The following is a 71,697-nucleotide window of genomic DNA, read 5'->3' on the forward strand; positions in this document are numbered from 1 at the left end:
TCTGGGCTGATAGCCTGGAGCCTGTTTCCGATTCTGTGTCTCCCTCTCTCTCTGCCCCTCCCCCGTTCATGCTCTGTCTCTCTCTATCCCAAAAATAAATAAAAAACGTTGAAAAAAAAAAATTTAAAAAAAAAAAAAAAAAAAAAGCTTTGGAAAAATCCATTTCACTCGACTCTGCAATTCCATTTTTAGGAATTTATTCTAAAGAAGGAAGTATTGGTGTATGCAAGCAAAACTATGTACCAAGCAGTTCATAAATGAGTTGGTGAGTAGGGGGGAACCTAAATATTAAACAACAGGGATTTGGTTAAATAAAACATCGTATGTTCATAATGCAGAATACTAGGGAGTCATATTTAACCTGAAAAATATTTGACAGAGAAAAAAAGACCAAAATATCAAAGTGAAAGGTTTAAACAGGCTGTGATACTAAATTGCTCCGAACTCGAGCAAATCACAGAAGTGACCTGAGTCTGTTACTTCATCTGCAAAAGCTTAGATCATTAAGGACCAAACTTTCAATGTGGACCTTGCCTGAGTCTAGGTACTTAACTTTCCTACTTTATAAAGAAAATATGTCAACGTTGGTACAGGGTAGGTGTTAAATTGGCAGATGTTTGCAGAGCTGTGCTAAAAACTCTCTGTGGATTTGCCAAAAGTTCTCAACAGAGAAAATACGTGTTTCAGAAGAAAATGTCCAGTTTTTCTCAGTGGTCTGATCTACCCGATTAAAACATTATAACAAAATAAAGAAAAAACAAGCATCGTGCTTGATTTTGACACCAGAGAAAGGCATTAGTGCCCTCATGGAGTTCAAAGTCTTGTAGGGGAAACCAGTAATGATAATAAAGAGGGACCAATGGCAACAGAGCCTTGAAAAATGATTTCTCCAGGGAATGGAGAAAAGGATTTCCGAAGTAGAAAGAAATGCGTGTACACAAAGTACTTGGCGAAGAGTGTGGTTGACACAAACAAACGAACCATTATTTTGTGTCCTTTCTCACAGCCTCGCTCTTCTTCCAGTCACACAATACCCCAAATCTCAGTGGACCCTGAATGAGAGATTTCGAGCGGCACACTGCATCACCTGTAGTCGCAGGCGTCGTCTCGAACGATTTCAGGTGTATCAGCCGAGCGGCGAGAAACTGGAGGGAATCGGCAATACACAGGTAATAATCACTGAGGATCCGAGAAGGGCGATTTTGTAGTGGCCGCCCCGAAGCTCTCAGCCGCCGCGGGCACTCCCCGCCCAAGATTTCCCGCCAATCTCAACCCCGCCTCCTTACGAGGCCCCGCCTACTGGGGGGGGGGTGATCTGGGAGTTTGAGGGTGGGGTAGCGCTGGGAGCCTATCGATATCTCTGGGATAGATTGCCTTGCCCTGCGCCGCCGCCGTCAAAATCCGAAGACTTGTTTGTAGATCGTCGAGCGGTAGTTTCGGCCGCACTCCTGGGTCCGCACCTCTGCTGGAGGCCGCAGCCAGACCCGCGCCGGAACCATGGTGCGTTGGATTCCGAGCTCAGGCAGGGTTGGGGCAAAGATCCGCCGACTGGGGGATGGTGAGCCGCCCCTTCGGTCATCCTCAGAGCGGCCTGGGGCCACGGGGTATGGGGACCTCGGCCGACGGGAGGGTTCCAGCAGTGATTCAGCATCTCCGGCCTGGCGGGGAGAGGGGCGATGGGTAGTCAGTGCGGCCTTTCTCCCGGGCTTGTTGCGCTTTCTGCCGGGCCTGGGACACTACTTCCTCGGTCAACTAGATGAGCTCGCCCCTCAAGTTCCTACAGCCGGAGTAGTTCCGAGCGGTTCAGAATGGCTCCTCGTGCTCTGTGTAGGAGAGGAGGAAATAGGGACTTGACTTGGCGGCTTCCCTGTACTGCCACTGCGGGCTTGATCCCAGGGTTTGGGTTCCAGGACAGCGTCCATTTTCCTTGTGGGACCGTCTCATTTTTCTCTCCCCTACAACTCGATCAGAAAGGGTTCTTTTCATTCACTTTGTCCAAGTGAATAAACCGAGGCTGAGAGAAGTGGTGTTACCACGGACACAGCCTAGGGCTCGGGGCTTCCAGTCTCATGTCTGCCATTCCAGCACTCAGCTTTCTCACCCCCCGGGTTATTTCCCCAATATTGTGCTGGTAGACTTGTTTCAGTACCCTTATTAAAGCAGTAATGGTTCTGGCTCTGTAGCTATTTGTGTTAACATCTAACTTCCCGAGAACATTCTTGTGTTTTTTCTTCAATATGAATGTTTATACGTACAAGGCACCGTTTTAAGTGCAGTAAGGGTTCAAAGATAAATCTGACATGTCCCTAATCATAAAGCAGAAAGGGAGTGTAGATAAAGAACTGATGGGAGTGTGTGTTGGAATTTTGGGAGAAAAATAGAGAAGACCTAGAGAGATAGACATTTGAGCGAGGTTAAAGAAAAAGCGCTTTTGATCATTTATTAGGGCCCAGTATAAGAGAAGAGCCTAAGCAAAGATGGGAAGGAAAGGCGACACTATGAACTTTGGGAACGGAACCCAAAGGGAAGGCTATAGATAGTGGTAGAATTGGAAGTTGGGAAGATGGGTCCTATCTAGATCTGCTCCTCCCTTGTAGCTCATGGTAAATTTAGAATTTGCTTACAACTGAGTATAGCAGTAATCTTCCAATGAGTTTGTATTAATAGCAGGTGTAATGTTGAATGGAAACAGATGGGAGAACAGTTTTTAATGATAGAGCTTGTTAAAAACTGGAATTTGTAGTGTTAACAGGTCTTTTTTTCTTTTATTTTCAGTTTCGCAACCAGTATGACAATGATGTCACTGTATGGAGCCCTCAGGTAAGAATGTTGTGGTTTTCTTTATTTTAATTTTTTTTTTTTTAATGTTTATTTTGGAGAGGGAGAGAGACAAAGTGTGAGCGGGGGAGGAGCAGAGAGAGAGAGGGAGACACAGAATCCCAAGCAGGCTCCAGGCTCTGAGTTGTCAGGACAACACCCGACGGGGCTTGAACCCATAGACTGTGACATATGACCTGAGCCAAAGTTGGGCACTTAATCAACTGAGTGAGTCACCCATGTGTCCCAGTAAAAATGTTTTATACTGTATCTGTGAAGTGACTTTAGAAACTCATGAAAGTGTAAGCTGTGGCAAAATGGAATATAATCATTTTAGACATCCTGGAACCTAAATTTATCATTAAAGTAAGTTTCCTAGTTTAAAAGAAAAATCGTTTGAGATTTAACCATACTCCCCTGAGATTTGGGACCACTAAATCAATTTTAAATATATAAAAGGATCTTACAAGATGTGTAAGACTCTAAGATGTGTTGTTTTCTCTTTAGGGCAGGATTCATCAAATTGAATATGCAATGGAAGCTGTTAAACAAGGTTCAGCCACAGTTGGTCTGAAGTCAAAAACCCATGCAGTGCTGGTTGCATTGAAGGTAAGTACAGCAGTAAATAAATCTTCCTCGTGTGGAAAATGGAACTGTCAGATAGAAGTTTCACTGCGTCGGTAATAAAATCGTAAATGTATTTTTATGTTCTGTAATGTCTCTGTTTAGAGAGCACAGTCAGAGCTTGCAGCTCATCAGAAAAAAATTCTCCATGTTGACAACCATATTGGTATCTCGATTGCGGGACTTACTGCTGATGCTAGACTGTTATGGTGAGTATGATCTTGAAAAGCAAAAGAAACATCCATTTGGATTCATCAAGATACGATGTTTTAGGAGGTTGTCTGGCAGAGTTTAGAAGTTCACATTGTGAATACCTTACTGGATTTGGGCTCAGTTACTAAGTATTCCATTTCTTGATACCTGTAGTAGTAACTAGTACAATTAGCCATGTTAAGATTAAAGCTTTTGAGAAGTCACCTCATAATGCGATACTTGTTAACTCAGTGTTTATTGTTTGAGACAATGTTGTGTCTAAGAAGAGCTTGACACTTTTGTCTGGTTTCTAAGGATTGGCAGAACTACCCTTACTTTAATATGCCAGTATTTGTAAGACATTTATTTTTTGCGAAGCTCATTACTGGATATTCATTCTGTATGTATGAGTCAGATATACATCTTGTCTTCTAGGAACTTAAAATCTAGTAGTATATCTTTAATACAAGGTAGAAAGTGGAGAGGAACAGGTAGATTTCTGTGAGAGTCCAGAGGAGATAGAGATGAGAGACATATAAGTGAAGAGCTGGGCCTTTGAAACCACTTAGGATTTGAGGTGAGGCTAGTTACTTACACCATTGATGCTTTTACTATGTTCTGTTTCAGAGTTATTGTTGATTAGCCTAACATGTAGAGCACTTAACACAGTGCCTTTCAGGTAATTTATGAATGTGTGTGTTGGGAGGTCGAAGGTAGTTAGCCAAAACTAATCTCTTAAGCCTGTGATTTAGTGTTTATTTATTTTTGAGACAGAGACAGAGCATGAACAGGAGAGGGGCAGAGAGAGAGGGAGACACAGAATCTGAAACAGGCTCCAGGCTCTGAACTGTCAGCACAGAGCCCGACATGGGGCTCAAACCCACGAGCTGTGAGATCATGACCTGTGCCGAAGTCAGACGCTTAACTGACTGACCCACCCAGGTGCCCCGAGCCTGTGATTTAATTAGGGAAGAAAGAATATACGCACGAAATGCAAATAGTAATGCCACTGTTGAAGATTTTAGAGTTATCCAGTGAGTTGCCTGCTCTCTTAGGTTGGCAAGATAGTGACGGCATTATTGGTTTCTGAGAGCTCTTGAAAGTGTAAAATATGTTGCATGGTCAAACGTTTTATTTACCCCATCTATCTAAAATACTGCCATGTAAATGTGTAATCAATGTAAAAACTTCATTAATGAGATATTTTGCATTGTTTTATGTACTGAGTCTTTGAAATTTCAGGTGTATTTTACACTTCCATTACATCTCTGTTCAGGCTAGCCACCTTTTAAGTGCTTAATAGTCACATGTAATCAGTACCTGCTATATTGGGCAATGCAGTTTAGATAGCCTTGGGAAATGAGCTTAAATAAAAGTAGTAAACAAATAGCATGGTTCCCACAGTCAACATTTGATTATCAGATGTGACATACACATAAACTAGACAAAGCAACATGGAAAGAAAGGTGCATATCCATTTCCCTGTTGTTTATCCTGTTGTCTTTAATCGTTAGGCATGAATTCTGTTTTCCCCAATGTTACATCTGCTTGAATCTTGGTACGTTTAACAGTGAGACTCAACAGTCTAGTGTTCTGTCTCCTTTAGAGTGCTGCTTATGGAGAGGAGCAACATTGGCAGAACATGTAGCAATGTCCTTGTATGGATTCTGTTCCTTGCATTTGCTCTTTCGGGGAAATTTCAGTCAGCTTTCAAGAAAAAAAGCAAATAGTTACTCTTTTTGCTGGTTTAAGACCTAGAATTAAGACAATCTTGTTGACAGTGGGAAAGGGTAAGAAAAGAGAGCTTGCTCTTTTTCTCTTGCTCAGCCTTCTCTAAACTACTCAGAGACCAAGTTTATCTAGAGCTAAGGAATAGTCTTTTTAAAAACCTCATCATGCCCCAGAGTTCAGTGTAAAAATGCATCCTTGTGGCGTTTCTTTCTTAATCCATGTGAGGAAAAGCAAAAAGAAATCAAACTACTTTATTTAGATTGAAATAACTGATTTGAAATAACTAATTTTTCTTGTTTCTTTTTTAGTAATTTTATGCGCCAGGAGTGTTTGGATTCCAGATTTGTATTTGACAGACCTCTTCCTGTGTCTCGTCTTGTATCTCTAATTGGAAGCAGTATCCTTTTTATGTTAGGATTTATGGATGTGAAATTCAAAGAATTTTGATACTTAATCCTTATGTTAGGGGCGCCTGGGTGGCGCAGTCGGTTAAGCGTCCGACTTCAGCCAGGTCACGATCTCGCGGTCCGTGAGTTCCAGCCCCGCGACGATCTTGCAGTCCGTGAGTTCGAGCCCCGCGTCAGGCTCTGGGCTGATGGCTCGGAGCCTGGAGCTTGTTTCCGATTCTGTGTCTCCCTCTCTCTCTGACCCTCCCCCGTTCATGCTCTGTCTCTCTCTGTCCCAAAAATAAATAAAAAACGTTGAAAACCGGGTTTCTCGCGTAAAAAAAAAAAAAAAAAAAAAAAATTATTATATAAAATATAACATAATGCTTATGTTAATTATTGGGAATATAATACATAGGATAGGTAAGATTCTGAAAGCTTTAAGGTTAGTTACTTTTCAATAACAATGTTTAAAATTTAGAATTGTGGGAAGTTTTGCCATGGAAAAATGTTCTAAGTAAAGCATTAGATTGCTCTTTCATCAGCCCTATTCCAGACATAGAGAAGCCCAATTCAGGAAAACTATTTAAGTATCATTTTTAGAGGAGATTTAAAGTTTTTATTGGTGGTTCTAGATGTCCCCCCAAATTCTTAACCTCTCACCCAAAATAGATGAGGTACTCTACATAAGAGGAGATCATTTTGCTGGCACTCATTCTTAGGTTTTGTGGATAGTCTTAACATTTAAAAAAAAAAAATTTTTTTTAATGTTTATTTATTTTTGAGAGAGAGACCATGCGAGTAGGAGAGGGGCGGGGGGTAGGGGGTAGGGGGTGGGGCGGGACACAGAATCTGAAACAGGCTCCAGGCTCGAGGCTGTCAGCACAGAACCTGATCCAGGGCTCAAACTCCCAGACCCTGAGATCATGACTTGAGCCAAAGTCGGATGCTCAACCGACTGAGCCACCCAGGCACCCCCTCCCAACATTTTTTAATATGGGGCCAAAGAAATATGGTTCTTTTATTTTCTCTTTGCTGTGATGGATTATGCAGCAATTAAAAAACCAAAGCTCTTTGTTAATAATGTTTAACTTGAAAAAAAAGATAGTACTTTATTCCTTGTTAGAACGGTTTCTTTAACTAGTTTAAGAGACCCAGATACCAACGCAACGATATGGCCGGAGACCATATGGTGTTGGACTGCTTATTGCTGGTTATGATGTAAGTTCATAGAATATTTGTTGTATTTTGATGATTTTTCAAAACTGACTAGAAATTTTGTAATTTTTAGCTCAAAGTCAAAAATTGTGTGTGTGTGTGTACATGTATGTATATATATATGTATGTGTATTTTTTTTTTTCTGTTTGTAGGATATGGGCCCTCACATTTTCCAGACCTGTCCCTCTGCTAACTATTTTGACTGCAGAGCTATGTCCATTGGAGCACGTTCTCAATCTGCACGTACTTACTTGGAGAGACATATGTCTGGGTTTATGGAGTGTAAGTAATTTTTTTTTTTGTCCCCTCCAGAGATGAGCCAGAGATGAGAACCACTGTATTGGTTACCAATTATAAGTTCTGTTGACAACTTTTAGTTTTCTATGATTCATTGTTATTTTTAGCCACACAGACATTTCTGTATAAGTAGTGCATAGACAAGAAATTAGGGTAGCTATGAAAAAGAAAGGTAAAATGATGATGGAAGATGTGATCATGGGGCAGGTTTTCAAGTGCTTTGCTTAAACAGTGGTCTTGGACTTTAACACATGTTTTTTGGAGATCTCTTTAGGTGCCTGTGTGGTTGTTTATCCTTCATTCTATTGTGGTATATTGCATTATTGGGCTTTTGAATATTAAACCAGCGTTGGATTCCTAAGACAAATCCCTCTTGATCATGATTTATAATAGTAACTATATATAGAAATGTTTACATAAACATAATTGTTGCTGGATTCATTTTGCTGATATTTTGTTGAGATTTTTTTGTGTCTGTATTCATAAGGATAATTGATCTGTAGTTTTATTTTCTTGTGATATCTTTGTCTAGTTTTGGTATCAGGTTAATACTGGCCACATAGAAATATTGGAGACTTTGTTTATAAAGAGCAAATAAATTCCATAGAATACATTTTACAAAAGTTTGAGCTGTAGCATTTGTGAGTGAGGATTCTCATTTAATTTAGCATAAAGGTGAAATTTAGTAACAAAAATCATGTATTCTCCTCTTTAAGTAAAATAATAGCAATGTTATTTATTATTATTAGAAGATTATATGGCTAAACATTAAAATTTTGGCTTTTTATTGTGATATATTTATTATGTGACTAAAACCATAATAACAGACTGTAGACCTGATAAAAGCAGCCTCATGTGAAGATGAAATTAAGAAATAATTGTTAATTTGTTACATAGGCAATTTGAATGAACTGGTTAAACATGGTCTGCGTGCCTTACGAGAGACACTTCCTGCAGAACAGGACCTAACTACAAAGGTAGATAATCATGTTTTTCAACTTGAAATTTTAACATTACAGGTCAATCACTTATTTCATAAGTATAAGTAATAGAGGAGTGTACACAGTTCTTCACTTTGGGAGATTTGCCTTGGTTCATTCTTTCTCTTTAAGCTATTCACTAAGTGATCTGATTTTGCAATGATTTTTAAACATTTCTTTTTGGTGTAAAGCAAGAAAGCCAGTAAGTTTTATGTAGAATGTCCTACATTTCTTTAGCAGGTCAGAATACCTTTGTATTATTATTATTTTTTTAATGTTTATTTATTTTTGACAGAGAAAGAGACAGAGCATGAGCAGGGGAGGGGCAGAGAGAGAGAGAGACACAAAATCTGAAGCAGGCTCCAGGCTCTGAGCTGTCAGCACAGAGCCTGATGCAGGGCTCGAACTCACAGACTGTGAGATCATGACCTGAGCCGAAGTCGGACACTCAACTGACTGAGCCACCCAGGTGCCCAATACCTTTTTGTATCATTAACTCAGTTAACAAATGTATGTATTGAGCACCTACCACATGCAGACAGTAGGCATTGAGAATATAAGCACAGCAAGCATCTTGGCCTTCATGGAACATACTATCCAAGTTGGGGTGAGAAAATTTACCCATAAGTAAATTATATAATATATTAGAAGGTGATAAATGCCACAGAAAAAATAAAACAGGTTAAAATGAGAAAGACCGTCTGGGTATAGGAAGGAGGTGTGCTGAGGAAAATTTAAAATAGGGTGGTCAAGGATGGCCTTGGATGGTCAAGAAAGTGAAATTTGAGGAAAATATCTAAAGGGAGTGAGTGAGTGAGCCATTCAGATGTCTAGTGCAAGATTAATCCAGGGAATACAAGTATAAGGGCCTTGAGTCCAGAACATTCCTTGTAGTTGAGGCAGGGAGGCTAGTAGTGTTGGAGTCAGTGATCAAGAGAAAGAGAAGGAATAAAGTCAGATAAATGGAGGCCAGATCATGTATAAACCATTGTAGGTATTTTGGATTTTATTCTGAGTGGGCTGTCAAGAGTTTGAGCAGAAGAATACCATGATTTGATTTAGGTTTTAAAGAGTCATTCTGGTTGCCATTTTGAGAACAGGTTATAGTGGGCAACATGGGTGAAAATAGTTTTAAAACTGTTAAGGTAATGCAGATGAGAGAATGTGGTGAATTAGAGCAGAGCTGTGGAGTTGGAGAGGGGGGTAAGTGGTTCAGTTTGGGGTATGTTTTGAAATTAGAGCTAAAAATGTTTGCTAACGAATTGGTTGTGAGGGTGTGAGAACAACAACAAAACAAGTTGTTTTCAAAATTTGGGGCCTGATAGATTAAGGAGAGGTTTACATTTACTGAGATGGATAGGACAGTAGAAGGGACAGGTTTGGGGGTGGGAGTTGTGGAAGATCAGGCAGTTAGCTTGGGACTTATTAAACCTGAAATGCCTATTGTCCATTGGTGATATAAAATAAGCAGTTATTGGGGCACCTGGCTGGCTCAGTCAGTGGAGCATGCGACTCTTGACCTCAGGGTTGTGAATTCAAGCCCCATGTTGGGTGTAAAGCTTACTTTAAAAAAAAAAAAAAAAGAAGCAGCATTTATCAGATGTGTCTCCCCTAAAGTTTGGTGGAGAATGGTCTAGCCTAGACTTACAAATTTTGGAGTCTTTATGTAGAAATGGCATTTTGAGACTGGATTGGATGACACTGCTAAAGGAATCATAGTTTTGTAAGAGGTTTAAGGCCTGGGCCAGGGGCACTCTAACCTTCAGAGATTGGAAGGTAAGTATCAGCAAAAAGGACTAAGAAAGATGACCAGGGAGATAGGAGGAAAACTTAGAAAGTGAGACATTCTTGAAATCAAATAAAGAAACTATTTCAAGGAGGAGGGAACAAAAAATTGGTAATACATCAAGGAAGATGTGGAGTGAGAATTAAATGTAATGGGGGACTCGACTAGACGGTTTCATTGGAATGGTGAGCCAAAAGCCTGAAAGGGATGAATCAGTAGAGAATGGGCAAGGACGGACTGGAGGCAGCTCTGTGGAGATTTTCTCTTGCAGGGTCAGAGAAATGGGTGGTGACTGGAAGAGAATGAAGGGAAGTTTTTTGTTTTGTTTTTTTTTTAATTAAGATGGGAGAAATTACAGCATGTTTGGTGCATGGTTATAAGAATAATCCCTGTAAAGGGAAATGTTTATGTAGGAGGAATATGAGAAAAACTGCTAGACCAGTGTCCTTAAATAGTACACAGGTGGAAGAAAGGTAGACAGACCTTAGAGAGGAAATTGGACTATTCATTAACACAGCAAGGGAGAGGATCTAGGGATATGATACCATGGGAGCTTGTGAACATTCTCTTCTAATTGCTTCTGTTTTCTCAGTAAAATGAGAATGGAAAATGTTAGAAGATGTCCAGGACAAGAGATTGAATGATCTAGGGACCCATATAGTACAATGCAGGAATGATCATTAACCAGAGTGGTATCAGTCAGCATTTTATAAATCCATTTTGTTACAGTGATTAGATAATTATTATGTAATATATATGTGAAGAATTTGTAGCCTGATAATCTTTTGAAAATAATTTTTCCTATCATAAAAGTAATTTTTTTTCAAAGAAATCAGGAATGTACATTAAATTATTTTTATTTGTTTAAAGTACCCATAATGCTATCACTGAAGATGACTATCTTTTAAAATTTGGGTTTATAGTTAACTGTTGACATGTACACTTTGGAAAAGTTTGCTCAGGTATCTGGGTTTCTGATTTCATGTTTTTACTGAATCATAGATAATGATTCAATGAAATCATTGAGAGAAGGCCTATATATCCTTATGCCTCAAATTTTCACTAAAATTTTAATTTTACACTGGATAGCATTCACTGAGCATTTTAAGAATTGGTCTTTAATTTTAATATGTAGAACATAGTTCTAGGAGCCCACCAACTTCAGCACTTTATATAACCCACTACTTTCTTTCCTTGTTAAGAACCATCATCTCTTAAACAAGAAACAAACCTGATTGTTTCTTAGGAGTTAGGCTTACTGCTTAGCTAAGTGACTTGCTCCATTACACTGGTCTGCAGCACGTTCTCATGATTCAACTTGCGAATTTCTTGGTGGCATAGACCTTTGAAGTTACTCGTGATTATCAAAATATGAAATTTGCAAGTTATAAAAGTCTACAGTTTTCTTCCTTTTTTCTCTACACTTGAGTGTTTTTCAAGTCTTATTTAAGTGCTATATAAACTTTTATTCTGCTTTGTTTCACCCATTTAATCATAAACACTTTTCCAACCTAAATTCTCTTGATTTTTAATTTTTACCTTTTTTTCCCCCTCAGAATGTTTCCATTGGAATTGTTGGTAAAGACTTGGAGTTTACGATTTATGATGATGATGATGTATCTCCATTCCTGGAAGGTCTTGAAGAAAGACCACAGAGAAAGGCACAGGTATATAACTAATCATTACACCAGAGACTTTAGTTCTGTCATAAGCTGCTGTTCCTACCACAAGTGTGTAAACCTACCATTTTTGTTTTTAATTATTGAGGTAGGCTCATAATTCAAATGACAGTAGGAGAACTTAGAACTGAGTAATGTGAAATACTGAGGGAGCAGTTATCTACATAAGTGAAAAAGGGTTGATAATCTAGTTATCTGTTGCTATTTTTCACAATTCTATGGGTTGATTGGCTAAATAATTCTTTTGCTAGTCTTACTTAGGGCCTCTTGTGTTGAAGTCAGTTGAAGCAGGGGGGCTGGAACATCCAAGATGGCTCTGCTTATGCATTTTTGTTTTTTTTTTCTTTTAATTTTTAATGTTAATTTTGAGAGAGATGGAGTGCAAGGCAGGGGAGGGGCAGAGTGAGAGAGAGGGAGACACAGAATCCAAAGTAGGCTCCAAGCTCCAATCTGTCGCCACAGAGACTGATGTGGGGCTGGAACCCACCAACCACAAGATCATGACCTGAGCTGAGGTCGGATACTTAACCAACTGAGCCACCGAGGCACCCCCCCCTTTTTTTTTTTTTTTTTTTGTTAATGTTTTGTTTTATTTTATTTTATTTGTTTATTTTGAGAGCAAGCACAAGCAGGGAAGGAGCAGAGAGACACTCCCAAGTAGGCTCCACACTGTCAGAGCAGAGCCCGACCCAGGGCTCAATCTCATGAACCATGAGACCATGACCTGAGCCGAAATCAAGAGTTGGACACTTAACTGAGGGAGCTACCCAAACTTCCCCTCACATGTCTTCTTTATTCAGACTTTCTTGGTATATCTTAGAGGGACAGTTAGAAGGCTGAGACTGCTGCTAGGATGGCTGTGTCCTCTCAGAACCTTTCTTCAGCAGGGTAGTGTCTCAGAGCTTGTAAAAGTTCAAAAGCTCCAAAGTGGAAGCTGCCAGACATTCTAAAAGGCTGAGGCTCGGGAGTGGCACAGCATCAGTTTTGCACATTTTATTGGTTAAAACAAGTCACAGGGCCGGCCAAGAGTCTATAGGAGTGAGGACTGAGGGAAAGTTCATTGGGAACCCTCCGGAAACTAAGTTGGCTCTTCACAAATACTGAGAAAAGGGTCGGGAAATACTGGTCTTTTTGGTTGAATATTTAGAATACACATTGGCGGGGCGCCTGGGTGGCTCAGTCGGTTGAGCGTCTGACTTCCACTCAGGTCATGATCTTATAGTTCATGAGTTCAAGCTCCACGTTGGGCTCTGTGCTGACAGCTCAGAGCCTGGAGCCTGCTTCGGATTCTGTGTCCCCCTTTCTCTTTGCCTCTCCCCTGCCCGTGCTCTGTCTCTGTCTCTCAAAAGTGAATAAACATTAAAAAATAAATAAAATTTCTTTAAAAAAAAAAAAGAATACACATTGGCTATTTACAGATACTTATTTGATAGTTGTATAATTGAAAATAAAGTGTTCTGGAGAGACACTTTTTTCTACAGTGTGAATTTTTTTTTTCACCTTGGAGAGGATATTGTTGGTACTATTTAGAGAAGCAAGATTTGCATTGTATTTAAACCTGTTGGTAAGAACCAGCACTGTTGGGAGAATGCTGTGAGTTCCACACAGCTGGTTGGTTTGACCATGTTTTCACTCTGTTTATTAGTGCTAAAGAGGAAGAGAATGCCTAAAATCTACTGATTATATTCTAAGGCTAGTAGTGATGATAAAAGGAAGGACTTTATTCCTAACCAAGACAATATGGTAAAATGCTGGAATTGTTCAATGATGCTTTGGTTTTCAGCCCTATAAAATTACGTCTGTTTAAAAACAAAAACAAAAACAAAAAACTTTGTTCAGAAATTTTAACAGGACAGTCAACTAAAATTGAATATCCAAAATCTTTCCTAACCCCTTTTCTCATAAATTCTTTCAGACTGTAATAAGTGTGATAAGAAGTATATATTAGTCAAGTGATTTTTTTTTTTGACCTATTTTGTTTTTTTCTTCCCCTTACAGCCTGCTCAACCTGCTGATGAACCTGCAGAAAAGGCTGATGAACCAATGGAACATTAAGTCATAAACCAGTCTATCTGTATATTATCAAATATGTAAGAATTCAGGAGCACGTACTGATGACAATAATCTATACTTTGAACCAAAAGATGCAGGGTGGTCTTATGGTATGTTTTAGGAATCAGCCGAGACGTGTTTTTCCCAAGCTACTTCTCTGAAACCATATGATGGTATGCATTTTTTTTTTTTTGAGAGGGTCTATATAATCATTTTCTAGAAAGTATAGTTATCTGTACTAATGTTTTTATATGAAGAACATAGTGTCTTTGTGGTTTTAAAGACAACTGTGAAATAAAATTGTTTTACCTGCTGGTGTATTGGGTTTTTGTTTTTTAAGTAGCTTCAACTGTACGAGATTACAACTGGTCGGTCATCTGCCATGTTTGCCAAATTAAATTGCCTTATGTTTAGTGACGGGGAAAATAATACCTTTTATCTATCACAACCTTACACCAGTTCCCTGTGTGTGGACTTGCTACATGAGAATCTATGGAGATTTGTTTCAGAATACAACTTGCAAAGTTCAACCCTGGAGATTTCTTAATAAACCTAAGAAACCTCCCCTTTGCAACCACCATAGTAGCGAGACTATTAACATATGAATGGTTTTTCTTTCCAACCAGCAGATGGCAGTAGTGCTAGCTCTGGTCTCCGTGTAGGGAACTTCCTGCAAAGATAACAAAGGGAAATTTTAATCCCAAACCATCATTTCCTCTCAGCCTGCCCAGCCCCACTCCCTCGTAATCTTTAGGCTGACTTCCATTATTTTTGTGAGTGGTGTATGCAGAAATTGCAGAACAATTTTTATCTTAGGCCATGCAAAATGAAATCTGAGGAAATCTGATTTACAAAACAATCCAACATTTCTCTGCTAAGAAGCCTAGAGGAGTTTTTTATTTCCTGAGATTCCTATCTAGAAAGGAGCAGTTCATTTGTAGATAGGGGATTTGGATTTTAGACCTAATTCTACTAATTAGTTACCATTGTCTTCGGGCAAGTTACTTAGCTCTATTTTAAGGAACTACTTTGGAGAATTAGTGTGAAGGTTAAATGGGAGAATTTATGTGAAAACTTGGACACTTTAAAATTCATAAATTGTTACTTTACTTTTTTTTTCCAGATCACCTAAAACTTTGAAAGCTTGAGTAGATTTAAATCTCTAGCTTCTTGAAGGGAAAGTGCTAGGTGCTTTCTGGCAAACTTGTTGAGAGAAAGACCTGACTAAATATAGGAATGTGTATGAGGTGTTGGGTCTGTGTTCTGAAAGTAGCCTCAGGAGTCTTCCATTTGAGCTTGGGATGAGACCACAAGTACCATGTGGCCATTTGACCTACAATAGATTTGCATTAAGCACATGCAACTTTCATAAATGCAAAGTGAAGAGGGAGTTCTCCCACAGGCCTTCAGGCTCAATAGCTAGTATAGCCTGGAGGAGGGAACATAAGTGGGAAATTTCATAATCTGATCTTTAAAGCCTCAGGCGGGTCTCTTCTGTGCCTATCATTGTGCCAGCCTCTGTCTTGTTGAGTGATTGTGTTGTTTAAAGATAACATGTATAATGTATATCGTTTTGTACCTGTTCCTAAATGTAAACCAATTACTTGATTGGTGCTCAGGTGGGAAAAAAATGTGATCTGAATAGTACTTAAGAGGCGATTTTAAAGATTGTTTTTTAAATATTTTTTTGAGAGAGAGAAAGAGAGAGAGAGAGAGAGGGAGACACAGAATCTGAAGCAAGCTCCAGGCTCCAGGCTCTGAGCTGTGAGCACAAAGCCTGACTCCAGGCTGGAACTCACAAATCACAAGATCATGACCTGAGCCGAAGTCGGATGCTCAACCGATTGAGCCACCCAGGCGTCCCCGGACGCGATTTTAGTAATCTTTTTAATATATGATGTTAGTCTTATACGTTGACCTTAGAATTTAAAATCGTTTCCACCCCAGTAAGATTCAGTCAACTCCACTGTTTGTACAGAGTTCATTGTAATGCCTTTTCATTGTCACTTTGTCTAGTGTGTTATATTCATTCTGTTTAGTCTGTGTTAATGATAAACAATAAAATTCCTAGTTGTATCCTCTCATAAAACCTATCACTGATACACAAACAATCAATTTACCTGGAATTTATTAGACATCTGTATGTACAGCTTTGAAGAACTCATGGTTAAAAAATAAGAGGCAGTAAAGTGGGTCACAGGATTCAGGTTGTGGGACCAGCTTTCTCAATGTTTGATGATTTTGTGATTTGAAAGCAAGTCCCTTTTCTTTAGGCCTTGATTTCCTAGATGCCTGTTTTTATGATTCTTGGTATATGACTCTCAAAAGGTCTTTGCTCTCAAAAAATTTAAATTTCATATGCATTCAAAATGATATAATTACATAGTAGAATAGAAAATAGAAGTCCCTTGGGGCGCCTGGGTGGCTCAGTCGGTTAAGCGTCCGACTTCGGCTCAGGTCACGATCTTGTGGTCCGTGAGTTCGAGCCCTGCGTCAGGCTCTGTGCTGACTGCTCAGAGCCTGGAGCCTGTTTCAGATTCTGCGTCTCCCTGTCTCTCTGACCCTCCCCCGTTCATGCTCTGTCTCTGTCTCAAAAATAAATAAACGTTAAAAAAAAAAAAATTTTTAAAGAAAATAGAAGTCCCAAAACAAGGTGCATGTTATGATAAACCAGGAAGAAATAGGCTTTTCAAGGTCATGATATCTGTTGAACAAGCTCTGTACTTAATATACATCAATACATATACACCACCAATGACATTTTAAGTGCAGACCCAAAATGAGATTTTCTAAAACATTGTATTTTCTTGCCCTCTTCACATTTAATAGTTTCCTTAATGACTCTGTCACGGTAAGTCTCAAATTTTCTTCTGTAACACAATGATCCTCCAGGGCAACTGAAGTGGGTGTGGTTGGTCCTACACCATAGTGGCTCTAAATTGAGCTTTCATATTGCTGTCTAGTTTTTATGCTTTTGGGGGCCTTAGTTCATGCCAACAGATTGTCACTTTTTGATATGTGGGCTTGGAAACCAGATACTGTACTTGCAAAATTTTACGTTAAACACATGGAAGTGAAAGAACCTGTTGTATATATATCTTGGGTTGATCTCAAGGGAATTATGTTGCATGAAAAAACAATCTCAGTGGTTACATTGTATAGTTCATATATATTACATCCTTGAAATGAAAAAATTACAGAGATATGGGAAATTACAGACTTTCCAGAGATGAAGGAAGTAAGTGGCTGTGACTGTAAAAGGATAGCAGGAGGGATCTTTAAAAGTCTTCTGTATCATTTCTGGTGGTAGTCACATGAATCTAAATATGGTAAAATTGCATAGAACTAAATACACAAGTGAATGCATGTAAAACTGGTGAATCAGAATGAGGTGAGGACTGAATTATATCAATGTCAATCTCTTGGATTTGGTATTGTACTATAATGATGCAAAATGTTACTACTGGAAGAAACTAGTGGGATAGTATATGGGATCTCTAGATCACAATTATTTCGATGAAAAAAAATTTTTTTAATCAATGCACGGGTTTTGAAGAGCTTTCTTAGAAAGTGCTATAAATGGGTGACCTTCGTGATATATTCTGTGTACTTGAAGAATTTACATTTTGCTTGATGGTTCTAAAAATCTCAAATAGCTAGATTCTGGATACATGAGGCAATATTTGTATTGTCTTCCTAACTGAAGTGAACCTATTAAGGGCAAGTTCTGTCAGATGTCTTTGTATTCACAGTATTTTGCTCAAGGGTTCAAAAAAAAATGTTTAATGATAATTGGGCAGAAAACCTTTGCTGGGAAGACGCTGCGTGGGGGCACATGGAACCTCAAATGGGCAAAACTAAAGGTGCCATGGCTGATTGTAGCTGTAACAATTAGGTTTGTGGAGACAGGTAAAAATCCTTTAAAATCGTTAATCTCCCATTGTACGTTAAGAAAAAAAAAAGTTAATTTCTTGGGTGCTCAAAAAGGATCGTGAAAGGGACCATTACGAGATAAAGAGTGGCCTTGATGTTCCAGTAAACCCAGCCTAACTGCAGAGGCAGAGATTCAGACTACTGGAGAGGAGACGTTAAGAACTGAAATGGATCTTCATAGAATCTAGTGTTACCTATTAGAAGAAATGAGGCGACTTTCCCAAATAGTAATTAGTTACTTTCCCTGTTTTGTTAGTGGGTGAACTAGAAAATGGCTTCCAGCTCCCAGTCTGGTGCTCTTTCCCCCTGGACCACACAACCCTATTTTCCTCTTTCCGGGCACCTCCTCCCCTGCCTGTTGCAGTTCCTGAAAGAAACAATTTCTAAGTACCGTTTAAATAACCACAGCGCTTAATTCGGCGCTTAGCTTGCGGGGAAAGCTTAATGCTTCTCCTCAACGTTGTCTAAAACAACCGTGGACTAGAGGAGGAAACTTGCAGCGTACTTGCAGAGCGCAAGCGCAGGACAGAGAAGGCATGTCCTCTCTGAGTTGCCGTAGGCGCTAGGTGGCTTGGCCTCGTAACCCCCACCCCCTTCCACGTCAGCCGAAGACTGTACGGAGCGGCGGCTGCTGCTGCGGGTTGGAGCCGGAGTCGACGGTCCCACCGTTGCCCTAGCTGCCGCCCCTTGGAGCCAGGTAGCGGGCTACAAGCCCCCAATCTCGGAGGCGTGTTGGGCTGGGCTGAGTCGGAGGAACTGGCTCTCCGGCGGGAAGATGCGGAAGGGGAGCGACTAGGCCGCTCGCGTCCGGGCCTGGCCAAGTGGAACGGGGGGCTGGGAAGCTTTGGGCCAGACGCCCCTTCCCGTCCTTGCGTACTGGCCAGGGGTCTGATCTCTTCCCGGGCTCCGGGACTCACCATTCCAGGGCGGGGGGCTGCCTTGCAGGAGGAAGAGGAGGGGTGGGGGTGCAGCGCACCCATTGACCCTCGGACACGCAGTCGCGTCCACCCATGAACGCGAAATGTTTGCAGGTTTTTAGCTGAGTACTCGTGCGCAGGTCTCTTGAGCAGTTCAGATTGTGTGTTATGTTCAAAAATCATTGTTCTGTTAAATGGTGGGGTGGGGCTGGAGGACTGTCACTGTATTGTGGGCCTTAGTGTTGCAGTACAGCATTCTCAAGCCCTGGGCGGGTTTGTGGGGTGGGAGATAATATACCTTAGACCGAGGCAGACCGTGTTTTTTATTGTTAGGCATTATTTTTATGGGACCACATATAAATTGATCCCACTCTTCTAATACTTTAAACTCACTAGCCAAACGGAATGAACTTTAGACAGTAAAGATCACAATAGTTACTGGTTGTGTTTTTGGTTTTTTACTTGTAACGATAGCCTTGTATTTCTTTTTCCAGATTTTCTGGCATCTATCATCCTTAAGTCTTGTATCGAGATTTGATTATATCCCGAAACCATGACGGCTGCTGAGAACGTGTGCTATACCTTAATTAACGTGCCCATGGATTCAGAACCACCATCTGAAATTAGCTTAAAAAATGATCTAGGTAAACTCTGATAATATTTTGAAAATTAAATGGAGAAAAAAATGAAAATAAAAAGCTCCTTTTCAAGTTTCTTTATAATTAGAAATACTTAATTTTGTCTAAATACTGTTTTCTAGGATCTCTTTAATAGACCTTTGGTCTTACTGAAAATGGAAACTTGTTACATTTAGGCTTGCAATATTGGTTTTTGGAAATAACATCTCAATTTGTCTTAGTAAAGCAAAAGAAATATAATAGTTTAGTTGTTAGATATAATGGCTTGTGTAGCTTAATATATTATGCTCAAGTATAGCTGACAGTTTTCTATAGATAACAGGTTGAGAATGTGTATTTGAATGTCTTAGTTTCTTTGTGCACTGAACTTCATATTCCTTAGCTTGTAAAACCAAAAGAACTTTGTTCTTTTGGGTTCGCCACCTATTGAACAAATGAAGTCAACCCTTTTTCAAGCTTTTGAGGTTTAAAAAAGTTTAAGCTTTTTTAAAGCATTTTATACAAAAAGAAAACAAGTGGATTTTAAAAGTGTATATTCTGTCTCCTTTTTGTGAGTGATTCTGTCAGAAACATTTTTTTAAAGCAACGCACATTCCAAAGTAATAATTCTTGTTTCATTGAACTACTGAAAATAAGTTTAACCTACACAGGTGACTCTAATCCAAGAATAGAGTGAGAATTATGCTTCAAATCTTGGAAATATCTTTTAGAAGATAATTTGCAGTTTGAAAGGAGACAATATTTTACTTGCTTCATTCCACCTCTTAATCAGCAGCATTGAATACCTCCTGATTTTAGGCTACTTAACATTAGGTTTCTATTGAGATCTATTTTTAGAGAAAGAAAAAGAAACCCTCCTTTATGGCATTTAAACCCATACCCCTATATACAAAAGCTACATATAGTTCCTTTTTTTTCATGTTTATGTAAGATAGTAGAATGAAATGCAAATTAATAAATTTTCATTACTTTTTTTACATTCTTCTTTAAAAAAATTTTTTTTAATGTTTATTTTAGAGAGAGGAGAGACAGAGCATGAGTGGGGGAGGGGCAGATAGAAAGGGAGACCCAATCCCAAGCAGGCTCCAGGCTCTGAGCTGTCAGCACAGAGCCCCACTCAGGGCTCAAACTCATAAACTGTGAGATCATGACCAAGCCGAAGTTGGACACCCCCAACTGATTGAGCCACCCAGGTGTCCCATTTTACATTTTTCTTAAGGTTTATTTATTTTTAAGAGAGAGCGCGTGAGCGCTAACGGGAAGGGGCAGAGAGAGAGAGAATCCAAAGCAGGCCCCAGGCTCTGAGCTGTCAGTACAGAGTCTGATGCGGGGCTGGAACTCACAGACAGAGAGATCATGACCTGAGCCGAAGTCAGACACTGAATCGACTGAGCCACCTAAGCACCCCACTATTTTTTTTCTTAAAATTTAAAAGTTTTCGCTTTTAGACCCTAAAATACTGAGGTTATAGATGGGAAGATAAAGAACAGAATCTGTCCTTAATTGTAACAATATCTTTTTTTTAATTGCAGCTGCCTTAATTACCTTCACCTTACCAAGAAAGAAAGAAGTAGTCTTAAATCTCAAATTTTATGTGTATGTGCATATATATATTTAATGTTTATTTATTTATTTTGAGAGAGACAGAGAATCCCAAGCAGGCTCCTCAGTGTGGAGCCCAACATGGGGCTCAAACCCATAAACTGTGAAATCATGACCTGAGCAGAAACCAAGAGTTGGTCACTTAACCAACTGAGCCACCCAGCCGCCCCTGCTGTATATATTTTTTACTGTATCTCAAAAGATATCAATTGATATGAGAAAAAGTTTAGAAATAGTTTCCAGTTAGAGTAACAAATACTTTTTTGTTTGGTGATATATTGAGTTATTTTATGTATACTTTTATTAGTCAATCGATATGAGTTCTGATGACTTTACATTACCCGGAGTAGGAAGTACTTGGTTTATTTTGGTTTATTTGTTAGTAGTGCCATAAAGGACAAGAAGTTCTGAAAATTTTGAAGATATAGGAAAAAAAGTATCCTTTACCTCACTTTGAATTGTTGGAATAAGTGGAAATTGGGGTTAAGAGGGCTGGAAATATAAATGATTGTAGATTTTTTACAGGTTTTCTATTTAGTTACCAGTTAAAAGTTTCTGCTAAACTTTTAGAATTTGCTAATTTGGGAAAAGTAGTAAAAAAAAAAACTGGAACAAAAGACATCAGCATTATAATGATACAGTTTTATGCCTTTTGGACTTTGTGTCCTTTATGTTATCAAACAGATTAGGGAAAAAAAACTTTTCTTTTTTTTTTTATATTCAGGAAGCTTCCGGACAGAGATAAGACCTGTTTAGGCTCACAAATCCAACTTTAGCTACTTAAAATTTTGCCCGGTCTGTCATCTTATCATAGTTTTTGCTCTCAGCTTCTGTCACCTCTCCTGATGCTTTGTTTTTGTCATCCTCACAGACTTAAAAACTGAAGATTTGCACAGATTGATACTTCATCATTTTTCGGTTTCTTGAGTTGATGTGGCACATACCAGGTTTTTCATATGTGGCAGGATAATACTCTGAAGCAGGGAGAGATGCATGAGAAATTGGTCTGTTTTAAAAAAAAATTTTTTTTTTAACGTTTATTTATTTTTGAGACAGAGAGAGACAGAGCATGAACGGGGGAGGGTCAGAGAGAGGGAGACACAGAATCTGAAACAGGCTCCAGGCTCTAAGCTGTCAGCACAGAGCCCGACACGGGGTTCGAACTCACGGACTGTGAGATCATGACCTGAGCCGAAGCCGGCTGCTCAACCGACTGAGCCACCCAGGCGCCCCTTTTTTATTTTATTTAAAAAAATTTTTTTTTAACGTTTATTTTTTTTAATTTTTTTTAACGTTTATTTATTTGAAATTGGTCTGTTTTAAACAAAAATGTTTTTTTTGTTTTGTTTGTTTTTAACAAAAATGTTGACACTTGTGAGATGGATAAATTTGGCAAGAACCTTTACTGTGATTTAGTCCAAATATTTGAAGATATTCTCTATTTTGCAACATGTAAAAATATCATACCAAGCTAGTAATAGATAAATAGCCTTAGGGGGCTAGAGAGAAATTTTGATTTACCTGCTATGATTCTTCCAAAGCTTAAATTTTTTCTGTAACTCTACCAGCTGGTCATTCACAGTCTCTTGTCTCTTTGGCAACCACAAGAAACTCTTGATTTGATAGCCACTGAGCTCTAACTGCTGGAACTATATTTCTAGTTTTATTCTGTTCCTCATGATAACTCCTTGAAATTATTAAAAACTTCTGTCATCCCTCTTTGTTGTTCCATCTCCTAGGTAATTTATTTCTGTGATCTAAACAGTTGTATTGGTGTACTTGCCTCTTACATTCCTGCCCTCAAATTTGAGATACAAGAGATTTTTACCCTAAATTCTTCAATTTGCAGTGATAATGATATGAAATTATAGGTTGTTTTGCATAAAATAGTTTATAGTATAAATTGTTTTACGCTAAGTAAGGACAATAAACTTATTTCTTAAACGTGTCATCCTTAATTCTAAATAGTGGCTTTTCCTCTAGTACATTGTAATTTTCTTCCAGTTTCTAAGGTGATTTCTTAAGATCCTGAAGTTTTATAGTCTGTAGAAATATGATGGGATTTTTGAATTAATCTAGTGTATTAGTTCCCAGCCTTTTGAGTTTGAAGATCTAATGTTGAAAAAACTGCCACTGATCTTCCTCCTCCTTCCCCTCATGATAGTGGTTGTAACTTTGATTGAGGAAATACACACTAAAAGCCACTTTGAATTCAGAAGCACTTATCTTAACATCTATTTACACTTTGAAAAATAGCTACATATGTGTTTGAGAAATGCATTGTTTGGTATACCTGTAGATCCATGGCTTCTGCAGTAATTCCATGGGTTAGGGACCAGAGATCTAATCCAGTGCCTTCATGTTATATGTGAAGTATGAGGTTTGGAAATAAATGACTTGTGTAAAGTCATTCAGCTTATTTGTGGCAGAGATAGGTGGGGAGCCCTTGCCACTCTATTACATTACCTTTATTGCCATTACTGCTAATAAAGTGAGAAAACGTTTTCTTTTGTTAATTGTAAAATTATCTGAGGAATTTTCCTTTGAAATGTGTGGTTTTTTTCTCTTTAATCAGAAAAAGGAGATGTGAAGTCAAAGACTGAAGCTTTGAAGAAAGTGATCATTATGATTCTGAATGGTGAAAAGCTTCCTGGGCTTCTGATGACCATCATTCGTTTCGTACTACCTCTTCAGGATCATACCATCAAAAAATTACTTCTAGTATTTTGGGAAATTGTTCCTAAAACAACTCCAGATGGAAGACTTTTACATGAAATGATCCTTGTTTGTGATGCATACAGAAAGGTAAACCAAACCATGGTTATTTCTGATTATTGCTTTGATTTTTGATTGTAAAATTGGTGGAATGGGCTTAGTTTTAATTTTTAAAATTGGATCTTGGGTAAGATAGAAGTTACTGATATTTGGAACTGAAGTTGTAAGTTACTGTAAAAAGTTTTGTTAATTTCTTTGGACATTTTCCATACATTTTTATGTGTTCTTAATAAAAAATAGTGACACATAGAATATGAGACATTGCTATGATAAGTAAAAATTGATTTGACAGGGTCACCTGGGTGGCTCAGTGGGTTAAGTGTCCGACTCTTGATTTCGGCTGAGGTCATGATCTCACAGTTCATGTCAGCTATCAGAGCAGAGCCTCCTTGGGATCCACTCTCAACATTTCCCTTGCACATGTGTGTGTTCTCTCTCTCTCTCTCTCTCTCTCTCTCTCTCTTTCTCTCAAAAATAAATAAATAAACTTTAAAAGAGAAAAATTGATTAGACAGGAATCTAAAGGAAATGTGTAATCTAGATCTTTTTCCTCAAACCTACTTTCTTATTTTTTACATAGGAAAATTTTACACTTAAAAATTGTGTGTTTTGTAAAATGCTGGAACTCAATATTTCATATTTAAATTTTATCAGGATCTTCAGCATCCTAATGAATTTATTCGAGGATCTACTCTTCGTTTTCTTTGCAAATTGAAAGAAGCAGAATTGCTAGAACCTTTAATGCCAGCTATCCGTGCTTGTTTGGAGCATCGACACAGCTATGTTAGAAGAAATGCTGTTTTGGCCATCTATACTATCTATAGGTAAGTAAAGGTATACCTGCGGCTTAGTTTTGTGAGGATTGTTTAGTCTTTTAGCCTGGAGGTTCCAAAGCAGTTACTTGGAAGTCATATGTCTTTTACAGGTAATGTTTGGTTTGGCTTGAACAGTATTTTTTTCTTAATATCATTATATTGTCATCATTGAAAAGATCTGACAACACTGGGTCCTAGTTTCTGTCTGACAACAATATGCTGATATTGAATGACAGTAGCTCCCTTTAAATAAGTTGTACACTCTCTAGTTTACAGTGCCTGTCATTCTTAACTGTAGTAACTTCAGTGCGCTTAATTAATTTATTAACTGGTTTTGACCAGTTAACCTGTTAGGTCAAGTTAACCCTGTAGGTTTCGAGTTTTTTGACCCTGTTTTTGAATTCTCTTTATGTGGAATGTGGTTCTTGTCTTTTTACCCTTAGAGGCATAAGGAGGGAATTTTTTAATGAGAAAGGTTGCAGTTCTCAACTGACTCCTGTTCTTGGAAAGCTGAAGATTTTGGACTTTAAAAATGATTCAGAGAACCAGTTAGATAAGGCTAGAATGCTTGGTTTTTACAATCACTGGTGTCAATCCATTTAGAAGTAGGATGTGATTTTTATAAATGTCTTTGTACTTTAGGAGTTGATTGTTAGGTAATTTCACAGTTCTCTTATTATTACATGAGATTTTGTTATCTGTTAGGGAAGTGGTATTCTGGTTAATAATGTAGAGTTCTTTGTAAGTTACCATACAGACTACACAAATATCAGAATTTAAACCAGATTGCACACACAGAAATTAGTAAATTTATAAGACAGTTGGAAATTTGAACACTGTATATGATGATATTAAGGAATTTTCGGTTTAAGGTATGATAATGGTATTATGATTACTTTTTTTAAAAGAATCCTTAATTATAATATGCTGATATATTTACAGAAAAATGATAAGTGGTCTGAGATTTGCTTCAAAATAATATGGGAGGAGAAGTGGGCAGAGGTGTAAGTGAAACAAAAATGATTATAAATTAACAATTGTTAGGTGATTTTTTTTTTTAATTTTTTAAAATTTATATCCAAATTAGTTAGCATATAGTGCAACAATGATTTCAGGAGTAGATTCCTTAGTGCCCCTTACCCATTTAGCCCATCCCCCCTCCCACAACCCCTCCAGTAACCCTCAATTTGTTCTCCATATTTATGAGTCTCTTCTGTTTTGTTCTTCTCCCTGTCTTTATATTATTTTTGTTTCCCTTCCCTTATGTTCATCTGTTTTGTCTCTTAAAGTCCTCATATGAGTGAAGTCATATAATTTTTGTCTTTCTCTAATTTCACTTGGCATAATACCCTCCAGTTCCATCCACGTAGTTGCAAATGGCAGGATTTCATTCTTTTTGATTGCCGAGTAATACTCCATTGTATATGTATACCACATCTTTTTTATCCATTCAAACATCGATGGATATTTGGGCTCTTTCCATACTTTAGTTGTTGTTGATAGTGCTCCTATAAACATGGGGGTGCATGTGTCCCTTCGAAACAGCACACCTGTATCCCGTGGATAAATGCCTAGTAGTGCAATTGCTGGGTCGTAGAGTAGTTCTGTTTTTATTTTTTTGAGGGATCTTCATACTGTTTTCCAGAGTGGCTGCGCCAGCTTGCATTCCCATAGGTGATGGTTTTTAAGCTAGTATTCATTATTCTATATACTGCAAGTACTTAATTTCCAGAATAGGAAGTTAGTAAGTAAATAAATATAGTGCATAATTAATAAAATTCAAGGTACTATTTTTTTTTCTGATAATTTAAGTTTATTTATTTCTTTTGAGAGAGAGTGTGAGTGAGCAAGCAGGGGAGGGGCAGAGAGACAGCGAGAGAATCCTATTCAGGCTCCATACTGTCAACACAGAGTCTGACATGGGGCTCAAACTCACGAGATTGTGCCTTGAGCTGAAGTCAGGAGTTGGACGCTTAACCAACTGAGCCACCCAGACACCCCTCTGATAATTTTTTTTTTTTTTTAATTTTTTTTAATGTTTATTTATTTTTGAGACCGAGAGAGACAGAGCATGAGCAGGGAAGGGGCAGAGAGAGAGGGAGACACAGAATCTGAAACAGGCTCCAGGCTCTGAGCGGTCAGCCCAGAGCCTGACGCGGGGCTTGAACCCATGAACTGTGAGATCATGACCTGAGCCAAAGTCGGACGCTTAACCAACTGAGCCACCTGGGCGCCCCTGATAATTCTTAATGAAGAATCTTTTAGTACCTTGAGATGGTCATTATGAGCATTGATGTTATATTCCTGAAGTATATGAAAGACAACTATTAGAGATACTCAGGTGATAGATAGCATGTGGAATAAGTCACCTTTTTCTTTATTGAACTAGAAAACGTATAATTTGATAATTTAATAGATGAAAATGTAAGTTTGTGATTCCTACCCACGATTTTTTTTAAATTTTTTTTTTTTAATGTTTACTTTTGAGACAGAGACCGAACATGAACGGGGGAGGGGCAGAAAGAGAGGGAGACACAGAATCGGAAGCAGGCTCCAGGCTCTGAGCCATCAGCCCAGAGCCCAACGCAGGGCTTGAACTCACGGACCGCGAGATCATGAACTGAGTTGAAGTTGGACACTTAACCAGCTGAGCCACCCAGGTGCCCCTCCTACCCACAATTTTAATTGATTTAAAGTTCTAAAGGCAGGGCACCGGGGTGGCGTGGTTAAGTGTCTGACTCTTGATTTTGGCTCAGGTCATGATCTCATTTAATGAGATCGAGTTCCATGCTGACAGCATGGAGCCTACTTGGGATTCTCTCCCCCACTCTGTCTGCTCCTTCCCTGTTCATGCTTTCTCTCTCTCTCTATCAAAATAAATAAAAATAAACTTAAAAAAAAAAAAACTTTAAAAAAAGTTTCAGAAGGTAAGACAATTGATAGTGTTATAAAGCTTGATAATGATTAATTTTGAGTTACTAAAATAACAGTAGTTTTTTATTAAATATGAATATTACCTGTTTTATTTCAAGGAATTTTGAACACCTTATACCTGATGCCCCTGAACTGATACATGATTTTCTGGTGAATGAGAAGGATGCAAGTTGTAAAAGGAATGCATTTATGATGCTAATTCATGCAGATCAGGTGAAGTACTTTTTAAAAAATACTTTTGTGTCTGTAATTCAATGAGAATTAAAAGTACTACATAGTCCTAATCAAATTTTTTAGTAATTTTGTTTATAGTAGAAGTGTTTGTATATTTTGGGGGTTTTTTTAGATTTTTGAACTTGATTTGTGTAAAATAGTTTTTCTTAACCCCTCTCCCGACTATTGCTTATACATATACTTTTTTTTAAGTAAACATTTGAGAGATATTTAATAATAGCCACTTGACAGTTTTTCCAGATTGAAATTATTATGGTCCTATTTTGTGGCACTCTATTTTGGGGCTTTGAACCTGTTTTTCCTTCTGTTGATGTAGCTCTAAAATGGCTTAACAGAGAAAAGTAGTAGCTTTGTATAGGGTTCGCCCTGAGCCTGAAAGAAGCGTGGCCTTCAGCATAGATGTGTATCCTTATTAGGCTCTTCAAATTTCATAAGTTGGTGTCAACTCTACATCCAGCTCTGCTGGTACTGAAAGTGAATGGGTCTGCTGGTGGCTTGGCAATGACTCTCCATACTTTGGTGGCATCTAATCTTGGAATATTTGCTATCCAGTATTATCAAAATGTGGAAAATAATATGCCTGAAGACTGAAGGATAGGGACTCTATCCATTTCTCTGGAACCTAGATGCTGTCATTTCATCTTTGTGAACAAGATTATAAGAAAGCTGCTTATTTAGGCCAGGATGTTTTGTCCTCTTGTAGTGTTGGTTTTATTAACCTGTATATTTGGTGTTTATGCACTTTACCTACATGGGGGCCGGTGGGGGGGACATAATCAGAAAAAGTTCGGTGAAATTTTCTGATACTTTTGCTGTAGAGATACTGTTGAGGTCATAGTTTTCTATATCACACATTCAGTATATGAAAATCAATGAGATTTTTCTTTTAGGTCTTAGAAATAGGAATAACTATGCACCTAAATAGCTGGTTTGTTTTGATTGTATGGGTACCCTGAGTCATATAACACATAGTGGTTTTTCTTTTCCATTTAGGTGCTAGAAAATCCAGACCCCAGATTTGTGGCCCATTTCTAGAAAATGTATTTTTCTTAATATTTATGTTAACCTTTTTTCCCCCTTCTTTTAATTTTTCTTTGCCCTGTTTGCCTCATTTGTTTTATATTCAGTTGTGTATGTTTAAGGTTGCACCAATTAAGTCCTTTTATTGAATGAAGTGGAATTTGATAAATACATTTTTATTTTGTTAGGATCGAGCTTTGGATTACCTAAGTACTTGCATTGATCAAGTTCAGACATTTGGAGACATTCTTCAGTTGGTTATTGTTGAACTAATTTACAAGGTAAGACTGATCTATAAGGGGTAAAATAAACTTCAGGAGTTTAAGACAAGGTTAAATCATCTCTTTCTGGAATGGTGCTTATTTGCTGGGATAATGTTTTAGTAGTAGAAATATTTTATAGCATTGCCTGTGAAAGTATTTTTTTTTTTTTCTTTTCCCTTTGGTTTATTTTGTTTTCCAAGCACTTCCTGTTTTTCTAAACTTCCGTAAAGAATTCTATTAAAAACTCATGGCTTGACCCAATACAGCTGCAGAGAAATCATTGTGCACTGTTCTGTAACTGAATAGATTGTGAATCAGGCTTTGGAATAAAATTCAGGTCTTTTCTTGAGTACACACCAGGCTACTTTGGACATCTAAAAACAAACCAGAAAAGCTTTAAATACTTACCGTGTTCCTTGTTTGTAAAAGAGAATAGAGAGACTTTAAATATGTCAATATGACATTGTAGGCCATTAAAACTAGGTAAGAGATTTGGGTTTTAAAATGAAGTGCTTTATTGGAAACAGTTAAATTTGATAGAGCCTTAGAAAGAATTGATTGCATCTTAATATCCTGATAAAAGATGTAATAGCATCCAGTTTTGCTATTGATACCATTCATTGGAGGACAACAAAAATATACATCAGGAATGACTTTGCTAAATAGGATGACACTAACAAAGTACCTAGAGCAGACACTGCTGGTTACAGCTGTCTTTGATTCTGAAAGAAAAGAGCCCCTTTCCATACGGGGTACCAGTCATTTGGAGCTGGCATTTAAGTTGAAACCAGAGCTGTAAATATATACAGTAAAACCTTGGTTTGTGAACATAATTCATTTCAGAAACATGCTTGTAATCCAAAGCACTTGTATATCAAAGTGAATTCCCCATAAAAAATAATGGAAACTCAGATGGTTCATTCCACAACCCAAAAATATTTATATAAAAATGATTATAGTACTGTAACATAATACAAAGTAATGAAGAAAATACAAAATATAAAGAAAAATCAATTAACGTGCATTACCTTTGAAAATCTCCATGGCTAGTGTCAGGGAGACAAGAAAGGAGGGTTATTGTGTAGGATGACTTTCACTATCACTAACAGAATCACTGCTACCTATTGGCTCAATCGAATCTTTTTCTTTTCATGCAACTTTAACTTTAACAAGGAACCTATCCAGTGACACTTGCTTTTGCCTCCTTTTGAGGATTTTGCGGAAATGTGACATTGCATTATCATTAAACAGATTCATCACTCACACTGCTATAGCCTTATTTGGGTGGGGCTTTTCTATAAAATTTTGCACTGTTTCCCACATTGTACACATCTCCCTAATCTCTTTTGAAGTGAGGTATTCCTCTGCCTTTTTCTCTTCCTCTTGTCAGAGGAGATGCAGATGTAGCCTTCTTATAAAATCTTGCAGGTTTGGCTACTTGTATACCTCATTCGTACTTCTCGATGATTTCCTTCTTAACTTCCACTGTAATCATCTCCTTACCGCCTTTCTTTTCAACCTTTTTCTGCATGGGGCCCATTGTATATGCTCGCAGGGATGTTGACTACAGTATAGTATTAATAAACTCTTGTCATATAGTGTATTTAATGTAACTTCCAATAAGGCAACAAAGGAAAGGGTCTGTATCTGCAGGCAGCCTGACCTAGAATGAAGCAAAGTATTCCTAAGCTTACTCTTGTATGGAAAAGCAAAGGTCTGTTCGTAGGTGCTTTGAAGTGACAAAAAATACACTAGTGCCAGTTGTGGGCACCTTCCAACATTCTGAAAAATCACTGATTTCTGCCAAACACTGTGGCCTGAGATGCATCCGAGCATGGAAGATGATCACTCACAATCCATCATCGAGAGAGAGAGAGAGAACCATTGGCTCAATTATGATCATGTGACATTTGGTGTCACGTACTACTCATATAGCAAGACTTCGCTCGTTTATCAAGTTAAAATTTATTAGAAATGTTTGCTCATCTTGCAGAACAAGTTACTTGCAATCCAAGGTTTTACTATAGTTCCTGATTAATTCATTTTATGGTTTAGAGATGCCACTTAGGTTCTCAAAAATAGCAGTTCTCTGCTATTCAGAGACTTCTTTGTCTAACAGAGTCCAGGTTATAGTAAAAGGGAATAGTTTCTGAGTCTTGCCTGAATGAGAGAGATTTGACTGTACATATGTTAGGAAAATCTGACAGAAATACCAACATCAAAAAAGAAAATATTTGCTTTATAGGTAAAGGTATTAAAATATATTTAGGACAATATAGAAAATTAGTTGTCTCCACAGTATGGAATATAGTTCCCAATAAGAAGTAGTAGTACTTAAAAAGGGGGTTATCTTTCTTGCTTTAAGAACAGATATTTTCCTTTTATTAGCTATTGAGATTGATATCCGTTATGTTTTCCTTTTTGGTATTACATCTGGAATAAAAATTTAGAGTCAAATTTAATATCACTTGGTTAATAATTTGTCCTTGATTTTGTTACTCTACATCTTCTTTTTCTATTTCATTTGTGTATAGTACGCATATCTTTTATTATAAACCATTTGAAAACCTTTTGTGAGAGTATTTATGACTGAATGAATAAATGAATGAGTAGCTATAACAATTATCCAAAGTAAAACCTATTTATTTCTGAAATTACCAGCCACAGTGTCTCATCTCATGTTGGCTGACATCTTCAGATGCCCTTATAAGACTATTCTTAGCTTTCAGATGATAAGAAGTAGCATCCCATAAGCTGACACCTATAAAAAATCTGTTTGAAAGCAAGTATCCCTGAAGTCCATTGAAACCTAAATGTTTCCTTCTCCAGGTCTGTCATGCTAATCCATCAGAAAGGGCTCGTTTCATTCGCTGCATCTATAACTTACTACAGTCATCTAGCCCTGCTGTAAAATATGAAGCCGCTGGAACGTTAGTGACACTTTCTAGTGCGCCCACTGCAATCAAGGTACTGCTTATTTCTTTTGGTGCCAGTTTGATGATACGTATGCTGTCTTAGCACTATGATTTAGTGGCATTGCAGTTTACTATGTGATTACATGGCACAGAGACAACAATTTATAAATGTTGTGAACTTAATAGATTCCTTACATACCCCAATGTTGTTTTCTTCCTTCCTGCTTTCATATATATATGTGGGGAGAAAGAGTGACAGAGAATACTAATATTTCTGGTTTCTGGAGAATGATGAAGATTTTAAGATCACTCTCCATACTTTAATTACATTAAAACCTAGATCTGGGAAATGAATTTTAGATTCTACATGATGGATCCTAAAAAGAGTACATATTTTCAATAATGGAGTATTAAGTTTTCTCTTTAATTTACTGTATCAAGACTGCACGATGAACCTCTAATATATTCAGAGAATGAATTGTTCTATAAAGCCAGCTTGTATAAATAGGAGACTTGATTCCTTTAGCTGCCAATACTTAGAAGAAAAAATTTTCTGGGACACCTGGGTGGCTCAGTTGATTAAGCGTCTGACTTCGGCTCAGGTCATGATCTCATGGTTCGTGGATTCAAGCCCTGCATCGGGCTCTGTGTTGACAGCTCGGAGCCTGGAGCCTGCTTCTGATTCTGTCTCCCTCTCTCTCTCTCTCTCTCTGCCCCTCCCCTGCTTACACTGTCTCTGTCTCTCAAAAATAAATAAATGTAAACAAAAAAATTTAAAAAAAATTTTTTAACTCTATTTTGAAATAATTTTAGACTTACAGAACAACGAAACAACAAAAGATGTAAAAGTAGGACAAAGTTCACCCTTCACCAGCTTCCCATAATGTCCGTGTCTTGGATAGCAATTGTATAATTGTCAAAATTAAGAAATTCCCATTGGAACAGTAATATTGTTAACTAAACTGTAGACATTATTTGAATTCCACCAGTTTTCCCCACAAAAATGTCCTTTTTTGGTACCAGGATTCAATCCAGGATCCCACATTACATATAGTTGTCATGTGTTAGTCTCCTCTAATCAGTGACACTTTCTCAAGCCTTTTCTTGTTTTTCATGACCTTGACACTTGAAGAGTAGTGGGTGGGTCACTTTGTAAAATGTCTGTCTCAATTTGATGTTTTCTTATAGTTAGATTGAGGTTATGCGTTTTGGGGAAGAATACTGTGGAAGTGATGCACTTTTCTCAGTGTATTAGATCAAGGAGTATGTAATATTAAGGTATTATTAGTGGTGTTAACCTTGATCAGTCAGTGAAGATGGTGTCTGCCAGATTTCTCCACTGTTGAGTTATGATTTCTTCTTTTGTTATCAGTAAATAACATGAGGGGCTGCTGGGTGGCTCAGTCAGTTGAGTGTCTGACTTCAGCTCAGGTCATGATCTCACAGCTTGTGAGTTTGAGCCCCATGTCAGGCTCTGTGCTGACAACTCAAAGCCTGGAGCCTACTTTGGATTCTCTCTCTCTCTCTCTCTCTCTCTCTCTCTCTCTGCCCCTCCCCCTCCCCCACTCACACTTTGTGTGTGTGTCTCTCTCAAATAATAAAACATTAAAAAAAAACTGTAATCCATAAATAACATGGGAAGATACTTTGAAATATCCTATTTCTGCTCAGACTTAAACCAAATAATTTTAGCATTTCTGTACAGCAATTTTTTTTTTAATGTTTATTTTGAGAGAGAGCGCATGGAGGAGGGTCAGAGAGAGAGGGACAGAATCCTAAGCAGGCTCTGCACTGCCAGCACAGAGTCTGATGTGGGACTTCAACCCACGAACCATGAGATCATGACCTGGGCCGAAATAAGTAGTTGGATGCTTAACCGACTGAGCCACCCAGGCTCCCCTGTACAGCAGTTGTTAATGTGATATTTTAATGGTGGTTTTCTATTTTCCTCATTCTACATTTAATAATTGGAGTTCTGCAAGGAGGAGCTGTACTTTTTCCTCCCTCCCCCTTTCTTTCTCTCTTCATATTTGTATGGCTATTTCATTCTGTATATTGTAGTCATTATTATTTAATTTTATTGGTCATGTTATTCCAGCTTTGGTCATTGGGAGCTCTTTCAGGTTGTTCCTTTGTCCTCTGCTTTTAATGAGTCAGGGTCATTTTTATGGTCTTAATTTTTCTGTACTGTAATGCAGGTGTGTTAGACTTTACACCTAAACTAAAAGATACTCAATAGCTATATTTTAGGGAATACTCTGTCTGCTTTTTTCTACCTTTTCCTTAGTTTCGACTCTTAATTTTTGACTGTTGGTATTTCTACCTATAGCAGCAGCCCCTTTTCATTATTTTAATTTGTGATGCTTCTTAACTTTTTTAAACTTGAAAATAATGAAATTTGTTAGAATTTAGGAAATAGAGGGACATATTCCTTTGGGGAAAATACATAAAGTTTTAGTACAGTAGTAGTGAATATATTGGCTTCCTAGGGGCTTTTTTTCCTTATCTTCAAATTCTGTGTTTAAGATGGGTGTGTGCTTAAAACATGTTTCTTTTTTTATATAGGCTGCTGCTCAGTGCTACATTGATTTAATTATTAAGGAAAGTGACAACAATGTAAAGCTCATAGTTCTGGATCGATTGATAGAGTTAAAAGAGCATCCTGCTCATGAACGAGTACTACAGGTAAACATTATCTGGAAGAGAAAAATCCTAGATAAAATCTTTTTCAAATTGAGATAATACTTAAGCCTTGCTGTCTTGGTTAACATAAATTCTTGAATCGCTCCTTGGCCTTTTGGCTAAGATCAAGTGTAGTAACATAAATTCTTGGAGACTGGGCAGTTTAAATTTTGGTCAACTAAGATGTAACTTTTGAATCACCATAGTCTTTTGGGGTATTGTCTTTGCCATAAAAAATTTTTTTCTAAAATGAATTAATGTTATCTTATATCCTATTTGTACTGCATTGGATATTCTTAGTAATAGAAATACACGCATTTTAATTTGGATATAATTGACAGTTTGTGAAAAATAATTATTCCAATTGATTGAAAATAAAAGGTAATTGAATTGGGGGCACATGGGTGGCTCAGTTGGTTGAGGATCTGACTCTTGATTTTGGCTCAGGTCATGATCTCACAACTCGTGAGTTTGAGCCCTGCTTTGGGCTCTGCACTGAAACTGTGAAGCCTGCTTGGGATTCTCTCTCTGCCCTTCCCCTGTGTGTGTGCATGTGCTCTCTCTCTGTCAAAATAAATAAACTTAAAAAAAAAAAAGATAATTGAATTCTATGGAATTATCAACATACCTATTTAATCTGTGAGAATAATGATTGTTATAAAAGTAAAGCCCCATGACAGCTAACTCCAATGCTATCCCAGATCAGAGCAACAACAAAAAATTTACAGGACATTTTTGGGACAGTTGGAGAAATGTGCATTATAGACTGTGTATTAGTTAATATCATTGTTCCCAGTGTTAAGTTCTCTGAATTTGATCATTGTACTGTGGTTATGTAAGACCTTGTCCTTCTTTGGAAGTGTACACTACAATGTTTAGGGGTAGAGTTTGATAAAGCATATGCAACAGAATTAACAACTGGTGAATGTAAGTGAAAGTTACACAGGAATAGAGTTTTAGAACTTTTTTATCAGTGAAATTTTTTTAAATAAAGTTTTAAAGAAGTAAAATCATGTGTAAATTAGTTTTGCTATATTTTAAACATGTTTTTAAGTTTATTTGTTTTGAGAGAGAGCGCACACATGAGCAAATAGGAAGGAGGGGCAGAGCCCCTGACAGCGTGGAGACCGATGCCAGGCTCAGTCTCCTGAATTGTGAGATCAAGATGTGAGCAGAAATCAAGAGTCAGATGCCTAAACCGACTGAGCCCCCCGGGTATCCCTAGTTTTGCTATATTTTAAAGTATATTCCTTTAAAACATAACATCTTCCTGCAGAGCAAAAATAATGTTATCACATTTAATGAAATTATTGATAGTTTCTTAATATTATCCAATGCCGACTCCAAAGTCAGATTTTCCCAGATGTCCCTGAAATGTACTTTTGTTTAGCTTGTCCAATTCTTGACCATATGGCTTACCTGATTATGTCCTTATGTCTCAGTTGGAGCACTATTTTTTTTTTTCATGACGTGGGCTTGTTGAAGAGACCAGACCAATTGTCCTGTAAGATGCTCTTCCTTGTGGGTTTATTTAATGACTTTCCAGTGGTGTCATTCAGTTTGTTTCTCTGATTCCTATATTTCCTGTTAACTATATGTTTGATCTAAAGCTTGATAAAGAGTAAATGTTTGTAGTTTGCATCCTATGTGATATTATATACTTCATATTGCATTACATCAGGATACCCCAGATATCTGGTTCTTCTACCACTAGTGATTGTATTATTGATTAAAAAATTAAGGTGGTGATAGATACCCTATTGTGTGGTTAAGATTTTTTTCTGTTAATATTTGTGTTAATTCTGGAGTTTTTGTTCTTTCTCAGGATCTAGTTATGGACATCCTGAGAGTATTGAGCACACCAGACTTAGAAGTACGCAAGAAAACTCTGCAATTAGCACTGGATCTTGTTTCTTCTAGGAATGTTGAAGAGGTAAAACAAAACTCTGAAAGAAAGCACTGTTGTAAGCTGTCAGGCCAAACATGGTATAATTCCCAGTTAACTTTTATTTGGTTCTCTAGCTGGTTATTGTTCTGAAGAAGGAAGTGATTAAAACAAATAATGTGTCTGAGCATGAAGATACTGACAAATACAGACAACTCCTTGTGAGAACATTGCATTCCTGTTCTGTCCGATTTCCAGATATGGCTGCAAATGTTATTCCTGTGGTATGTAATTCCAGTGACTTTAATTTTGAAATTCTCTAAAAGAATGAAAAGAGTTATGTAGCACTTAGACTCTGGAACTGTCTAGTAGATTCACTAAATCTTGTGGTCAGACGGGATCTTGATGTTCACTGTTAAGCTTGGAAGGTTAAGGACTCTGACTTCTTTCTCTTACATCTACATCAAAAACGTAAACAGGGCGCCTGGGTGGCTTAGTCGGTTAAGCGTCCGACTTTGGCTCAGGTCATGATCTCACAGTCTGTGGTTTCGAGCCCTGCGTTGGGCTCTGTGCTAATAGCTCAGGGCCTGGAGCCTGCTTCAGATTCTGCATCTCCTCTCTCTGCCCCTTCTCCACTCGCACTCTGTCTCTCTCTCTCTCTCTCAAAAGTAAATAAGCATTAAAAAAAAAAATTTTTTTTTTTTTTTAATTAAAAAAAAAACCTAAACAACGGGGGTGCCTGGGTGGCTCAGTCGGTTAAGCGGCTGACTCTTGATTTCAGTTCAGGCCATGATCTCAACAATTCATGAGTTCAAGCCCCCTGTTGAGCTCTGCACTGACAGTGTGGAGCCTGCTTGGGATTCTCTCTCTCTTTCTCTCAAAAATAAATAAACAAACAAACAAACAAACATTTTTTTGTTTTAAGTAAATACAGAAAAACACAGTGATGAGTACTTCCATGTATTATAATTGATGTTTGTTACAATTACCTGTGGCAAAATTATGCTGTGTATATGTGACTCAGTAGGGCAAATAAGTATTTATCTCAAATAGTTTTATCTGTTTACAAGTTGAAGGATTTAGGGGCACCTGGGTGGTTCAGTCAGTTAAGTGTCTGACTTCGGCTCAGGGCATGATCTCAGGGTTCTTGAGTTTGAGCCCCATGTCGGGCTCTGTGCTGACACTCAGAGCCTGGAGCCTGTTTCAAATTCTGTGTCTCCCTCTCTCTCAGCCCCTCCCCTGCTCACACTCCGCCTCTCTCTCTCTCAAAAATAAGTAAAACGTTAAAAAAAATTTTTTTTTTAAGTTGAAGGCTTTAGGGGAATCTGGGTGGCTCAGTCAGTTAAGTGGCCAGCTCTTCATTTCAGCTCAGGTCACGATCTCCTGGTTCGTGGGTTTTAGCCCCGCATTGAGCTCCGCACTGACAGTGCGAAATGTGCTTGGGATTCTCTCTCTCCCTCTCTGCCCCTCCCCTGCTCACTCTCTCAAACAAACAAACAAAAAAAAAGTTGAAGGATTTAGTTATAGGAAAAATATATATACCTAGAATCTTTGGCTTCTGTCACTGTCAGATAAATGAAGTATGTTATTATAATTTGAAATTTTATCTTTGAACTTCAGATTTCCTCTGAAATGATTTTGCTTTTAGTTACAACTGAGGTGTATCCAATTAATTTATTTTGAGTTGTGTATTTCCAGCTTTTGTTTTATAGTGAGTTTTTTTGTAGTAAACTTGGCTGCACAAAAACCAGAAAAGACATTGTGACTTTGTTTATATAACAGTACTTGTCTCTCAACATTTTGTTACATCTTTGAAAATCATTAATTATGTTTCTTGTGAATTTGTTTACTTCTTAAAACTTAGATAATTTTCTTTCTGAAAATTGTATAACTTACCTATTTTTCTTTTTTTCCTTTCAGTTAATGGAATTTCTCAGTGACAATAATGAAGCAGCAGCCGCTGATGTCTTGGAGTTTGTCCGTGAAGCTATTCAGCGCTTTGATAACCTGAGAATGCTTATTGTTGAGAAGATGCTTGAAGTCTTTCATGCTATTAAATCTGTCAAGTAGGTTTAACATCTGTTTAAATGTAAGGTCAAGCAAGCATTTTACCGTTTCTATCTTTAAAGGGTCATTTGGTAGAAAATACAAGAGAGAAGAAATGAATCAAAACACTAAAACCAACATAAGTGTCATAGTAAACATCACCTTACCTTACTCTCTCTAAATCAGCAACCTATGGGCAGAATTTGTTTTTGTAGGTATGATTGACCTAGGTTTCTCTATCCGTATTTCCTCTAAAACATGGTGTATCCTAAAGTAGCGAAGGAACATATTTTTAAAGGGTATCACTTTTTGGGTATCAGTATTTATATCCCCCATTAGCATTTACTAAAATGAGGGATTGAAAATGCAGCCCAAATCTGACGTCATGCATTTCCCTTAAAATAGCTTTTGCTAATGAGAAAGGACTATTGCATCCAAACTTTGCTTCATTCAAAGCATCTGACAGGTGGAGTGTAATACACTTCCATTATATCTGCCTGGATAGAAAAGAAAGGACCATTGGAAAATTGTTTTTGTTTGTTTTGTTTTTTTGTTTTGCAAAATTGTTTTTATGATATGACAATGAATTGATATTTGTGGAAGTGAGAAAGATTTGCTTCCTTTGTGAGAAAACAAGTATACCTAAGTTATGCCTTCAGTGGCCATCATCTCTTAGAGCTTTAGTTTCTAAAATTTTTTTGAATAAATTTAATGAAAATCTTAGGGAAAAGGTGACTGAAGATTCTATTCAGTTTAACATTTTTAATTAGAGAATTGTTGCTTTCCTTCTGTTTTTGGGTTTTTTTTTTTTTTTTAATTTTTTTTTTTTTTTTTTTTTTTTCAACGTTTTGTATTTATTTTTGGGACAGAGAGAGACAGAGCATGAACGGGGGAGGGGCAGAGAGAGAGGGAGACACAGAATCGGAAACAGGCTCCAGGCTCCGAGCCATCAGCCCAGAGCCTGACGCGGGGCTCGAACTCACGGACCGCGAGATCGTGACCTGGCTGAAGTCGGACGCTTAACCGACTGCGCCACCCAGGCGCCCCTGGGTTTTTTGTATTACCAATCCTTTGCACTCCTTCCTAATAGTTCTGTTCAGCATCTTGTCTATTCTTTTCAGTGGCTGTAATAAAAAGTGAATTACTTTTTACATCAAAGTAATACAGTTTTTATAGTAGTAAGTGATTAAAATAAAATTTACCTTAACTCTGTCCTAAATGGAGGATAACACCTTTCTGGGAAACATTTTGGTGTTTTATTTTTACTAATGAGTTTACCAGTTTTAGAATAGTTGTAATAATAATGGGTGAGAACACTTATTTTCTTTTTAATCCTTGTGATTTCTGGAGAGAATCAAAGAAACTTAGTGCCTTTATTACATTCTTTCTTAAAATTTCATCCATATACCCTTGGAACTGCAGAATCTTGTTGTTTTCCTTGAGCTTAAATTCACAGAGAACAATCTCTGCTTCAAGAACTGTGTTCTTCCGTTAGGATTTACAGAGGAGCATTATGGATCCTGGGAGAATACTGTAGTACCAAGGAAGACATTCAGAGTGTGATGACTGAAGTCCGCAGGTCCCTGGGGGAGGTATGTCTTACTTTAGAAAAAAACTACTTAAATGGTGGTATTTACTTCAGTAAATCTGACTTTTGTGTGGTGGTTTGCTTTCTTTCATGTTTTTAGTTAGTAGCGTCAGGGTTAAAGAACATTGAAAAATATGTCTTAATTACCTCTATAATTAAGGCTTAGAGGCTGTGGGAAATTAGGGGCATCCCTCTCCCTTGCATTGAGCTGCATACAGCATTGTCTGTATTATTTACTGTTTAGGGTAAGGTTTTATTTGAACAAGAGGTTCTATGTTTAAAAAAAAAAGACTTGTAAAACTCTGTGCTAGCCTTTATGTTTTGAAAGGAGAATGTAAATATTATAAGAACTGGGCTGACATTAGAATATTTCTGTACTAAAACTGGCAGTGTTTCCTCATCCCACCATATGGTAGAATAGGAAGAACAGTGCTTGTCAGGAGACCTTGGTTACAGTTTCGCTTCTGCTGGTAATTAACTCAGACCTTGGATCTAAGTTTCTTAACATGACTGGACTTTAGGTTTTTCACTTATGAAGTCAGGGAATTGACAGTTAATGGTTGAAGAGCTCTTAAGTTAGATGATTGGATTGGTATTGAGGAATAAATACATAGTAGCCATTTGGTTTTTTAAAAAAGGTAGTTGATGAAATTACTATGTACATATAAGTCAGGTTTATTTCATTTTAGCATAGGTGCTGTTAGGGCTAGGATTGCAGGGGAAGGGATAGAGAAGAGGAGTAAGGCTTAGTGAGTATCTACTCTGTCTTAGTCACTGTCCTAAGCATTTTCCTATAAAGTAACTTGTATGAATAGAGCTAAGATTTCCATTTAAGAGAGAAACTGAGACTCAAAGTAGTTTAATTAACTTGCCCAGAACCATTCAACAAGTAAGTGGCATTCACTCCAAAGCCCTGTTCTCCTCACTACATTGCCCAGGGAAGGAAAGAAAATTGAATGCAGAGTTGCAAAAATCCCCTCGGGGGAATTGCCTCCTCCATAGAAATGATTGAATATTTAAATACCATTTGCTTGCGGTTGATATTATTACTAAATTGATATTCCAATTGATTTTTAGATCCCAATCGTAGAGTCAGAAATAAAGAAAGAAGCTGGTGAATTAAAACCTGAAGAGGAAATGACTGTGGGGCCAGTTCAGAAGTTGGTAACTGAGATGGGCACCTATGCAACTCAGAGCGCCCTTAGTAGTTCCCGACCCACCAAGAAAGAGGATGAAAGGTAATTCGCAGCACCTGTACCTTACCATTGTACTGTTTAAGTTATCACTCCTGTGATAGGACAAATGGTTTTTCTCTGATTAGTTTGCTTTTTTTGACCAAAATGGAAATCTTAGCCATTTAAGATACTTGAAAGGAGGACATTTAATTTCTTTCTCCCAGGAATTGTGTTAATGGCTTGAATCTCTGCTTCTTAAAACTATTTTCATTGAAATAACTGTTCTGTTTAAAATTAATTTAGTCACATAGAAAATGCAAAGTAGAGGTAACTTTGTGAGTTTCATTGTCTGTATTAGTACTTGGGAAACATATTTTGAAGATTTTCCACTTCTTTTTTTTTTTTTTTTTTTAATTTTTTTTTTTTAACGTTTATTTATTTTTGAGACAGACAGAAACAGAGCATGAACGGGGGAGGGTCAGAAAGAGGGAGACACAGAATCGGAAACAGGCTCCAGGCTCTGAGCCACCAGCCCAGAGCCTGACGCGGGGCTCGAACTCACGGACCGCGAGATCGTGACCTGAGCCGAAGTCGGACGCTTAACCGACTGAGCCACCCAGGCGCCCCGAAGATTTTCCACTTCTAATTGATGGAATAACAATTTGATGTTTCTGCCTTATTTTGCACTCCCAATTTATAACGAAGATAAAAATGATGCCTAAAATTTTAACAGTTGTTTACTATATGCTAGGCACTGTGCTAAGTAGTTTGTCTATTAACAACAACTTGTTGAAATGCAGTATATGATTATCCCCGTTTTACAGAAGATAACCTCAAATTCCTCTTCTGTTAGAAAAGTTTGTAACTTACCCATAGGGACACAATAAATAGATAAGCTGGAATTTGAATGTAGCTCATTGGCTCCAGTACATACACTGGTAATCATTTTCTTTTTCCATATTCAGTGGCTCTAGCATCTTTTGAGGATAAGCTGTAAAACCATGTATATTTTCCTTTTCCCATTCTAAAAGCTAAGGAGGAAACTGAGAATCCTTTTCACTGAAGGGTGGCAATGAGATTGTTAAATAGGCTTATTGGAATCATTTCTGCAAAAACTGTATGCTGCTTAAGAAATGGTGGTTGGGGGGCGCCTGGGTGGCTCAGTCGGTTAAGCGTCCGACTTCGGCTCAGGTCACGATCTCGCGGTCCGTGAGTTCGAGCCCCGCGTCGGGCTCTGGGCTGATGGCTCAGAGCCTGGAGCCTGCTTCCGATTCTGTGTCTCCCTCTCTCTCTGCCCCTCCCCCGTTCATGCTCTGTCTCTCTCTGTCTCAAAAATAAATAAAACGTTAAAAAAAAAAAAAGAAATGGTGGTTGGGTTTCACTTTTTGTGGTTGCTTTGCAGACCTCCCCTAAGAGGATTCCTTCTGGATGGAGATTTCTTTGTTGCTGCCTCCCTTGCCACAACTCTGACCAAGATTGCCTTGCGCTATGTAGCTTTGGTTCAGGAGAAGAAAAAGCAAAATGTAAGTTTATTTATCCTGCATTTACCTAGCAAATATTGAGTGTCTACTATATGCACTGAACAGTGAAGGACCTAAAAGGAAATGCTGAAGTTGTTGTCATTAAAGGGCTTATGGGGACGCCTGGGTAGCCCAATTGGTTAAGCATCTGACTCTTGATTTCAGCTCAGGTCATGATCTCATGGTGGTGAGATCAAGCCCTGTGTCGGGCTCCATGCTGACTGCGGAGAGCCTGCTTGGGATTTTCTCTCCCCCTCTCTCTCTGTCCGTCTCTCAGTTGTGTGTGTGTGCATGCACACTCTCTCAAAATAAATATTTAAAACTATTAAAGAGCTTATGGTAATGGGGAAACAGACATAGTAATATAACGTTATTGTAAAATTGACAAAGTAATACGATAATGGTACCTTGTGGAAGAGATGTAAGGGTTTATGAAGCCAGTCGTTTGTTTGCTAGGATCAGTCAAGGCCCAGTGAAGGAAAGACCTCTCTCTCCAGTATTTTCATCTAGTCAGTCACTGTCTATTTTATCCCAGAAGTGTCTCTTAAATGGATTTTCATTTCTGGAAAACAGTACAGAAAGCCAGGGGGTACTGGTCTAGATTAGAAAGGACTAAAGAGAATAACAACCAAGTAAGATTGATGAAGCTGATCCTGGATCAAAAAAACAATAAAAACATTTTGTGACATTAGGAAAATTTATTTGAATATAAGTGTATAGTATATATATTTTTAGATTGCTCTATTTCTCAGGTGAGATAACGATATTGTGGTTGTATAGGAAACTGCCTTGATTCTTAAGACGTGTATGCTGAAGTACTTATGGGGTGGAGTACCTTACTTTCATATGGTTAGTCAAAAAAGGAAGTGTACACATACAGGTAGAATAAGAAAACAAATGTGGCATAATGTCAGCAACTGGTAAAATGTATCATTCTTTTAACTTTTCTGTGGTTGGAAATTTAAAAAAAAGATAGCACTGGCATGTGAAGGGGTTAGGTAAGGGAAAACAGTTAAAAAGCCATTGCTATTTCAGTTGAAGGTTAATGAAGGTATTAGAGGGTGGCAGTTAAAAAGATAGGAAGGAAAAGAGTGTATCAAATATATGGCGATAAAATCTAAAGCATTTGAAATCTTATTTGAGTGAAGCGAAAATTAGGTTTATTCCTTGGAATATGAGTTATAATAAAGTGACATTATTGAATTGGAGAACCGTGACAATAATAATCCATTTCTCTTCTTTTCTAGTCTTTTGTTGCTGAGGCTATGTTGCTTATGGCCACTATCCTTCATTTGGGAAAATCGTCTCTTCCTAAGAAGCCAATTACAGATGATGATGTAGATCGAATTTCCCTGTGCCTCAAGGTCTTGTCTGAATGTTCACCTTTAATGAATGACATTTTCAATAAGGAATGCAGACAGTCCCTCTCTCACATGTTATCTGCTAAACTAGAAGAAGAGAAATTATCTCAGAAGGTAAGGTGTATATGATTAAGTCATAAAAGCACTTTGTGGTTTTTTATTTTGTTGATTTTTCTGTTCTCATATGTGAAGGCTGTCCCTGAGGCCTACAGAAAGCTGTCTTCCTTTCTGTATTAAAGAGAGATGTGTGTACTGTTTCCTCAACACAGAAAGAATCTGAAAAGAGAAATGTGACAGTACAGCCTGATGACCCCATTTCCTTTATGCAACTAACTGCTAAGAATGAAATGAACTGCAAGGAAGATCAGTTTCAGCTGAGCTTGCTGGCAGCAATGGGCAACACACAGAGGAAAGAGGCAGCAGATCCCCTCGCATCTAAACTTAACAAGGTAACAAAATGTCAAATACATTGGTAAGTTATTTAAATTAGCCACTTAAGAAAGTAGTAATTGGGCACCTGTGTGGCTCAGTCAGTTAAGCGTCCACTTTGGCTCAGGTCGTGATCTCACAGTTTGTGAGTTCAAGCCCTGCGTCGGGCTCTGTGCTGACAGCTCAGAGCCTGGAGCCTGCTTCAGATTCTGTCTCCTTCTCTCTCTGCCCCTCCCCCACTTGTGCTCTGTCTCTCTGTCTCTCAAAAATAAATGTAAAAAAAATATTTTTTTTTAAATTAGTATGTAAAAAAAAAGAAAGTAGTAATTAGGAAGTGGCTGCTCCCATATTTTTTTAAACAGGAGTTTGTTTGTTTGTTTGTTGGGGGGTTGGGGAGGATGCAGAGGGAAGAGGGAAGAGAGAATCTTAAGCAGGCTCTGCACTGCCAGTGCAGAGCCCAATGCAGGGCTTGATCTCAAGACCATGAGATCATGCCCTGAGCATGATCAAGAGTCGGACACTTAAACGACTGAGCCATCCAGGTAGGTACCCCTAGTCTCACTGGTTTTTTTTTAAACATTTATTCACTTTTTGAGAGACAGAGACAGAGAGTGAGCAGGGCAGGGGCAGAGAGAGAGAGACACAGAATCCGAAGCAGGCTCCAGGCTCCAAGCTGTCAGCACAGAGCCCGACGCGGAGCTCGAACTCACGAACTGTGAGATCATGACCTGAGACGAAGTCGGATGCCCAACTGACTTAGCCACCCAGGCGCCCCATGGTCTCGCTGTTTTTTAAAAGAAAAATAACTTGTTACGCAGCATCAGTTTTTGTCAAGTCACTGTGATCAATAGGTTCACGAAACATGAATTAAACTCAAGATACTGGGACGCCTGGGTGGCTCAGTCAATTAAGCATCCGACTTCAGCTCAGGTCATGATCTCACGGTTTGTGTGTTCAAGCCCCACAATGGGCTGTCTGCTGTCAGAACAGAGCCCACTTCAGCTCCTCTGTCTCCTCTTTCTGCCCATCCTCTGCTTGCGCGCATGCATGTGCACCCTCTCTCAAAAATAAACAAACTTAAAAAAAAATAAAATGCTTAAAACCTCAGATTCCAATAAAGTATTTTACTATACAGTAGTACTGTAAGTCCAATAGATGGTTTTATAACTTGTTCCAGTTGTTTGTGGAATCATAGACTAACACATAAGCTGGGAGATCCTAAAAGATTAAAACTTTTAAAGGACAGGGCTCTGGCCTCTACTCTGACACCCTGCCCTCAGTTTCTTCTGTCCCCTGTTACATTATATTTTTGTAATGCTTGTTTATTTTTGAGAGAGAGTGAGCACAAGCTGGGGAGGGACAGAGAGGGAGACAGAGGATCTGAAGCAGGTTCTGCACTGATAGCACAGAGCCCAATGTGGGGCTCGAACTCACAAACCGTGAGATCATGACCTGAGCCAAAGTCAGATGCTTAACCAACTGAGCCACCAGGCACCCTTTGTCCCCTGTTATTTTAAACAGTGTGACCCCACTTTTTTATATTCTTAGTATTTTGCGTACCATATAGGATTTTATTAGGACAACTATTCTTAATACATAAATTCACAAATCAATGATCTAGTTCACTCCTTTCATCTATTAGGTGAGAGTAAACAATCTCAAATTGATTGGTTCTAGATATGGTTAGTAGCAGAATTGGAACTATTGAAACACTTTCTCTCCCTTATAATTGGGAATTGACATCAACAATATTAGAGTTTTTAATTGTTTTTAATTAATTTTTTTAAATTGTGATATAATTTCCATAAAATCAAATTTATCCTCTTAAGTATTCTTTTTTTTTTTAAATATTTATTTTGAGAGAGAGAACGTATGTGCACAAACAGGGGAGAGGCAGAGAGCGAGGGAGAGAGAATCCCAAGCAGGCTCCTCCCTGTCGGCACAGAGCCCAGCACAGGGCTCACACCCACCTTGAGATCATGACTGAGCTGCAATCAAGAGTTGGACACTTAACTGATTGAGCCACCCAGGCACCCCAAGCCTCTTACAGTTCGGTGGCACTGAGTATATTCACATTATTGTGCAACTGTCACCAGCATCCATCCATCCCCAGAACTTTTTTCATCTTGCAAAGCTGAGACTCTGTGCCCATTGAACAATAACTTCCCATACCCGCCTCCCCTCAGTCTCTGACAACCACCAGTCTGCTTTTTATCACTATGAATGATTGTTCCAGGCACCTTATATTAGCAGAATCATACAGAATTTGCCCTTTTGTGACTGGCTTATTTCACTTAACTTCTTCAAGGTTCATTCATGGTGTAGTATGTGTCAGAATTCTTTTTAAAGGCTGAGTAATATTCCATTGTGAATAATTGTTTATCCATTTATCTGTTGATAGACACTTGGGTTACTTCCACCTTTTGACTGTTGGTGAATAATGCTTTTTGAACGTGGGTGCACAAATATCTCTTTGAGGCACTACTTTCATTTCTTTTGGATTATACTCAGAGGTGAAATTGCTGGATTATAAGTCCCTTACCAAGTATATGATTGGCAAATATTTTCTCTCATTCTATAGATTGTCTTTTCACTCTGTTAATAATGTCCTCTGATGCACAAAAGTTTTTCATTTTGACATAATCCAGTTTTATCTGTTTTTTTTCTTTTGGTGCATGTGTTTTTGGTGACAATATTATGTTTAAAATGCTATACTTGGGTGTTTTTAATGCTATACACCCAATGCTATACTTGGGTGTTATACTTGTTTGCATAAAATTTATCTTTGTGGAATTACAAGTATTTCTTGCTATATAATCTATTTAGTTCCTGAGCTTAGGTAGCAGGAACTACCACATGATCTGGATTTTATTTAGTTCCCAAGTTTTGGAGAGCAACTAGTAAGTTTAGATGCTGAGGGATTTAACTGAAAATGTATCCAAATCTATTCGGTTCCTAAATGGAGATCATGTTTAATGTATTTGCTCATCTTTCTCCTACCCAGCTGTAAAGTCTAGCACCTGTTATTTCTAATGTCTCCGTTTCAGTTACCCACATCTACATTATAAAATAGTTTTATTATATCTACTTCAAAATGATTTGTCTAAGTACACCTGTTAATTACCTAACAGAGCTGGTCATTTGGCTAGGGATATATTTGGTTAAATGGTCTTGGTAACTTGATTATCTCTTTATTTTTGTTTGATAGGTCACCCAGTTGACAGGTTTCTCAGATCCTGTATATGCAGAAGCTTATGTCCATGTCAACCAGTATGATATCGTCCTGGATGTACTTGTTGTGAACCAAACCAGTGATACTTTGCAGAACTGCACGTTAGAGTTAGCTACTCTGGGTAAGGACATTTACCATAAAGGAAAGATATTATTACGTAGCAAGTCTTTATGACAAATTAATAAGGGAAATGTACAAGTTTTAGTGTAAGAATTCTCTTGAGTCTTTGTGACATTTTGTATCAAGGCTTATTAGTTTTACATTTAATGTTTAGTCTCCTTCAGCTCCCAATATTTTGAACTTCTGTGACACTGCCTTTCTTAGGTTTATGCTCTTGGTACATCCAGATGGGTTTGTTCAGTAATCTAACAAATATCAGTTTTTCTAGATATTAAGAGCTATTAAAGTTATGGATTTACCACATGGTTCACTTAGTTAAATTTTTAATTGCCTTAGAACAGAACTAGGGATTTTCTGAGTCTGTAACTAATACCTACCAAAGTAATATATTATTGTTACAGTCAGCAGCTTGAGATGTCTTTTTCTTCTTAATAAAGACACATGAATCCTACTTTCTCTGACCACTTCTACAGCTGGCTTTGAAGTTGGAAAATACAAATTGTGTACAGGAATAGTGAGTACAGTGCCTTTTAGAAATTTTGTGTGACTGAAGCAAGAGTTAAAGGACTTTAAGATATCAAGGGAAAAGATACTTCTGCCCTGTCTTCCTCAATATAGCTTGATGCCTGTATTAAAAAAAAAAAAAAAACAAAAAAACTCTTTCTAAGCATTTACAAGTCTTTCTGTGGATTATTTATCTTTGTTTATAATGGAGTATATTATAATTTAAAACTTAAGATTTTTGAGAAGTTTGTATTCAGTCATTGAGATAAAATGGTATGCCCCAAATAGGCACACACACACACACACACATACACACACACGAATTAAATATAGAATTATTCTGAGAAGGCTGTTTTTAAAAATGCATATTGATGTGAATAAGATGTTAAATGGTTTTTTTCCTCAAAATATTTGAATCCTAACATTTCTCTTGTTCCTTATTTTGCTAGAAGCAATTAAGTTGCATACATTTTAAGATTTTATTTTTTGGGAGATGTGTGATTTATGATTTGAGAAATATATATGTGATTTAATAATTTTTTAACCATATCTCAATGTTTTCTCAGGGGATCTGAAACTTGTGGAAAAGCCATCTCCTTTGACTCTTGCTCCTCATGATTTTGCAAATATTAAAGCTAATGTCAAAGTAGCGTCAACAGAAAATGGAATAATTTTTGGTAACATAGGTAAGGAATTGTTTTATAGCCTGTGATGTTTGAATATTTTTATTAAAGAATTTCTGTAAAGAGTAGCTGTATGCCATTTCTTGAGGACAGCACCTGAATCTATTCCATTCATTCATTCATTCATTCATTCACCCATTCGTCATTTATGGGGCACCTGCTGTTGTAAGCACTGTACTCTGTTCATGGATGTACAGAAATGAACCATAGAGGGTCATTGTCTTCAAGAAACTGCCAAGCAAAAGGAGGAGATAGATAAGTAAATATATAAGTACAGCACAATGTGATTGGTACTAGTTTATATACTATACGCTTTGAGATCATACAGGAAAAATGCTGACTGTACTGAAGGCTTTACAGAGGAAGAGGATATGTTATCAAAGGATAACTTTTGAACTGAGTCTAAAACGTTGTATAGGCATTGGTTCCCAGACCACCTAGGGACTAACTTACACAGAGGTGTTTAGTCAGTAGCATTTTTTAAAGTAAGTCCTGTGTCAGGGATGGGGCCACCATGGTGAGGACAACAGATCTCTCCTCACGTAGTTTGTGGTAAGGGAGAACAGACAAGTAGAATAGAGAATACAGAGAAAACAGAGAATACGTGTAATACAGAATGGTAAGTGCTACGAGGAAGCTTGTGCTGGGGAAACTGGGAGTCTGTGCAGACATTTGGTCAGTTTTCTCAAAGTGGTGGGGGGAGTGGGAAGGGAAGGTTAGGTAAGTCATTGTGGAACAACTAAATGCTCAAGTGGCGTTTTGAAAGATTACTAAGTGTTCCACAGATAGGCAAGGATTCAGCTGGAATACATGCAAGTAGTTTGACATACTTGGAGTTCAAAGTGGCCTGGAGGGTACAGAGGTTAGGAAGGTTAGTAGGAGCTATATTTTGTCATGCTAAGGATTTCAGTTTGTCCTAATGTAAAGGGGAGCCACTAAGAACTTAAAAGTGAGTTATGTGATTAAACAGCACAATAGAAGACTGGTTGGAGGAGGCAGGAAGGTTAACTAGCAGACTATTTTAGTAGCACAGGTGAGAGATGACAGACTCTGAACCAGTGCAGCAGAGGTTGGGATGGAGGGAAGGGCTGAATATTATCAGTATTAAGAAGATAGAATGCCCAGGACACGGACTGATTGAGGAGGAAGGGGCTAGAATAACCCTCAGATTTTTTTATTGCCTTTCTTGTGTTGATATTTATGGCAGTCACCAAAACAAGGAAAACAGGAGGGAAGGACAAATTTGAGAGAAAAAATAAATATTAAGCAAGTTGAGTAATAAAGTTTCTAAAGATGTCAAAGCACAGTTTGATAGGAGTCTGAACAGGAGGTCTCAACTAGAGATAAATATTTGTTTGAAAGCCATAGAAATGGAAAAATCCACCCAGAGAGGGCATGAAGAGGGATTTGAAAACCAAATCTAAGAGAACAGGAATACTGAAAGCTGGGTCAGCCGAGGAGAATCCTACAAAGGTATCTGAAATGTGGTCAAGAAGAAGTTAAGGAAAACTCTTCATAAAGAATCTGAAACTTCAAAAGGTCAAGAAGCATGAAGTCTAAAAGCAGGGTCCTTTGGTTTTGGCGATCAGTGAAGTGAAGTAACACTTTTGGTATGTCTTGCACAGTGGTGGTGGGTTGAAGACTAGGAGATGGAGACCTAGACAATGAGCATAGACTCTTCTGAGTTGGAACCTTGGTTTTGTTAAGAATGAGAGAGGGTAGTAGACTAAAGAGAAGTCAGAGGGGGAGGGAGATCTGTGAGTATGTTTACAGACAAAGGGAAGAAAGTCCATAGAGAATACAAAGGTAAACACATGAGTGAGGGAGGTAATGATTGGTGGAATGAAGCCCTGGACCAAAGCAGGGATCACAGATGCCCTGATACGTGGGGTAAGGAGGTGAGAATGGATTCAGAGAGAGAGAAACTTGTTTGTAGAAAGGGGGCTGGAAATTGAAGGAACTTATTCTTGGTAACCTCAGTTTTCTCTGAAAGTGTGATAGAAACATCAAGACGGTGGAGAAATGTCAAGAGAAGAGACTCCAATCAGATTTCGACTCTGCTGTGGAAAAAGCAGTCGTAGAAGCAAATAATTGTATCGTTAAGCACCATGGCTCCTCAGTATTCATTCAAAACTATTAGTTAAGCACCTACTTAGGGTAGTTGCCTCCATGAATACTACCTACTTACATATCCACCTGGGGTGCCTAACACACTGCAACTGCTGTGTATTTACCAATTGAGTTTGAGTCCTGGCCCTTCCACTTAATCAACTCTGTGACCTTGAGCAACTTACATGACTTCTCTTTGTTTTTGTTTTCTCATCCATAACATGGAAAATCATAATATTACAACATAGGATTTATGGGAGTATTAGTTAATATTTGTAAAACATTCAGATTTACCTTTAGATTGCCTCTGGTGATTCAGGACCTTTTTGTGTGTGTATATTGCAGTTTATGATGTCTCCGGAGCAGCAAGTGACAGAAATTGTGTAGTCCTCAGTGATATTCACATCGACATCATGGACTATATCCAGCCTGCAACTTGCACTGATGCTGAGTTCCGTCAGATGTGGGCTGAATTCGAATGGGAAAACAAAGTTAGTCCTTGGGAGATTTCCTCGAACTCCTTATCTTCCTATTTGGCTAGTGTTGAGGGATGGTCTGATAAAATTAGTCCCCCTAAAAAGTGTCAGATATGAGAAGCTGTCTCTCGATAATCTATTCTTGCAAATTAGTCTTCACCAGAAATTATGCAAGTAGGTCAGTAAGTTGCTGTTGTAAATTGGTGATTAAAGACATGTATAAATAATAATTGCATGTATAAATAATAATTTACCATTGAATCCAGTGTCCAAAAGAGGTTTTACAAAGTGGCCTTAATTTTTATTAGAAATATTTTATATGCAGCATGTTGATCTTTTATGAAGTTATCTATGTATGAAAGTTCTGATGCCAGCTTACAGTTTATTGGATTTTGTAGAGATGTCATTTACTTTTTTTGTTGCCCATCCTCCCCAATAAATACTGAGGAGGTTCTACATGACATCTGAGTGTTTTCTCAACCTGAAGATAAGAAATTCACAACTTTCTCATGGTTAGGATTCTGATCTCCTTGACTTTTTTCCTCCCTCTGTGCAGGTGACAGTTAACACAAATATAGTTGACTTAAATGACTATTTACAGCATATATTAAAGTCAACCAACATGAAATGCCTCACTCCAGAGAAGGTAAGATTTAACTGAGAACTTCTTAAATCTGATAAGAGAGTAGTATGGCAGATTCCTGGCTTTGTTGTATTTCCTTTAGTGTGTTTTTGTTTCTGTTGAAAACAGAGAGTGAGAAAAGCAGTGTCATTCTGGACTAGCTAAGAGATAAGTTATCCCACAGAATGCGTCAGTCCGCTTATCCCTTTCTACCAGAATGCATCAACCTGCTTGTTCCCCCAGTGCAGTGACCCAGTTGAGAGTCAAGTTAGTTTTCCTTGTCAGTCTTCTCCCTTTCAGCTAAAGGCTCCTTCCAGAATAGGTTGTGATACTGGATTTAAAAATGTCCATGCCCTCTTTTCTCTTGGCTCTGATTGTGGGTCAGAATATATCTGTTCGAATACAGAGTTTTCTACTAAGTTGTATATGTATGAAAAAAGACTAGAAAGAAAAATTAAACTGAGGCTCTATGGAAATTTTTTTCTTTGTAGAATTTCTGCTAATGTTATAATACTAATTTTACCAGTAAAATTCTGCCAAATAGGTTTTAATTCATATATTAGTTTATTTAATAAATAGTCTAGCAGATACACAAACAAATACTATATGCCCAGTACTCTGTGAGCTGCTGGATATATAGTAATGAACAAAACAAAAATGGTCTCTTCCTTCTTGGAACTTAAGGTCTGGTGTAATCAGGAAACTGTAAGTAAACAGGGAATGTAAAAATACAAACTGGAATAAGTGTTGTGTCTTTGATTGAAGTCATTTTTCCTAAGGCATAATACAGACACGGTAACCTTCACACTTTTAAAAAAAAAATTTTTTTTTAATGTTTATTTATTTTTTGAGAGAGAGCAAGGGAGGGGCAGAGACAGACAGAGACACAGAATCCGAAGCAGGCTCCAGGCTCTGTGCTGCCAGTAGAGAGCCTGATGTGGGGCTTGAACATATGAACTGTGAGATCATGACCTGGGCCGAAGTTGGACGCTCAACTGACTGAGCCACCCAGGCACCCCAGTAACCTTCACACTTTTTACATATATAGTTCTCTGAGTTTTGACACATTTATGTAGTCATGTAACCATCACCACATGGTAAGTTCTGTGTTGAAAAATGATAATTTACCTATGCTGATGGGTCCTGCTTATGTGTAGTTGTCTAGTGAAGTATTGAATTTATCGCAAATTTCTTTCAGGCTCTTTCTGGTTACTGTGGCTTTATGGCAGCCAACCTCTATGCTCGTTCCATATTTGGAGAAGATGCACTTGCAAATGTCAGCATTGAAAAGCCAATTCAACAGGGACCAGAGGCCCCTGTTACAGGCCACATAAGAATTCGTGCAAAGAGTCAGGTAACAATTGGGGTTTTTTTTGAGATCATCTCTAAACTGAATAAAAAGGAAGAATGCATTTCTTCATTATTTCTATATGTAGTATTCTCTATCATAGTAGTGTTTTATGTATTAGATGTATGTATGTAATAATAGTATTCTCTGAATAGAAATAAAACTTCTGCTTCATTAAAATGGCCCACTTTTTGGGCCTGTCATTCTGGATTATTTGCCTAAAACAGATTGGTTCCCGTAGGGTGTTTGTGAAATGGGTTCTCTATAATTTTTGAAATCCAGGCTACAAATCTATTGACTGTTTGTAAATCTAGCACTAAAAGTACTTAACAAAGTAAAGTTGAGTTGAGTCTGTTTTGTATATCCTTGCTTTCATTATTATTACTTTTTAATGTTTTATTTATTTTTGAGAGAGAGTACGAGCCGGGGAGGGGCAGAGAGAGAGAGACAGAAGATCCAAAGCAGGCTCCAGGCTCTAAGCTGTCAGCACAGAGCCCGATGTGGGGCTCGAATTCATGAACTGCAAGATCATGACCTGGGCTAAAGTTGGATGCTTAATGGACTGAGCCACCCAGGCGCCCCTCATTATTGATGTCTTATTGAATGGGGACTTGGTTAAGATAGAATAACCTACTGATTTTATGTAGTTTTAATAATTATAAACATTTTCATTCTTCTTTACAGGGAATGGCCTTAAGTCTTGGAGATAAAATCAACTTGTCTCAGAAGAAAACTAGTGTATAAGATTAAAAAAAAAAAAAGTCCTTGCAGTTTTACAGTTAATATTTAGGTATGGGCTTACTGGACTCCCAACATCTTTTGTACTCTTTCATGCTTTATGTTATATAGAATCTGAGTTCATGCTGAATGCATTCCAGCCAATAATTTAATAGCCTTCCCTTAAATCAAGATTGAGTTTAAAATTATAGTTTGTCTTTTGTCTTAACAGTTCTGAATGCTGTCCTTAAAGTATATAATATTTCTCACATGTACCAAGACCATTTTCACAGTATAATAAACAGATCTATTCCTAAATCTTTTGTTATTTTATAAATAAATCTATAATTACATAACTTTAGTTATGTAGCAATGGATTTCTTTTAGTTATAGTTTATTTTATACTTTTTAATATAGTTTATTTTAGAAATGTTTTATTTATTTTTGAGAGAGAGGGAGAGCGCATACGCATGAATGGGGGGAGCGGCAGAGAGAGAGGGAGGCAGAGGATCCGAAGCAGGCTCTGCACTGACAGCAGAGAGCTTGATGCAGGGCTTGAACTCATGAACTGTGAGATCATGACCTGAGCCAAAGTCGGACATTTAACTGACTGAGCCACCCAAGTGCCCCTTTTTTCAATTTTTTTTTTATTTTATATTTTTAAAATGGGTTTCTATTATAAATTTAAATGACCTTTTGAGTTGTGCATGTACAGACTTATTAAGAGAATTTACAGGGGCACCTGGATGGCTCAGTTGGTTGGGATCCAGCTCTTGATTTTGACCCAGGTCATGATCTCACAGTCAGTTGTGAAATCAGCCCTATGTTGGGCTCTGCACTGGGCATGCAGCCTGCTTGAGATTCTCCTTCTCCCTCTGCTCCTCTGCCATGTGTGTGCACACACTCTGTCTCTCTCAAAAAGAGAATTTGCAAATTCAGTGATAGGAGGAGGCGCCTGGGTGGCCCAACTCTTGATTTCAGCTCAGGTCATGATCTCACAGTTCTTGGGTTCAAGCCCTGCATTGGGCTCTGTCCTGGCAGTGCGGAGCCTGTTTGGGATTCATTCTCTCTCTCTCTCTCTCTCTCTCTGCCCCTACCCCACTCGTGCTGTCTCTGCCTCTGTCAAAATAAATAAATAAACTTTAAAAAGAAAAGTTCAGTGACATGAAATGAGACAGGCCTTGATTTACTTGATTGAGTTTTACTTATTTACTGTTTCGGCAACCAGTATCTCCAAAAATGCCTTGTGTTCTAAAGGCTTTTCTCTGGCGTTTAGCTCTAGGGGGAAATATCAAATAACTTGAGAAAATAGATCCATCTTCAGTGTAAAAAAGTATTATGAACCCCAACTTAAATAAACATACTATTCTTTTTATTTTAGAGAGAGAGAGCACACAAGAAGGGGGAGGGGCAGACAGAGAATCTTAAGCAGGCTCCACGCTCAATGTGGAGCCTGATGTGGAGCTCGATCCCATGACCCTCTGCTCATGAGCTGAGCCAAAATCAAGAGTTGGATGCTCAACAGACTGAGTCGCCAAGGCACCCTAGTGAACATACTATTCTCTTAAAAAAATTTTTTTAATTATTTATTTATTTTTTATTTTTTGCTTTTATTTTAATTTTACTTATTTATTTTTAAATTTACATCCAAATTAGCATATAGTGCAACAGTGATTTCAGGAGTAGATTCCTTAGTGCCGCTTACCCATTTAGCCCATCCCCCCTCCCACAACCTCTCCAGTAACCCTCAGTTTGTTCTCCATATTTATGAATCTCTTCTGTTTTGTCCCCCTCCCTGTTTTTATATTATTTTTGTTTCCCTTCCCTTATGTTCATCTTTTTTGTCTTTTAAAGTCCTCATATGAGTAAAGTCATATCACATTTGCCTTTCTCTAATTTCATTTAGCATACCAGTTCCATCCACATAGTTGCAAATGGCAAGATTTCATTCTTTTTGATTGCCAAGTAATACTCCATTGTGTGTGTGTGTGTGTGTGTGTGTGTGTGTGTGTGTGTGTGTGTGTGTATACCACATCTTCTTTATCCATTCATCCATAGATGGACATTTGGGCTCTTTCCATACTTTGGCTGTTGTTCATAGTGCTGCTATAAACATTGGGGGGCGGGTGTGTGTCCCTTCGAAATGGCATACCTGTATCCCTTGGATAAATACCTAGTAGTAAAATTGCTGGGTCATAGGGTAGTTCTATTTTTAATTTTTTGAAGAACCTCCATACTGTTTGCCAGAGTGGCTGTACCAGTTTGCATTCCCACCAGCAGTGCAAAAAAGATTCTCTTTCTCCGCATCCTCGCCAACATCTGTCATTGCCGGAGTTGTTAATGTTAGCCATTCTGACAAGTGTGAGGTGGTATCTCATTGTGGTTTTGATTTGTATTTCCCTGATGATGAGTGATGTGGAGCATTTTTTCATGTGTCAGTTGGCCATCTGGATGTCTTCTTTGGAGAAGTGTCTATCCATGTCTTTTGCCCATTTCTTCACTGGATTATTGTTTTTTGGGTGTTGAGTTTGATAAGTTCCTTATAGATTTTGGATATTAACCCTTTATCTGATCTGTCGTTTGCAAATATCTTCTCCCATTCTTTTGGTTGCCTTTTAGTTTTGCTGATTGTTTCATTCGCTGTGCAGAAGCTTTTATTTTGATGAGGTCCCAATAGTTCATTTTTGCTTTTTGTTTCCCTTGCTTCCGGAGACGTGTTGAGTAAGAAGTTGCTGTGGCCAAGACCAAAGAGGTTTTTGCCTGCTTTCTCCTCGAGGATTTTGATGGTTTCCTATCTTACATTTAGGTCTTTAATCCATTTTGAGTTTATTTTTGTGTATGGTGTAAGAAAGTGGTCCAGGTTCATTCTTCTGCAATAAACATACTATTCTTATAAATGTTTTTTTATTTATTTTTGAGACAGAGACAGAGCATGAACGGGGGAGGGTCAGAGAGAGAGGGAGACACAGAATCCAAAGCAGGCTTCAAGCTCTGAGCTGTCGGCACAGAGCCCGACACGGGGCTCGAACTCACGGACCGCGAGATCATGACCTGAGCCGAAGTCGGATGCTCAACCGACTGAGCCACCCAGGCGCCCCTAAACATACTATTCTTAATTATTCTGAAAAACAATGAAAAGTGATCATCCAAAATAGATCTTTTTATCATTCACATTTAGCTTCAAGTCTTATTTTATGTTTGTTATGAATTCTGTTGGCGGCAGCCAGCTCCTGGGGCTGCACTGTGACGAAGTCAGCTCCAGGAGATTCAAAAAGCTGTGCTGTTCCCATGTCTCCTCCGAGCCTTACACACTCCTCCTCTTTCCTTACTTTACACCCGGGCTTGGGCACCTTCACTTCTCAGTGTGACTCCAAATGGCTCTCTGTGCTGAGTTCCCTAGAGTCTGGCTGTGCTGCCCTGTTGGCCCTTGCATTCCTTGGGGATGATTGAGGTAGTCTGATCTTTTAGCCGAGTCTGAACACTGAACTGTCATACTTTGTCTTCCAGCTAGGCTACAGGCTACATTCAGGATGTGTCCATAGATAAGGTGTGTGAAAGAGAGCGGCATCTCCTGTTTCAGCACTTGAGAGAGAACAGAATGATTTGTTTGGAGTTTAAAGGAGATTGATACCTTGTATGATGTCATAAACTTTGAAGCCACTTGCTTTTTTAATCAGAAAGAACCAGAGGATTACAAGGCATTTGAGATTCCAGAGCACTGAGATCCCAAAGCAAAGTAAGTGGCTACCAGTGGGGAAGATACTAGGAAAGCAGGAAAGGGGTCAGTTTCATGCATTGAGTCAAGTGCTGGAAATTTATGATGAGAGCAGAGGAACTGATGGAACTTTGGATTAGATCATTTCCCAAACTCTGTTCCATTGAACATTAGCTTCTTTGATGTCATTAGATATTCTGGGAGAAAAAAGATTCCATAGTCAAGTAAGTTTGGGAAAAGCTTCATACCGTCCTGAACAGGAAATTCACCGTGTACATTAGCATACTAGAAATTCTGAGAGAGCTCCTTCAATAAAGAAGCACCTTAATTTGGTTTAACCCAGTATATCTTTTTTTTTTTAACATTTTATTTTATTTTTTGAGAGAGAGCATGAGCAGGGGAGGGGCAGAGAGAGAGGGAAACACAAAATCTGAAACAGGCTCCAGGGTCTGAGCCGAAGTTGGATGTTTAATCAAGCCACCCAGGCGCCCCCAACCCAGTATATCTTAATCTTACTTGGTCGGGGAATCCATATTCATTGAATACCTTTAGCGGATATTACAGGACAGGAAAAGTGACTTAGCATGTTAAAGGTTTTGGCTTTTTATTCACAATCAACCAGTATTGCATTTCAAGTGTCAAGGAATTATGCCTCTACGTCTAATCTCTCTTGGCAGTTTCAGAAAATTGCCTCCCTAACATGCTAAAGCTGATTTTTGGGATCAGATTGGCTCACATTGCTGTTTTCTTAAATTCATACATGAGAACAAAGAGAAAGAAGTTAATGCACTTGTCAGATATCTATACTACATTAAACTATTTACTTCATTAGCATTTTATTAGCTTTATGCAATTAATGTGAACTGAATGGGGTAGCAGCACTGCTTGGAGAAAGCTGTTCACACTGTGCTGTGTTAGGATATAATATACATGTAAAGGTTGTGGTTGCTCATATTAGAAGATATCATATAATTAGGACCATGATGTGTACCAAGAGAATAAACATGGCATCTGACACCAGGTGAGGGCCTAATAATATAAAAGGTATTGAATGAATAAACCTGTAAATCTTACAAGAGAATTTAATGGCCCTTATATTTTGCTGTCATGACACTAGAGGGAGCTCTCAGTGCTCCCTTAGAGCTCTTAGAAAGGAAGTTACTTTCATTTTGGGATTAGAGTGATTGGAGTTTAAAGGTTTGGTTTTTTTGTGTTTTTTTTTAGGTTTATTTATTTATTTTGAGAGAGAACATGTGTGCAAGTGGGGGAGGGGCAAAGAAAGAGGGAGAGAGAGAATTACAAGTGTAGAGCCTGATGCAGGGCTCAAACTCAATGGACCATGAGATCATGACCTGAGCAGAAAGCAAGAGTCAGATGCTTAACCAACCGAGCCACCCAGGCACCCCTTAAATTGTTCTTATAAAAAGGAAAAACAAGGTAATTTTTCTGTTAGCAAGGAGATTGATATTAGTGCTATTCTCCTTGGTGTGAGAAACTTGTCTACATGAATTATAAATAATATAGGTGACAGAACTCCTTTCAGGATATCTAAAAAGACAAGAGAACCACAAATTTTTAGAAACTCAGTAGTATCGGAGGTAAAATAACTGTGCTACATATTGGGTAAAGTAAGTAGTTTTACTGGTGATTTTTTTCCTTCCACACTGGTAAATGTTCTTAGCTAATAATTTATAGCCATTCCTGTAAGTCAAGATTTAGTTTAAAATTATACTTTGTTGTTTTAACAATTCTAAATACCATCCTCAAAGTAGGGTCAGGCCTATCTGCTGCCTGCCTTAACTGCCCTCACCCACACTCCCAGCACACCATTAATGTTATCTGTCCCTGCCCCTGAGCTGCACTCTCCACCCCCGGGATCTCAGGAGCCTAAAGACACAACCAGGTATAGTGCAGAAGTCCAATTTAGAATAAAAAATGTGGACTCCTGTATTCCAATTACTTGCTAGGTTCTTAGACAGTGATAGATAGCTGGTTTATGGAGCGCTGATATGTACCGGGCGCGACATTGAGTGCTTTTTCTGTGGCATACGTAATCCTCCCAATGACTGAGGAAATACTATTATATCCTCGTTTCCAGATGATGATTACAGTGTTAGGAGAGGATAAGTTACTACTAGTTAAGGCTTGATAGTAAGAGTTGAAACCAGATACAAAGCCAGGGTGTCAGACAGTCACACACAACTGGTGTGCAGCAAGTCACACACTGCCACCACTGCCTGCTCTGTGCCTCAGTTTCCTCATCTGTAAGGTGTTTATAATGGCTACTTAACAGAGTTGATGTGCGGATGAAGTTAAAGCCTGCATTTAATTGTGACTATTTGGCACGTCGCACATACTCTTCAGTAAATGTTCATTCCATTTCTTTCCCCATCTCCTTCCTTCCTTCACCTGCAGACAATTGCAAACCTGCTCTCGCTCACTCCATACCTCCCTCTGAATTTAGGTCCTAATTCTATACTCTACTTGAATGCTTTTGTTTTTTAGCACCAGTTACTTCAAAAGATTTCTTCATTTCTCAAGAACTCCTTAACTGAAGTGTCATTGGCCCTCAACTTTATAATGTCTTTTGTGTCAATTTTTTCTCTTCAAATTTTTATTTAAATTATAGTTTGTTAACAGTGTCAATTTAAAAAAAAATTTTTTTTGATGTTTATTTTTGAAGGAGAGAGAGACAGAGCATGAGGGGGGAGGGACAGAGAGAGAGGGAGACACAGAATCGGAAGCAGGCTCCAGGCTCTGGGCTGTCAGCACAGAGCCTGATGCGGGGCTCAAACCTGTAAGCCACGAGATCATGACCTGAGCTGAAGTTGGAGGCTCAACCAACTGAGCCACCCAGGCGCCCCTTTGTGTGTCAGTTTTTTAAAAGCTCTAAAGTTTATGTATTTTGAAAGAGAGGAAGCATGCATGGGAGAGGCAGGGAGAGAGGGAGAGAGAGGATCCCAAGCAGTCTCTGTGTTGTCAGTGTGGAGCCCAATGCGGGGCTCAAGCTCATGAACTGTAAGGTTATGACTTGAGCTGAAATCAAGAGTCAGACATTTAACCGACTGAGCCACCCAGGCACCCATATCATGTCAATTTTTTAATTAGCTTTTGGCACTTCCGCTTATCAACTTATCACAGCTGATGTGACAGTCACACCCATATACCTCATATAATAAATGGTCTGTGATGAACATGCTGGTTTTATTTGCTTTCAGAATGACAAATGAGCAGTTCTTTAAAAATTGAGCACAAAGATCTGTGAAGCCAGGTGATAGTAATAACGTGATATTTCGAGTCACTCATCAAGTCACTTCTAGCAGTCTGACCTTTTTCTCTTTATTTTCTCCACCTAGCGATGGCAGGATCTCTTTGGTTAAGAGGTTAGTTATGCAGTGACAAAAGAGTGCAAGTGGGATTTGTACCTTTCATCTGGGGTTCTGTGTATCATTGTGGGATTCTGAGAAAACAGCTCTGTATGTCTTTCTGAATAATTGTAAAACCAACAAGATTTACCAGTGGGATGCAGCATGGTGGGCTGAAACAGTCCTCGAATGAGTCTTTTTAAATCTAATCTCTGTTCTCTAAGTAACTTTCTGAAAGTAGATACATCTGTGTGGGCCTATCTCCTTATCTCTAAAATGAAATAATTCAGTTAGCTGACCTCCAGGGTTCCTAGCTGAAAAAATTCATGTAAAAAAATGAAAAGCCTTGTGTTTTTATAGCTACCTCTTTAACAAATTGTATCATCAGCTGGGATGTCTCCTGGATGTTACCCACAGGCCACTTAAAATTAACATTGTGAAATGAGCTTATCTTGCCCCTCAAACTTGTTCCTTTGCTGTGTTCTCTGTCTGGTCACTTGTGCTAGAAACCCAGTGGTCACCTTAACTCTTCCTTCCATATCTCATCAGACCCCAAGTCCCACGTCCTCCCTTCCTCAGTAGTTTTGTAATCTTTTCTTCTTGCCCCTACTACCATTGCCTTAGTTTAGATTCTTGTCATCTTTAGTCTGCAGTGGCCTAACCATACATTTCACATACAATCTACAATTAAAACCTACACTTTAATCTTGACCACGTACAACAGTAGCTATACAATTCCTTGACCTACTCAGACTCTTCCCTGGTAATATCACTTTGAGAGACTTACTGAAAAGAAGAGGTCTAAAGATTTTAATAATAGTATTTTTAATAATGAAAGTTGAAAACAACTGGGACACCCCACAATGAGTATTAATAAGCAAATGGTATAAATTATATGCTGTGTATATCAGAATACCCACTAGACTGTAGATGCCCGATAAATTCTTTCTGAGGGACCAAATGAAGGAGGCATGTAGCTATAAAGATAAGAGGGTGTGGATTAAATCACACCATTGACATGTGTCTATGAAATAATGTTAGGTGGGAAAAAAAGATACCACTCTCTAAGAATGTTTCCTGCATTAAGATGAATCCGGATATGTCACAGATCTGCCTGTCTCTCGAGTGAATAGAAAATAAAAATCTCACATCTGTCATATCACTAATACATCTTGAGAATAAATGCTGTCTACCCCCTGAGGACACTGGGTGTGGCTAAGATATTTCGTTGGCCAGAGTCCCTGAGTCCAGCACTTGTGATTTTTAGATCTGTGATCTTGATCTCTGGGGGTTAAGTGGCTGAAAGCACAGCTTCTTCTGGGCCCACCCAGAGAGCTGGCGTCCCCTTGTAAGGGAGCGCTGCATTCTCTTAGAAGAGGGTGGGGACTGAATCACCGTACAGGACTTCACAGCCAGGATGGGGAAAACGCCTATCTGGCTCCAGAAGTCTGGGGAAATTACTGAACTCTACTAAGCTATGTAAACCATTTCTTAAAGCCCACCAACATTAAAAAGTAAATGTAATTAATGATAATCAAAATTTTCTCTTTCTATGAAGTTAAGGTCACGCTTTTTTTTTTTTTTTTTTTAATGGCCCTGTGCTTTGATTAAAGGTATGACTCATGACTGTTCAGAGCATGGTTTTCAAACGATCTCTGCTAGTACACTAGGGTTCTACTGGCTAGACCAGTGTGTTCCCACAGCTGAAATCAAATAATGGTGCTCTTTTTCTTAGGTCCAAGAAAAGTTGATAGAATTTTGTCAGTGTTATGTTTTTTCTCCATCAGTGTTTTTACCATGTTAATACCTGCTACCAAATTTAAGAAGTAATAAAGAAGTATTATGGGAATATTTGGCTGAGTGTTCTTGTTCTAAATAGCTTGTCTTTGTGGCCACGTGTATCCCTTGTTGTTTTATATTGCATACATATATTTTCTGCTAGTAAACTGTTCCTCATTCATCAAACTAAATAAAATATGTTACTGTCATGGGGTCAGCAAAGAGTAACTTGATTTCTAGGTGCTTCACCCCTGGCCTATGTGTCTGTGAAATAGAACTTATAAAATCCAAATGTTCTTATGTAATTCACATGGATCATATACTCACAGGCACCACTTAAATGAAAATAAGCCTTGGTAATGGAAGTACAAATCCAAGTTCAGGTAGTCCCTGGCTTATGCCTTCAATGTAAAGACCTCTGGAAAAGTCCTGGAAGACTGTGCCCCAGTTTTTGACACTCAACCTATAAGATTTCTCCCTTATTTCCTAACCTAAGGCACAAGACAGGGACTTTCTAGGGTCCTTGAGTTCTGACTAATAAGACCTGCTATATGTCTAGTGCTGTGTCCTGAACTTATTAAGGCTAAGATACACTTTGGTGAGTATTTTAATGACCACACATAAATACCTAATCAGAGCACTGTTTAATAAGTCTTACCAGCCAGGGGCGCCTGGGTGGCTCAGTAGGTTAAGCGTCCAACTTCAGCTCGGGTAATGATCTCATAGTCTGTGAGGTTGAGCCCCGCATCAGGCTCTGTGCTGACAGTTCAGAGCCTGAAGCCTGCTTTGGATTCTGTGCCTCCCTCTCTCTCTATCCCCTCCCCTGCTTATGCTCTCTCTCTGTCTCAAAAATAAAAACATTAAAAATTTAAATAAGTCTTACCAGCTGCTGAGAGAGCACAGAAAATGGGTAACAGAAGGCAGGTATGATTTCACAAAAGAGGTGACATTGGAACTCAGCCTTGAAAAGCAAAAATTTGCCTGCTGAATGCCAGATGAGGGTTGGAGAGAAGGGACGGCAGAGACATTCCAGCCACAGAATAGTTTGGGTACAGTCACAGAAGGACATGCACAAGAGAGATGGGTTTACTCAGCACAGGGTGTGTTGGGGCAATGGCAGAGGGTGAGGCTGGAGATGGCAGACAAGGGTCAGATCATGAAGGACAGGCTGAGACATTTGAACTTCATCTTGTAGGGAATGAAGAACTAGTAAGGATCTTAAGCAGATGAGTGAAACATTTGCATTTAGAGAAACCTCTGGCTAATGTTGGGAGAATAGATTTGGGGCATGGGAGACCAGTTAGGAATGTGTTGTAGAAGCAGAGTTATTTTGACAGAAGGTGGTGTAGAGGGTGGGACATGGTGGGGGCAGAGAGTGGAGGACAGGTAGAAGCCTCAAAAACAAAACAACTGTTAAGGGCTTCCCTAAGGGCAAACACTGCTCTGGTAAGTGGGCGGGGTTGCCAAATCTGCTTTTCCTCAATATACAAAATCCTTACCCTTCCTGTCTTAAAAGTGTACTGAAATGGCACTTTACATAATCTGTAAAGGCGTGTACAAATCTGCAGAGTGGCTATTAATAGTATTGTTATAATGATTTTTATCCACAGGACAAATAATTTTGGCCTCTTTTATGGCCAAAAAAAAAAAAAAAATCAACTATCAGAAATTTCATATGATTCAACCTAATAGTTCGTGACTTTTCTCCTGTTACTTCCTGCCTCCTTTTTGGCCATATCATTGTCCCCCTGCCTTTTTTAAAGATGAGCAATACATTCCATCAAAGGGATTTCCAGGAATTCTGGGAAAGCAAGAGTATAAAGTGTACAGGCTTTGGAGTCAAACCTGGAATCAGATTTTTCTCTGTAATCGATTAATACTGATCTTGGACTAGTCGATCCGTTTTAGCCTTCCCCCTCCCCCCAATCTGGAAAATAGAAATAATGCCTGCCTCGCAGTGTTATTAAATGAGAAAAGTCATGACTTTTTAGTGTATGGCATGTAAAAGGTGTTGAATAAAAGTCTCAACTCCTCCTTCCCCAGCCCCTTCTCATTTTTCCTACTTGTTCACAGAAGGCTGGGCACAGAACCCTAGTTATCTGCTTTCTTGTGTCCCCCAAAAGCTGAGTGAATAGCTGCATACCAGGGATTTTGGTGTATAAGAAATGTTCACCTGTCATAACAACTTCAAGCCAAAACCTTTTAAACCAGTGACCGCTTAAACCATCAAACACGATTCCATGGAATTGCTTTAGTGCACAATTTGTGTCAAATTTTTCCGGAATGCCACAAGCCTCATCACTTTCCACATCATTCAGGAAGTTACTCATTTAGCACTTCCAATAAACTCATACATACAGACTGTGTCATGTTCCCCTGGCAGTGGCCTCACCTTTTTTTTTTTTCCCTTTTAATGTGATAACTGCCTTTTGCAGAAGAAAAAGAAAAACAGTTGTAGTAGTATTTATTTCCTTCTATTGGTGCCTCTGAATCCAACCCAAAAGGTGATGTCACAATTGCTGAACTTCCACGCTCCCGGGTCCCAATAGCACAACTGGATTTCTTCCTCAGTCTCCCTGCTTGACATTTTCCCTTACGAGGAGTTCCAATTTTGCATTAATTCAGTGGGTTTTTTTTTTTTTCCTTATTGAGCTCCTCCTTTGTGCAAGCACCGTTCTTGTCCCAGCATGTGTATAATGAACAAGACAGACAAAATCTTTGTGCTCTCGAGCTTACATTTTTGTGACAACAATCAAATATTTTCGGAGTGGATGAGTTCTCTGCAGGAACTAAATAGGCTAATGGGACAGATACTGGCTGGTAGAGGGAGGGTAACGATAGAAAGGGTTGAGAGGGCAGTAAGGCAGTTACCAGGCCCTGAGGTGGAAATGAGTTTGGTACATTTGAGGAACAGAATGGCTGGGATTCTTGCTTCTTTTTTGCTCCAGAGCGATAAAGTGGTAGAAGATGCAGTAGGAGAGGAAGACAAGGAGCTGATAAAAATTATTCTCTGAGAGGTGCCTAGGTGGTTCGGTTGGTTAAGTGTCGGACTTGGGCTCGGGTCATAATCTCTCGGTTTATGAGTTCAAGCCCTGCATCAGACTCTTTGCTGTCAGTAGAGAGCCTGCTTTGGATCTTCTCTCTCCCTCTCTCTCTCTGCTCCTCCCCTGCTCATGCTCAAAAAAAATAAAATAAACATTACACCCAAATAACAATCCAGTGAAGAAATGGGCAAATGATATGAATAGACACTTCTTCAAAGAAGACATCCAGATGGCCAACCGACATGTGAAAAAATGCTCAACATCACTCATCATCAGGGAAATACACATCAAAACCACAATGAGATACCACCTCACACCTGTCAGAATGGCTAACATTAACACCTCAGGCAATGACAGATGTTGGCGAGGATGCAGAGAAAGAGGATCTCTTTTGCATTGTTGGTGGGAATGCAAACTGGTGCAGCCACTCTGGAAAACAGGATGGAGGTTCCTCAAAAAATTAAAAATAGGACTACCTACAACCCAGCAATTGCACTGCTAGGTATTTACCCAAAGGATACAAAAATGCTGATTCAAAGGGGCCCATGCACCCCAATGTTTATAGCAGCACTATCAACAATAGCCGAAGTATGGAAAGAGCCCAAATGTCCATCGATGGATGAATGGATAAAGAAGATGTGGTATATCTATCTACCTATCTATATATATCTCCATGTATGTGTATACACACACACACACACACACACACACACACACACACACGATGGAGTTATTACTCAGCAATTAAAAAGAATGAAACTTGCCATTTGCAACTACGTGGATGGAACTGGAGGGTATTATGCTAAGTGAAATTAGTCAGAGAAAGACACAAATCATATGACTTCACTCATAAGAGGACTTTAAGAGACAAAACAGATGAACATAAGGGAACAAAAATAACATAAAAACAGGGAGGGGGACAAAACAGAAGAGACTCATAAATATGGAGAACAAACTGAGGGTTACTGGAGGGGTTGTGGGAGGGGGGGATGGGCTAAATGGGAAAGGGGCATTAAGGAATCTATTCCTGAAATCATTGTTACACTATATGCTAACTAACTTGGATGTAAATTTAAAAAATAAATTACACAAATTATTCTCTGAGCTTTGACCTTCAGCTTCCCTGGAGGATTGGACTCTGTACATAGCCACTGCCTCAGACCTCCTTTTTTTTTTTTAACTTTTTAAAAATGTTTATTTACTTTTGAGAGAGAGACAGAGTGCTAGCAAAGAAGGGGCAAAAAGAGAGAGACACAGAATCCGAAGCAGGCTCCAGGCTCTGAACTGTCAGCACAGAGCCCTATGTGGGGCTCAAACTCAGGAACTGTAAGATCATGACCTGAACCAAAGTTGGATGCTTAACTGACTGAGCCACCCAGGTGCCCCTCCAAGGCAAAGAATAGATAAGTGACTTGCCTAACAACACAAATAATGAGTAACAGTCCTGAGGCAGAAATGACATTTGCTCCACATGTACTGTGGGCTAGACACAGTGCTAGTCTCCACATGGAGATAACTTCTGGCACTTCCCTTAAAACTCACAGGTCACAGCACTGTGGCCCTTCGGTGACCATAGTGGGCGAAAGGCATCTGGATGTCCACACCCAGCAAGACTGTAGGTAACATGCACAGAAATCAGGATGCTGTTAGGAAAGGGGATGTGGATGCTGGACAGCCCACGTTGACGATCTTTATTCTCGTCTTAGGCTACAATCCAGTCTCGAGTTCTGCTGCCCCTCCAAGATGGAGCCCCTCACCTCTTACCTTCTTTGAGGTTCATCTGGAAAATGGATATACCATAGTTTTCATTATTGTTGGCCATGAAATAGGAATAAAGCCCAGCTTTGGGTGGCCAAGTTTCCAGGAATGAGGTGGGTCCCCACCAATGCTCTTTGAAAAAGTGAGAAGGGAACTGTCAGAGTTTGGGAATCTAGGGGATTGAGGAAGAAGGGATCCAGATAGGATCAGGTTGTTCCTTACGGTTGTTGAAGGAAATAGTGAGAGGGAAAGGAGACGGGCCGGAGGAGGGGGCAGTCCTCCAGCAGCCTCATTCAGATGTAACACAATTATAGGCTGTGTGACAAGTAATGATTCCTTTAAAGCCCTGTTGGTTTCCTGCAAAAGCTGTTCCCAGGTTGACCCGCTGGGCTCGCTTTGGTTCCCCCAGAAGGCAGGCCAGTCAGACAATAACGGCCATCATCAGATGGTTGGGAAGAGGCTAGGAGGCAGAAACTGAAGCCCGATGCCTCATATCTAGGGTATCTGAGCTGTGCATTTGCACCCTGACAGTAAGTTGTTGACGGCAAATTGGAAAGAGACTAAGCAAGTGTTGTTCCCATGGCAGCCAGGCCCTTAACAGAAGCAAAGAGAATAAGCTTCTGTGTGAGACCAAAGAAGCTTCTTTTCCCTTTGTCCAAAGACCATTGGGGAGGTGACACATAATGGCATGTCTGTGGCCCTGGGTCCTCTCTAAGTTGGGTCTCCACCACTGACTCGCCAGGGAGTGGAACATCTCTCCTCTTGTTGGGCTTAATCTTCAAGACCCAGCTCTCCTGCCACTTCCTTTGCCAAGCCTGCTCAGGTTCTCCCTAACTGTTCTTTTTTGTATGCTAGCACAGCATCCTCTATTCCACCCTTATAGCATGTAGCACAGCTTAGCACGTTACCATGTCTGTGTCCTCTGTGAGACTATGAACTCCAAAGTTAGGGACTTCATCTGATTCATCTCACTATTGCCCTTGCCCAGCTCAGTGACTGACACAGGATTAGCACTCAGCAAGGTTTCTTGAATAAATGAACCTGTAAAATGGAGATAGCCTTTGCCTGCCTTCATCCCAGGGCTGTTCTGAATTGGGAGTCAAGAGTCCAAATGCTACCATTAACTCACCGTGCAATAATGATAATAACAATTCACGTGTGGACAACAGTTTCGAGTTTAGGAGGCAGTTTTGCATCTATTATCTCTTTGATCCTCACACGAGCCAGTTACGACTTTATCATTTCACAGATGGGAAAACTGAGCTCAGAGAGGTGAATTGGTTAAGGTTGCTCAGCATGTAAGTGATGGGGCCAGAAATGGAACTCTGACCTCTGACCCAGAGCACGTCTTTTCTCTATTACATGTTGTTAGTTTGACTGGTGGAACACCCTTGATCCATTGTGAAACAAGCAAAAAGACAAAACACTCTCCATTATAAACCTTAAGTTCATAGCAGATTACTCCCTTCACCTCCTGCTTAGTGGAAACTTGGCTGTCCCTCAAAGGCACACCTCCCCAAATTATCTTCCAACCTCTTGATTAGAGGCTGCCCACCCCTCACATATTCCACTGGGGCCTCCATTGGTGGTCTCACCATTCCCCATTGACACCAACCTGCCACTATGCCTTCTGTCACATGCAATGTGACTTTCCCTTTAAGGCTTATGCCATCCAGCTCAACCCATCAGACCCTCTGTCTCAGGGCCTTGACTCTTGAATGAGTGACCCAAGAATGGAAAGCATGACAAGAGGGCCCATCCTTCAGGCACACGCCACCTTCCAAACTATCTTTGCAGTGGTGGTCATTTGGCCACCTGGATCCCTAAAGTCCTCTCCACTTCAAGTCCTGCCATCACCAGGTGACCTCACCACGTGAAGCCATTTACCATCCTGGTCTCTTTATTCCTTAATGTTGGCAATAATGACCAGTGCCTCACATCCACGGTTATACCCTGGGCCTACTCAGGACCTGGAACCACTCCACTTGAGAGGTCTTGAGGTCTGGTGCACCACACCTCTGACATCACCCCTGGTTCTCCGCCCCCTCACTTTCTTGCTCCACCATGCCTGCTCCTGAACACCCCAGTTAGCACAAGGTCGTTGGCCTCACTGTATTCTTCCCAGTCCATCACCCATCTTAGTATTTCCCTTCCTTCCCTATCAGCCTAGACCTTACAGTGCAGTGTGAAAACCAGCATTATCCTCTTTCTGCCACACCCGTTCTGAAAAGCTTAAACTTTGTATCAGTCCAATCTCTGCCTTCTCAGTCCCTACTCTTGGGCGGCTGAACACAACCATGCTGACTGGCTCTAAAGTAGCTCTGTGGTCACCCCTGACTGGACTCTCATCGGTATTGCTATCTTGGTCATCTCTTCCCAATAGGTACAAATTCATTAACTAACAAAACGGATTAATCCCTTCATTCACTTGACAAATATTTATTTATTAGCTGTTACATGCCAGGCAATGTGCTACGTGTGGAACACATTACAGTGGACAAAAACAGTCCACAAACACAGTACCACCTTCCCAGAACTGTAGTCTGGCAGAGGAAGGAGGTTTTGCCCACTGTGTACAAACGTACTCACAGCCGTGAAGAGTGCTGCAAAGGGAAAAATTCCAAATACTGTAACGGCACCCGACAGGGAGACCCACCCTACTCTGATGCGCCCGACAAGGCCTCCCTGAGAGACTGACTCTTGGTTTCGGAACCAAAGGAATGGTTCGGATTAGCTAAGTGACAGGGGTGGGCACGGTGGAATGCAAGGGCTTTCCGGGTGAAGGGCGGAGCATCCGTGGAGGTCCTGGGGCAGGAAGAAGGAAGCAAATGAAAGGGGACCCTGCGACAGAGCATGGAGGGCACTGAGGGCAAGGCTGGAGAAGTCAGGTTGAGCCAGATCTTTGAGGCATTTTAAGGATTTTGAACTGCCATAGGCTTTTATGCAGAGGATGGCATCACCTGATTGGCCCTGTCTACTGCCACCCACTTATAGTACACCGGACAGGTTGAACGGAGATGAGTGAACCAGAGAGGAAGTTGTTAGTGTTGTCCACTCAGTGACTCAAGGCTTAGTGGAGATAGATTTGAGAACCTTCTCCAAACTCCGAAAGGTCCAGCATCTACTTCTGGTCCCTCCCACCACCACCACCACCACCATCACCATGTTTGTCAACGGACTTGCTTCCTACTTCTTAGGAAACTAAAAATATCAGGTGTGAACGTCCTCTGTTTCCTGCCTCTACACCCACACTTTTACCTAACTGCACTTCCTCTGGTTCCTTCCTGCCGATCTCAGAGAAGCAGGGTCAGGTCTCCTGTCTGAGGCCCATCGTTCCACCTCTCTAGGACCAATGCCATGCTCCATTGCTTATTCACTCCCTGTCCTGTAAACAGATTCAATTCTCTTCCAATTAGACAAACAAAAATCAAAATCCACTCACCTCCTGTCCCCGTAGCTACTACCTCATCTCTCTCCTTCCCTTTATAACAATTCGTATGTAGCCTACCCTCCCAAATGTCAGGGGCAGTGGTCCTCTCCAGATAGTCCATGAACTCCCCACATTTCCCAGCTCCTTTGAAGTTAGGCAGGCATAGGTGACTAGCATCTCACTTTGGACTCAAGTATAGAGTAGCTGGCATGCGACCTTCCCACAAGCGCTTGTCAATGGCTGAGGTCACTGTGAAGGGGGTTTTGTCCTCCAGAAGTTACGACCTCAAGATGACGGGAC

The 71,697-nt window shown here is 39.0% G+C and overlaps 2 protein-coding genes and 1 long non-coding RNA gene across 4 annotated transcripts in view; 2 read left to right on the forward strand and 1 right to left on the reverse strand.

Annotated features, from left to right (window-relative positions):
- LOC132661487 (uncharacterized) overlaps positions 1-1,347 on the reverse strand; it is a 6,487-nt gene extending 5,140 nt beyond the window's left edge. The window contains exon 1 of the long non-coding RNA XR_009602250.3: positions 1,088-1,347. This is a non-coding gene — a long non-coding RNA (uncharacterized LOC132661487). The remainder of the gene's footprint in view (positions 1-1,087) is intronic.
- Positions 1,348-1,375: 28 nt separating this feature from the next.
- On the forward strand, positions 1,376-14,076 carry PSMA1 (proteasome 20S subunit alpha 1). Of its 2 annotated transcripts, none has more exons than XM_078433254.2 (10): positions 1,376-1,558; positions 2,776-2,820; positions 3,325-3,426; positions 3,547-3,650; positions 5,673-5,761; positions 6,901-6,971; positions 7,122-7,251; positions 8,164-8,243; positions 11,589-11,699; positions 13,710-14,076. In XM_078433254.2, the coding sequence occupies exons 1-10, from the start codon at positions 1,556-1,558 to the stop codon at positions 13,764-13,766; spliced, it is 792 nt and encodes a 263-aa protein (XP_078289380.1). In that variant the 5' UTR covers positions 1,376-1,555; the 3' UTR covers positions 13,767-14,076. The 2 variants fall into 2 exon arrangements, with proteins under 2 accessions (XP_078289380.1, XP_078289379.1); XM_078433253.1 differs by having other exon boundaries at positions 1,388-1,500.
- A 4,185-nt stretch (positions 14,077-18,261) lies between these two features.
- On the forward strand, positions 18,262-54,667 carry COPB1 (coat protein complex I subunit beta 1). The gene is made up of 22 exons (XM_060606077.2): positions 18,262-18,393; positions 19,108-19,257; positions 23,429-23,658; positions 24,283-24,452; positions 27,476-27,590; positions 28,820-28,912; positions 31,724-31,861; positions 34,375-34,494; positions 36,317-36,424; positions 36,514-36,660; positions 38,297-38,442; positions 39,918-40,014; positions 41,088-41,248; positions 42,588-42,708; positions 43,953-44,180; positions 44,336-44,515; positions 47,704-47,848; positions 48,918-49,037; positions 51,489-51,634; positions 52,176-52,265; positions 53,440-53,595; positions 54,274-54,667. Exons 2-22 carry the CDS (start codon positions 19,167-19,169, stop codon positions 54,331-54,333), a joined length of 2,862 nt encoding a protein of 953 aa, XP_060462060.1. The 5' UTR covers positions 18,262-18,393; positions 19,108-19,166; the 3' UTR covers positions 54,334-54,667.
- Positions 54,668-71,697: the final 17,030 nt, after the last annotated feature.

The sequence above is a fragment of the Panthera onca genome, chromosome D1 (assembly GCF_046562875.1).
Source record: "Panthera onca isolate mPanOnc1 chromosome D1, mPanOnc1 haplotype 2, whole genome shotgun sequence".
NCBI classification, from domain to species: Eukaryota; Metazoa; Chordata; class Mammalia; order Carnivora; family Felidae; genus Panthera; species Panthera onca.

Excerpts from the sequence above, each read along its gene's own strand:
- PSMA1 (XM_078433254.2), top strand. Across the intron at positions 3,427-3,546 it reads CAGTGCTGGTTGCATTGAAG|AGAGCACAGTCAGAGCTTGC; the intron begins GTAAGTACAGCA and ends GTCTCTGTTTAG. Across the intron at positions 8,244-11,588 it reads AACAGGACCTAACTACAAAG|AATGTTTCCATTGGAATTGT; the intron begins GTAGATAATCAT and ends TTTCCCCCTCAG.
- COPB1 (XM_060606077.2), top strand. The coding sequence starts at position 19,167 with ATGACGGCTGCTGAGAACGTGTGCTATACCTTAATTAACGTGCCCATG. Across the intron at positions 44,516-47,703 it reads TCGCATCTAAACTTAACAAG|GTCACCCAGTTGACAGGTTT; the intron begins GTAACAAAATGT and ends TTTGTTTGATAG. Across the intron at positions 49,038-51,488 it reads AATAATTTTTGGTAACATAG|TTTATGATGTCTCCGGAGCA; the intron begins GTAAGGAATTGT and ends TGTATATTGCAG.